Source organism: Onychomys torridus, chromosome 2 (assembly GCF_903995425.1).
Source record: "Onychomys torridus chromosome 2, mOncTor1.1, whole genome shotgun sequence".
Taxonomy (NCBI): Eukaryota; Metazoa; Chordata; class Mammalia; order Rodentia; family Cricetidae; genus Onychomys; species Onychomys torridus.
This window is the reverse complement of record NC_050444.1, coordinates 154,308,050-154,368,997: the sequence shown is the minus strand read 5'-3', so window position 1 is coordinate 154,368,997 and position 60,948 is coordinate 154,308,050. Positions and strand designations below refer to the sequence as shown.

The 60,948-nt window shown below is 51.7% G+C and overlaps 3 protein-coding genes across 4 annotated transcripts in view; 2 read left to right on the top strand and 1 right to left on the bottom strand.

The window, feature by feature from the left end:
* The first annotated feature begins 3,685 nt into the window (after positions 1-3,685).
* Padi4 (peptidyl arginine deiminase 4) lies at positions 3,686-29,766 on the top strand. The gene is made up of 16 exons (XM_036179119.1): positions 3,686-3,777; positions 8,396-8,576; positions 10,329-10,395; positions 12,557-12,624; positions 14,224-14,341; positions 15,876-16,001; positions 17,242-17,420; positions 17,508-17,611; positions 17,778-17,889; positions 18,844-18,951; positions 23,100-23,254; positions 24,696-24,840; positions 24,969-25,071; positions 26,799-26,866; positions 27,154-27,294; positions 29,276-29,766. Exons 1-16 carry the CDS (start codon positions 3,686-3,688, stop codon positions 29,507-29,509), a joined length of 2,001 nt encoding a protein of 666 aa, XP_036035012.1. The 3' UTR covers positions 29,510-29,766.
* A 5,299-nt stretch (positions 29,767-35,065) lies between these two features.
* On the top strand, positions 35,066-50,002 carry Padi6 (peptidyl arginine deiminase 6). Its single transcript, XM_036180193.1, has 16 exons — positions 35,066-35,157; positions 35,693-35,870; positions 36,407-36,479; positions 38,901-38,968; positions 39,631-39,739; positions 40,871-40,996; positions 42,825-43,006; positions 43,246-43,349; positions 44,568-44,679; positions 45,672-45,779; positions 45,976-46,130; positions 46,685-46,841; positions 46,925-47,048; positions 48,293-48,363; positions 49,063-49,224; positions 49,769-50,002. Exons 1-16 carry the CDS (start codon positions 35,066-35,068, stop codon positions 50,000-50,002), a joined length of 2,055 nt encoding a protein of 684 aa, XP_036036086.1.
* A 5,685-nt stretch (positions 50,003-55,687) lies between these two features.
* Rcc2 (regulator of chromosome condensation 2) overlaps positions 55,688-60,948 on the bottom strand; it is a 21,000-nt gene continuing 15,739 nt past the window's right edge. For both annotated transcript variants that reach the window (XM_036178665.1, XM_036178664.1), the window contains 5 exons: positions 59,742-59,922; positions 59,432-59,537; positions 58,613-58,685; positions 56,493-56,570; positions 55,688-56,064 (listed from right to left, as the gene is read on the bottom strand). In XM_036178665.1, coding sequence (XP_036034558.1) covers positions 55,960-56,064; positions 56,493-56,570; positions 58,613-58,685; positions 59,432-59,537; positions 59,742-59,922 — 543 coding nt within the window. In that variant the 3' untranslated portion in view covers positions 55,688-55,959. The remainder of the gene's footprint in view (positions 56,065-56,492; positions 56,571-58,612; positions 58,686-59,431; positions 59,538-59,741; positions 59,923-60,948) is intronic.

Genomic DNA, 60,948 nt, shown 5'->3' with positions numbered 1-60,948 from the left:
AATCTCCTTTTTCTGCTCTTGGCTATTTATGTGGTTGTTTTAATTGGCTTCTGGAGATTGGGTGGCTCAGCCTGGCGTCTTGGGTCACAGACTATGATCCCAAATTCAGTAACCATAACATTCCAAAGAAGCCAAGGCCTGGATCCTTGAGACCTGGAACACAACGCACCTGCCAGTGATGGACAAACTGCCAGCTGCTGCCGCTGGGAGAGCAGGACACAGTCCAGGGGTGGGAGCATGCACCGTGGCTACTTAGGACTTCTGTAACTACCGGAAGCTTGTTCATTCTACACCACTGGACCCTCGAGCAACAGCTGAAGATGATGGGTGGCCCTGCTTCATTACTGGGGAGCTCGCTGAGTTCTGGAAGACAGGGAACAGAAGCACTGAGGAGCTAGCAGCAGCCAAGGAGCCCAGGGCGGCCCTGACCACACCTGGCCACTGTGGGACCCAGCCCTGCCTGGCAGGCTTCCGCTGGGTGTGAGTCCACAGGGCAGATAAACATGTCCGGGAAGAGAATGGCCCACGCATGTCTGAGGAAAGTGCAGGTGTCTCTGTTATTTTAAACCTGCCCCAAGTTCAAGTTCAGATGTCAATGTTATTTCTGAAGGCTGCCAGCTCAGCCCTGAAGTTGCCGATGGAGAGATTCGGTCTCAGTCCTGACAGCCAAAGCACAGGGGTGACTCTTCAGAGTTGCCAAGCGCCTGCAAGACCTGTCCCGATTAATGCCGGATGCCCAACATCAATAACATCTGTCCATCTCATCAGCAACGACATCAATAGCAAATGACACCGTGGAGACAGAACCCACGCAAACAGGGATGGGGCAGGCTCAGGAAGTTGTCGTTTGATGGAATCATTTGGAAAGCAGTTGTCTGACTCTGCGATCTTACTTGTGTGGGTGTAGATGGATAAATCAGTATTTTGGGAGAGAGGCTGTGCTTCTGGCACAACAATGCTCTGCAAGATCACCATGACAGGCAAAGACTCCAAGTGCCCACCGACAGGGACAGGCTGAGAAAATGTGACACAAACACAGTTCCTGTGTGAGGAGATGGATGCATTAGTTAGCCTGAGTGTAGCCGCCACTTGACAGTGGCTACCTCAGGTCAGCAAGACGGCTCGGTGGGTAAAGGAGCTTGCCGCCAAACCTGACCACCTGAGTTTGATCCCCAGAACCTATGTAAAGGTGGAAAGGGAGAATGGATCCACAAATTTGTCCTTTGACCTCCATGCATGCCTTCATCACATAATAGTAGTAGTAACTTAATAAAATAATAATAATAATAATTTAACAACAACAAAAACATCCCACAACACACTGCACATCTTAAATACATATACTTCTCAATAACCAGTGGGTAAAGTCCTGGGAGACAGCTCAGTCAGTAAAGTGCTTGCCTTGCAAGCCTGAAGACCCGAGTTTGGATTCCCAGCACCCACACAAAAAGCCAGGTGCAGCATCCCGGCCTATGATTCCAGCACTGGGGCGTGAGAGGCAGGAGGATATGTAGGGCTCTCTGGCCAGCAAATCTAGCCAATCAGCAAGCCATGGGTTCAATGAGAGACCCTGTCTCAAAAAAATAAAATGGAGAGCAGTCAAGGAAGGTGCCCAACATGGCCCTGTGGCTTCTACCCATGTGCACACAATCTTGTACACCTTCACACATGCACACAGGTGCAGAACACATGCACAAGGCCAGGGGTGGAGGCACACACTTGAATCCTGGTGTCGAGGAGGCAGAGAGACATTCTGAGGCTCACCGGAAGCCAGCAGAGCATGCTTAGTGGGTTCTGACCAATGAGAGAACCTGTCTCAAAAATCAAGTTGGGGACCAGGGAGATGTTTCAAGAGGTATTGGCCACAAAGCCCAGAGACCTGAGTTGGATCCCCAGGACTCACATGATGGAAAGACAGAACTGACTCCTACCATGTCATTATACCACAGCTATGCTGGCTCTTCCTAGGGAACAGCCAAATAGCCACATTGTCACCAGCCCCCTCAAGTCTGATCAAATGTCGCCTGCTCTGCCCGCCCTATTTAAAAGGAGAGACAGAGAGAGGACAAAGCATGGAAGCTATTCCAGGAGAGACTTCGGGTACATTCTTGCCCTCCCACCAACTTGCTGTGTGACCACGGGTCTATCAACACCTTCTCTGTGCTCATTTTCTACATGCACAGAATGAAGGCCAGATCTTGTGTTCCTTGAGGGCTCCCTCCTGCCATTAGAAACACAGACTCGCTGGGCGGTGGTGGTGCATGCCTTTAATCCCAGCACTCGGGAGGCAGAAACTGGCAGATCTCTGTGAGTTCAAGGCCAGCCTGGACTACCAAGTGAGTTCCAGGAAAGGCGCAAAGCTACACAGAAAACCCTGTCTTGAAACACCAAAATGAAAAAAAGAAACACAGACTCCTAATCACATGACCAGCCTGAGACACTGGGTTTATTTGGGCCTACTGTGATCAAGGGTCATGTAGAGCGTCAGGCCTGGCCAAATCCTCTGGAGGACAGGAAGTGACCCTGGTCTAGCTCCTGTTAAGGAATTCTTGGACCTGGGAGCCTTTCTTGGCCTCTTAGGGCCTCAGTGGCCTCCTCCCAGCTCTGGAGATGCTCATGTCTGCCTAATCCTGCATTCCTGCAGTCTTTTGATTCTCTCAGGCAAAGTCTTTGATTCAAAGGCTAATGAGAAGAACCCTGTGCCACAGCCCCCCTACACCCTGTGCTGGCTGCAGCTCCTGGGACACACCTTCTCCAGGCACTCCCTGTTGGGACTTGTCCATCCCTCACCACCCCCACTCCCGTTTAACCCCATTAGCAGACAGACCTGGCACCAGGTGCAGTGCCCTCATGGTAGCCCCAGGTCAGGCACGGCCCATACCTGCACCATCTGGTCTCATAGGGGAGGCCCCCTAGAGGCAAACACCCACTGACACAGGCGATCCATGACCCCCAGGACAAGTGCCTCCCTGAGCCTCAGTTTTCCCTTGTATAAAATGGGCTGACAGTCATCTGCCCTTGGACACTAGGTGTTACAGTGAGAAGCTGCTGTGCTAAGGTCTGAAAAGATCACATCACCGGGACAGGCTGCTAATAAAGGCCCTGCCCTGTGGTGACGCCTCTGTTCAAATCCTGACTGGCCCTAAAGCCTCCCTGTGCCTCAGTTTCTCCCTCTGGAAAGTGGGTGTGATAATGTGTGCTGACCTCAGAGCTGCTTCAAGGATGGGATGGGGGAGGGGACCGTAACAGCGCAGTTTCCCAGGCTGTCCTGAGAACATTCCTCTAACAGCAGAGAGCAGGATCCCCATGAGGAGACCCAGCCACACCTGGCACTACTTCTGGCTTGGTGTCCCCCTGCCTTGCTCAGCTGCTTTCCAATGTCCTGTTAAGTGTGCTTTGGCAAGGCTATCCAGTCCTGGCCCAGGCAAGGGTGGTGAAGGGCACGGGCTGTGCCTCCCCACCCTACCCCCCAGGTTTCAGGGCACTTGGCTCTTCTATTGTTGCCCATGGTGGACATCCACCTGGGGGTCCTGGATGGCCCAGGGTAGAAGAGGCTCTGCAGCCTACTGGGGCACCTGAGTGGAGAGGGGCTGGGCCTCCGGGGCAGGGCAGGTGCTGACTCATGGCCTTGCCTGGCATTATAAAGGAACCAGCCCAGGGGCTTCCTGCTGCCTGCTGACCGAGGATGGCCCAGGGTGCGGTGATCCACGTGGCCCCCGAGCAGCCCACCCATGCTGTGTGTGTGGTGGGCACCGCGACCCTGCTGGATGTCTGTGGGTGAGAGGGGCAGTTCCTGAGGCTGGGGGGGGGGGGGGGGGCAATGCCAGCAGGGGCTGGGTGCTGCCCGCACTGCTCAGGCTCTGGGCAAGAGATCTGCTAGGGAGATAAGCCAGGAGGTCTGGGACCTACCACAGCCAGGTCTCTGTGAGGTATAAATGCCGCAGCCAGGCCCTGCTGCAGGCTGACCGTGGGGGGACTAATGGAGTAGAGCCGCTGTGTTTGCCTACCAAAGTGACATGACTTTGAAGATTAAGAGTGACAATTGCAAACATGTTTGTTAAGTACTCCATGGTGCTGTTTGTTAAGTACTCCATGGTGCTGTTTGTTAAGTACTCCATGGTGCTGTTTGTTAGGTACTCCAAAGTGCTGTTTGTTAGATGCTCAGCAGTACTGCTTGTTAGGTACTCTGCAAAGTACTGTTTGTTAGTTACTCTGCGCAGTCCTGGGCAGATCCCCAACAGTTATTCCTTTATCCATTCTTCCATTCCCTTGTTCATTCAACAAATATAGACTGAGTACGTACTGAGCACCGAGACCTTTGCCAGCTCACACAGGACAGTGGAGGAAGCCTCAGGATAGAGGAATTGCTGCAGATTCTCCCACAGAGCTGTCCATAAAAGTCTCTGGGGTGTGACCACGGTCAGAGGCTGGCTGACCCCAGCAGTAGGAAAACACTGGGGGCTGAGGGACACAGGCAGAAGGAGGCCTGGTGTCATCAACTGACGAGCTGCTTGAGGGGTGGGTGCAGAGATGACAGGCTGCCAGAGCTAGCTCAGTGTCCTTACCAGGATCCCAGGCTAGCCCTCCCTAGGTCAAGGTCACAGAGCTTCTTTTGTTCGCGTCTGTGTGCACATGCTTGTAGACTCAGGTGTGTGAGGGAGTGTGTGGAGGCCAGGACAAACTCAGGAGTTATTCCTCAGGCTCTGTGTTCAGAGGTCAGAGGACAACTTGGAGTCAGCTCCTTTTACCACATGAGGTCTGGGAATGCAACCCACCTCATCAGGCTTGGCAGCAAGCGCCTTTACCCGCTGGACCGTCTGGCTAATCCTGATTGTGGTTTTCAAATGGGGAGAATTGACATGTGATCAGACAGGGGTGTTGATGCCAATGTGGATGTTTGTCTGTCCCCTGGGAAGAACCAATATAGCCAGTGCAAAGGGCCTGAGGCAGGGGCATGCTCAGTCAGTGGGAAGAGGGGCAAGAAGACAAGAATGGAGGGGTACTCTGGGCAGGAGCAGCATCCTGTGTAGCTTGGGCAGGGCATTGGAAGGACTTCTGCTCTTCTCAAGGCTTGGTTTGCTGAGGACTGCCGTGGAGGTGTGTTGAGCAATGGAATACCATGTATGGACTTGGTTAAACCCAATCACTGGTGGCTGTGTGAGGACAGACTGCAGGAGATGAGAAAGGAGGCAGGAGATGTCAGGGTCAGGTCAAGGGATGGCCATAGAGAGTGAGGTCGCAGGATTCTGACCATCTTGACAGGCTCCCTCACTACACTGGAGCTCACCAGATAGGCAGGCTGGCCAGTGAGCCCCAGATCCATCTGTCTTTGCTTCCCCAGAACAGGGATTTCAAGCATTCACCACTACACTTAGTTTTTTTTTTTTTTTTTTTTTTTTTGAGACAGGGTTTCTCTGTGTAGCCCTGGCTGTCCTGGAATTCTCGCTGTAGACCAGGCTGGCTTCGAACTTACAGAGAACCTTTTGCCTACCTCTGCCTCCCAAGTGCTGGGATTAAAGGTATGTACCACCACGCCCAGCTACCATGCTTAGCTTTTACTCATGGGTTCTGGGGATCAAACTCCGGTCCTTGTGCCTTTCACATGACCATGACCAGACTCTGATGAAATAATAAATAAATAAATAAATAAATAAATCATTTTAACTGCTCTAGCAGGCAGTGTTATCTGAGCCAACCCTTATCCCAGGGCTGCTGGCTAAAACAGACACACTGACCTGTGGACCAGTGAGTCAGGGCACCCAGGCCTAGTGATAGCATCCTGCTCCCTGACCCACAAGCATGGGAACCAGGTGAGGACGCCTTTACTTGTGTTGAGGGGTCAAACAGAGCCCCATGTGGTTTGAGATGAGTGTATTGAATGATGTCCCTATTTGGGACACTAGAAAGTGTCCACAATGGGACCATAGCCTATGCTGGGAGTGAGTGCTGTGGATTAGAGAATTACTCTGTGTGTGTGTGTGTGTGTGTGTGTGTTCAAATGTGTTCGCAGGGAGGGCCAGGCTTCACACATCATGATGTTCTATTCTGTTGAGTGAGTAAAAGAAAGTTGAGCACAGGAAGGGGTCTCATTGACACTCAGTCACCTGGGAATCTTTTTGCAGAAAGAGAAGGGGAAAGACAGACAGATGGACAGATGGGCAGACAGAAAAGAAAGGGAGAAAGGGACGGAGAGAGGGAGGGAGGAGGAAGGAAGGAAGGAAGGAAGGAAGGAAGGAAGGAAGGAAGGAAGGAAGGAAGGGAAGAAAACACTATAAAAAATAAAACCCTTGGCTGTTCATTCCCCTCTCACCAGGCCAGACCCCCAAAACTTTTCCCAGCTTTTTCTCCACAATCCTCCAGGAAAGTCTCTCTCTGCCCTCTTTGCTCACACAGCTGTGACCCTGGAGTGTTGTGTGGATTCAAAAGGTGGGGGTGAGGAAAAGAGAAAAGAGAGAGAATGTTCCAGAAGTCAGGCTCCTCCACACCTGCCCTGTGACTTCATAAGAGAGAAGCTTCCTCCTTCACTGACCTCACTGTGACTGTCTCTGTCACTCCCTTCCTCCACAACCCACACTGGCCCCCCATTACCCATGCGCTGTGTCCTGAGTACTGCTGACCCAAGCCTGTAACTGTTCCCTGCCCCCACCTCCCAGCTTTATTATCTCAGAGTCTCTAGAGAAAGAAACCTGGGCGTTGCTCTTCCCTCGTCCAGCAGGTTCTGTTGACTTTGAAATGAAACAATTGCTTCATAAAATAATAATAATAATAATAATAATAATAATAATAATTTTTAAAAAACAGGTTTTCTCAGCTTCATCTGTTCCTTATCGAGCCTGGGTTCTGGGTCCCTCAGCTTCCACTCAGTTGGGTAACTCAGCAGCTGCCTATCAGTAGCTTCCTGGGTGTGGTTCTTATGCCCAAGGATGCACAGAGTCCCCTGAAGACATGAGGAAGCTCAGACCACTGGGCTCTGAGTCTGCAGTGGCAGGTCTGAGGATCGAGCCTGGGAACCTGTCTTCCTGTTTCCAGGGGAGGTTGTGGCAGCTAGCTGCTCGGGGCCTAGAATCACTCCTTGGCTATGGCTCTGAAGGATGCGTACAGGGAAGATGTGTCCCTGCAGATAGTCCTACGCTCACCGCTGCTCACCTGTGCCCTCGGACCTGGACCAGTAGCAGGGAGTTCTTCAGTGACAGGGTCCCAAGGGGGAGGACTGGGGATGAAAAATAGTTGAGACCAGATCTTGCCTAAGCTGATGGCTTGCGCCGACCAAGTTTATTAAGAAGTACAGCATCCTCTTTACAGTTGGGGGAGGGGAGTCGAGTCAGCAGGAAGCTGTCACCCCATGGGACAAAGTCAGCAGGAAGCTAGTCAGGCAATGTTGTACGAAGGGAACACTTTGTATCTCAAGTGCACCACAGGGCAAGCACACATTAGCCTGGGATGGATAACTCGGGGACTCTTCAGAGGGAAAGAGTCAGGTGCCCACAAACTGAAACCTTAGCTCCTTCGAGGCCCCGGCCCCAGAGCTTCTTGCTAAGTCCACCCCTGAGCAAGGACACAGAACTAAAGTTTTCTTTGTCCTTTCATTGGGGCCTCCGAGGAAGGCTTGGCTCAGCCTGGCTCCCATCAACTTTTATAATTTTCATTCTGAGAATTTCATACGGGAGTACTGTGCTGTACTACCCTCCCTCCCCGCCCCAGCCTCCAATGCTACTCCTGGCCTCTGACCTATGCCCTCTCAAATTCATGTTGCCTTTTAAAGTGTATCTCACCCCTGATGGAGTTGTTTTGTAAGAGGATGAGTCTCAAGAATGTCTATCTGCTCTGCTTCCGGGCGGTGGTGATGCACATTTTTAATCTTAGCACTCAGGAGGCAGAGGCCAGTCTGGTCTACATATCAACTTCCATGACAGTCAGGGCTATATAGTGAGACCTTGTCTCAAAAAAAGGAAGAAAAAAAAAGATTGTTGTGCCACAACTCTGTTTTTGTTTTGTTTTGGTTGTTTGTCGTGGGGTTTTTGTTTGGGGGGTACTTTGAGCCATCTCTCCAGCCCCTGTATGTGTGATTCTTTATCTGCACCCAGCCCTTGGTGTGCCCATTGCTGAAGGCCCGTGTGAACACACTGCTCTTTGGGTGTACAGGAGATGCCTTTGATATACACCGTCCTCTGCTGTCTCTGGTTCAGGTGTAAGGCCTCCAATCAGAGGACCCCCTTTGTATTTTCATCCCCTCCTGGCTGTCATACCATATTTACTCTCCGGCCAGAGCAAGCCCAGCGGCGGCTGCGGCGGCCTGAGTTCCTTCCTGCCGGGGAAAGGAGGTTTGCTGGGGCCAATGTGGTGGTGGGCCAGGCCCTCTCACTGCTGGTGTCTGCTGCCTTCTGCTACTCTACAGCTCTGCTCCTAAGGGCTGTGCGTCCTTCGGCATCACAGCCTCCCCAGGAGTGGTCGTAGATGTCGCCCACAGTCCTCCAGCCAAGAAGAGCACCACCGGTGCCTCCAAATGGCCTCTGGACCCCGAGCTGGAGGTGACCCTACAGGTGAAAGCAGCCAGCAGCAGCATGGATGACCAAAAGGTGGATGTGATGACTGGGGTAGGAATGGGGGGCTGCTGAGTGGGGTGGGGGCTGAGGCCAGGCTGGGATGGGGGCCTGCTGGGTGGGGTGGGGTGAGGGCCTGGTAGGTGGGAGATGTCAGACCCACAGCGGCTGCACACCGTCCGTTTGCTTCCACGCACAGGGCCTACCCTGGGAGAGCCTCCTTCCCCTGGCCAAGTTCACAGTGTCCTCCTAGATGTCATATCAATCCTTGTCATTCTTGTCCTCATCACTGGGGTCAAATACCTGATCAAAACCAGCTGAAGGAAGGCAGGGCTGATTTTGGCTCACAGTTTAGGGATTTTGGTTCACAGTCCATCACGGTAGGAGGGCGCAGGGGCATCTGCAGTCAGGGGCATCTGCAGTCAGGAAGAAGAGGGAGATGATACTAGTGGCCAGCGTTCTCCTCTCCCCTCCATTCTGCCTCTGCTCTAGCCCACCACACAGTGCCACCACATCCAGAGTGGGACTCCTCCTCAGTTAAACCTCACTAGAAACACCCTCACAGGTACACCCAGAGGTGGGTCTCCCAGTTCTAAATGCAGTCAAGTTTACAGAGAAGCTTGCAGGGGCCTGTGAGGGCCGGCGTCTGGATCAAGTTCATCCACTTAGCAGCTGTTTACTAGACACCGTCTCATGCAGAAATGAGCCAGGCGCTGGGGTGGGAGGCTGCAGTCCTTGGGGGCGTTGGGTGACATACAGGTAGACAAACACCAGCCGTGGCCGTGAAGTTTCTGAAGGTCACAGGCAGGGAGCCACCAGGAGCACCTCTTGTGCCCAGCATTAGTGTCAAGTGGCCACTCCAGTGGGTCATGAAGCCTGCTTGCAGATTTAGAAGACAGAGGCGTGAGCAGGTGTGGCCCTCTGTGGCTCCCCTCGAGGGCGGGCCGCTCTTGGCCAAGCCTAGCTCCTGTCAGGTGGCAGTCAGCACTGCCTGAGATGGTCACTCGCTGAGGTCACTCGACGCCCTCCCCCACCCCCACACAGCCCACATCCACCTCTCTCCACCCCATTCCCTCTCCCCAACCCCACCCATACATGACCTACCCACTCGCCTCCTCCACCCACCCCCATCCACCCACACTCCCAGCCTCCCTGATTGGATGCTGCACAGAGACTTGATGCTCTCCAGCTGATGCAGAGGCCATGGAGGGATGCCGCTTACTAGCTTGCCTAGCCTACTTTCTTATAGAACCCAGGACCACCAGCCCAGGGATGGCCCCACCCACAATGGGCTGGCCCTTCCCCCACCAATCACTATTAATAAAAAATGCCTTGTCGGGCGATGGTGCCACATGCCTTTAATCCCAGCACTCAGGAGGCAGAGCCAGGTGATCTTTGTGAGTTCGAGGCCAGCCTGGTCTACAGAGAAAAATCCAGGAAAGGTGCAAAGCTACACAGAGAAACCCTGTCTCGAAACCCCCACCCCCCCAAAAAAAGGCTTATAGTCAGAATTTATGGAGACTTTTTTTTTTTCAATTGAGGTTCTCTCCTTTCAGGTAACTCTATATTATGTCAAGTTGATAGCCAATAAACATCTCCTTGAGAAATCTCCCCTCACCCCTTTTCTCAGGCTGAGTGGATTCCTCCATTTCTGGACTCCCTTGGGAGCCTTTTCTATAGCATCATTGTTAGCTGAGTTGAACTGGATTAAGCCTGCACACAGCAGGGCTAGATTGTGTTTGTTTAATGACTAAGAGAAGTCATGAATGGTCTGTTATTGTCTTATAGGTTCGAATTTCATATTATGGACCAAAGACCTCACCGATCCAAGCCCTGCTCTACCTCACTGGGGTGGGTAAGTGATGACCAGGGTCCCAAAGAGCTGCCTTTAATCCCTGCACTTGGAGGCAGAGGCAAGCAGGTCTCTGTGAGTTCAAGGCCAACCAGGACTAAATACTAAGATCCTGACTCAAAAAGAAAGAAAGGAAGGGAGGGAAGAAGGGAAGGAGGGAGGAAGGGAAGGAGGGAGGAAGGGAGGGAGGGAGGGAGGGAGGGAGGGAGGGAGGGACCAGAGAGCTGCCTTCTGTCTCCACACAGCACATCCCTACCCAGCAGGGTATCTTTCCAAGACACAACATGATTAGATCTTACTTTAGAGCGAACAATGAAAAATGATCACTTCTAGCTGCCCATACATCTGGTGGTTCATAAATACCCCTTCCCCAGAGAGTGCACACAAAGAAACACAGATGGGGTACTGGGGATGAGGGCAGAGTGTTTGCTGGGTAGCATGAAGCCCCAGGTTCGATACCCGGTAGTGCATAAACCAGGAGTGGCGCATACATCTGTACTCTCAGCCCTTGAGAGGTAGAGGCAGAAGGGTCAGAGAGGCTCAGGGTCACCCTCAGCTAAGTGGAACTCTGACAATTAGTTAATGTAAGTGCAGGTGAGGACAGATACCACAGTAAATAACTGACTTCTCAGGCCAGGAAGGAGGTGCCTGGATTCTATGCTCAAGTCTTGATAACCTTTTAATGCTTTAGATTATATATATAGCAGGTAATTCTGTGTTCTCCAAATTCCATTACTATGTTTCATTTTTATCATACTAATAACCCATTTGTGCACATGTACTTGTATTTCTTTAATATTCATCTTTAAATAGAACCTATTTAAAGTGTGGCTGGAGAGAGAGCTCAGTAGTTAAGAGAGTGTACTAATCAACTGAGGACCCAAGTTTGGTTCCCAGTACCCACATCAGGTAGTTCACAACCACCTGTAACTCTGGCTCCAGAGGATCCAATGCCCTCTTCTGGCCTCCAAGGGCAACTACACTCATATACCCCTCATCACATACATACATATTTAAAAATAAAAATAATAAAGTATTTTTTAAGCCGGGCGGTGATGGTGCACGCCTTTACTCCCAGCACTCGGGAGGCAGAGCCAGGTGGATCTCTGTGAGTTCAAGGCCAGCCTGGGCTACCAAGTGAGTTCCAGGAAAGGCACAAAGCTACACACAGAAACCCTGTCTCGAAAAACCAAAAAAAAAAAAAAAAAAAAAAAAAACCAGTATTTTTTAAAATCCATTTTTAGAATCACAGAGTTCAAGGGCTAGAGGCTAGCCTGGACAACATAGTGGGACCTTGTATCTAAGTTTTTAGAAATTAAATCGATTTTTAATGAGATTTCAACCTGAATAACATACTCTTTTTGTTTAAGTATATATTAAATATATTAACAGCATGTGAAATCTCCAAGTGTCATTTCATTCATGAGTATACATTTAAATAAAATGCCAGGCCCTGTGCTAAGATGTTGCATTTAATTTTTACAATAAACCAGTGAACTTGACCCCATGATTCCATTTCACAGATTAGGAAACTGAGGCTCAAGAGGTGAACACATTTGCTCAAAGAACTACTTACTGGGAGATGGGGAAGCCTGGGGCCACTTTGACTGTAATGGGATGTCCTTGTATTCATATGCATTAGTGTATCTACTATGGCACGATAATAAAAGGTCATACTGTCCCTCTTATGTAGGCCATGGGTCCCCGTGCCACACTGTGAGGCACATGGGTCTACATTATGGAAGCAACTGTGGTCACACATTCTGATAAAGGGAAAGGAATTCACAGACACACCTGTCCCTTGCTTAGACATTTGTACAGGGTAGGTTTGGGGACTGTGAGCTTTTTCCCTGACATAGACATACACGTGTAACAAAGAACAGGCAAAGGTAGAGGGTTGAGGCTTGGGGGGAGGGAGGCGAGTTCTAGAGGACTCAAGGTGACCTTGCAGGTGTGTGGAGGCTTCACTGGGGTGGCAGAGTGGTTGGAAGACCTGGCTGTGTTCTCTGAATTGTAGTCTGGTTTCTTGGGGACAAAAGGGTGGAGTGCCTTCCCTTCTGAAGGAATAGAGAGGCTCCCATCCTTGGGGTCCACCTGTTTGTCAGGGCCAGTTTGAGAGCCTCATGGCTCACACTTACCAACTGTCCCCTCACGCCAATTTCAGAGGTCTCCCTGAGCACAGATGTTACCCGCACTGGCAAAGCGAAGCTGGCCAGGACTAGGAAGGATCAGGTAAGGCTCAAGAGTCAGTCAATACAGGCTTTGGAGCCATGGTGCTCTCCTATTGCGCCTCCTGGCGGTGACCAGCTGAACAGCGGCAGCTCACCAGCGTCTCATTAACCTGTAAGGGACAATCCTTACCAGGAAATCACTGGTGACCTTTTGGCTTAGACATATTCCATCTCTTTACAAGATTATATTTACAACCAATTTCAGGTTCCGAAATGGTGTCAGCCTATGAGCTGGAATCTCTAGTCACCCAGGGTCTCAGCTGTGGTTCAGAAATGCTCCCCAGACGTTAATGACTGATGGATGAGTGAGTGGTGGAGAGTGGTGGAGAAGGAAAGAGGCAAGGGTGGAGGGAGAGAGACGTGAGGTATGGCAGGGAGTGTATGCTGCAGAGAGATGGTTGCTCGGGGTAATGAAGGGGACCACTATTAACCCAGGGTCTGTGGGCAAATTCCAGAGTGTCCTTGGGACTTCAGAACTGCCTACGAGACTTTGTGTTGGTGGCAGGCTTCCAATGATGGACCATGGGGTCCATCAATAGTTGGGGCAGGGCAAGAGTGTGGCTTAGAGTGCTTGCCTAGCATTGTAGTTTATCCAATCTTGTATAATCTATCCTATTATATAGATCTCTACAGGCGAGGCCACCTAGAGTTAGTTCATCACTGGGCAGATGGTGCCCAGCACCCAGAGTGGCATTCACATCGGGAAAGACTGGTTGTGTTGTCACGTGAGAGCAGCTGTGTGGTGGAGAATCTTGACAATCTTATGTATTTGACTCCATTTGTTAAGCCAACATTTTTATTTATTTATTTTTACTTTTTCAAGACACAGTTTCTCTGTGTAGCTTTGGCTGTCCTGGAACTCACTTTGTAGCCCAGGCTGGCCTCGAACTCACAGAGATCCGCCTGGCTCTGCCTCCCGAGTGCTGGAATTAAAGGCGTGCGCCACTACTGCCAAGCTAAGCCAAGATTTTTAAAGAGACTTTTAAAGTATATTTTACTATCAGGCTTCTTTTAAAAAAATAGATAAATGAGGCTGGAGATGTAGCTTAGTTGGTAGAATACTTGCCTAGCATGCATGAAGTCCTGGGTTTGATGCCCAGCACCACGCAGACTGGGTGTAATGGCACAGGCCAGTGATCTCGGCTCTCAGAAGTGGGCACAGGAGAACTGGAAATTGAACCTAGAGTAGATGCTGTCCTTAACAAACAAACACACAAACACAGATGAATCACTTTCAGATTTGGTTATATTTGGAGCTATCAAAAATCCACTCTTTAGGTCAGGTGGTGGTGGTACACGCCTTTAATCCCAGCACTCAGAAGGCAGAGCAGGTGGAGCTCTGTGAGTTTGAGGCCAGCCTGGTCTACAGAGCAAGATCCAGGACAGGCATCAAAACTACATAGAGAAACCCTGTCTCCAAATAAATAAATAAATAAATAAATTTAAAAATTTTTTAAAAATCCACTCTTTGGGCCCACAAATTCCTGAATGAGAGAAACAGACAAAGTGGGAGGAGAGAAAACCAGTCACTTGTCTCCCAGGGGCTGATGGGATCTGAGAGAGTTCCTGACTGTGTCTTTTACCCTCCTGATATTCCCAGAGCACCTGGACCTGGGGCCCGTGTGGCCTCGGTGCTATCCTGTTGGTAAACTGTGACAAAGAGGACCCCACATCCTCCAGAATGGACTTTGAGGATGACAAGGTTTTGGATAACAAAGGTAAAGAACAAAGGCTGTGGCCATCTCTGGGGACAAAAGTCGTGGCCAGGCCCCAGGACAAGGGCTTTACTCCTCAACAAGGCTCATTTGCCTATGTGGTTTCGTAGCCCTGAATTTGGGTTCAGTGAAAGCATGCTGTGTTAGTGTGTCCACATTACAGAGGAAGGAATGGAAAAGTGTCCCAAGAGAGTACGTGACCCGCTAAAGTCGCACAGCAGTTAGAAAAGACCAGCGTGGGCTCCTGATGCCCCAAGAGGCTCCGGTTTCCATGCTTGGCTCCTGTCCAGCCCACACATCTGGGCTTGACTGAGGCATAGAGAACTTCAGTGCACAGCTTGCCTAAGTCACACAGCTACTCAGCGGCAGTCAGCATTTGAGGCCCAGGCAACCTGACTCCTTGGCAGGTTTAAAGGTTCAAGGATGGTGGTGGGCACAGTAGGGTCTCAGGGGGTGCTCATCCATGACACTGGGGTAGGCCAGGGATGGAGGGGGAGACAAGTCACCTACCTTCCCTGAGGGCAGTGGGTGCCAAAGGGCCACAGCTGACGGGCCAGGGCTCCAGCTTGCCTGGAGGTCATGGGACTGTGTGGGAACAACTGTGTCTAAAGTGTGCAGCTGGCCTGGGCTGACACCAGGGACATCCTTGAAGGATGCTCATTAACCATGACCTTGCGGGCACTCCCAGGGCTCCAGACAACAAAAGCTCTAGATGTACTGCCTCATATTTACACTCCCTACCCTTCGGCATTCTCTCTGGCCCTGTTTAGTGATAGAGAAACTGAGGCACTAAGAGTGAAGGGTTTCCCCAAGCTGACCCAAATCCAGGTTGAACCCACATCCTGGCCTCCTTCACTGTGGCCACCACCACATACCACCACTTGAACTGGCAAGAAACCAAATGGACATAAGACCCTGTTGCTCCCTTTTTGGAGACATCCACAGATAAACATCGCATATATGGCAAGATGGCTCAGTGGGTAGGGGCGCTTGCTGCCAAGTCTGATGACCTGAGTTCAGTCTCTGGGTCCAGCAGGGTAGAAGAAGAGAACTGACTGATACAAGTTGCCCTCTGTCCTCCACACATGTGCCACAGCTTGTTCAAGCTCTCCCCTCCACACACACACATAATAAGTAAATATGGGCTGGGACTGCAGGGCACAGTGCTTGCCTTGCATACATAAGACTCTAAACATAGTTCAGTCCACAGTGCTGTGAAACAAAACCAAACATTAAGTAAATGTAATAAAACTGAGCAAAAAGTACACTGTTTAAAAAAAAAAAAAAGAAAGGAGGGGAGAGAGGGAGGGAGGGAGGGAGGGAGGGAGGGAGGGAGAGAAAGAGAGAGAGAGAAAGAAAGAAAAAAAGAAAGAAAGAAAGAAAGAAAGAAAGAAAGAAAGAAAGAAAGAAAGAAAGAAAGAAAGCAAAGAAAACCAGGTTCCTTTGCAGCAGGGTGTGGGGGAGTGTGGCCTCACAGGAGGTGGCTGGAGAGAGACTAGGGACATAGCAATCTCGGGCCACATGCTTCTTGTTTCAGACCTGCAAGACATGTCCCTGATGACCCTAAGCACAAAGACTCCCAAAGACTTCTTTGCCAAATATCAGCTGGTGTTGCACGTGGCCAAGGCCAAGATGAACAAAGTGAGGGTGTTCCGGGCCACACGTGAGTCGGCCTGGCCCTTCCCTGGCCATCTCTGACGCTGCGCCCCCATGTTCCTTTCCTGCCCCCTTTGGCAAGTAGCTCCCGGGCAGCTATGGTGTGCTTGGTTCTGAGCGCCAGGCACGGGCCTCTGTCCTCTGCCTCCAGATGAGGTGACTTGAGGGAAGGTCAATAGATGCCACTTCCCAGCTGGGAACATGGACTTCCTCCAGTGAGCATCCACTTCTCTCCTCTCTCTCTTCTCTTCCTTTTTTCTTCCCCATTCCCACTCTTTTTCTCTTCTTCTCTTTCCTAGCTCCTCTCTCTTCTTCCCCTCCCCCTTCCCCTCCCTCCCCTCCCCCACCGTATGCCATGAACCTGCTTACGCTCAGACATCAGTAGCTTTGCAGTCTCTCACACCTGCTAACCAGGCAACAGCAGCCTCAGTTCTGAGCGCTGGGCTCACAACCATGAACATGACTGAGTCTTTGCCCCATGTCACTTTCATCCTAGTGGGTGACAGGTAAGATATTTAGGAACAGCAGTGTGGAGAGTGAACCTGGGAGCAGAGAGAGAGAGGACAGTCAGAGGAGGCTTCAGGTGCTCTCAGGAAGGGTGTCCCAGACAGAAGGACAGCAGATAAAAGGCCCTGAGGTGGAATGCTCCTGTGCATTTGAGAAATGCAGGGGAGCCGAGCGGCCATTTTGGGTTGTGCAGGGTTTAAAATGGTGAGTGGAGACCCAAGGGGAGGGGCAGGCACTGATGTCTCTGCTCTCCCAGGGGTAGTGAACAGTAGAGGGCTTTCCAAGGCTCGACATGGTCCCACTCCCTTCCATCCTAGACGAACTAGCTAATCAAGCTGATGGACTGATGGCTTCTTTGCATCTCCATCTAGGCTTCGTCACCCACAGGAAGCTCTTCTACTTTCCTCTACCATTAGAGTCTGTTATATGAAGTGGTCCTTTGTTCCTCCATAGTCACCCAGAAGACAGTGCAGTATGCTTGGGGATAAAAGAATGTGTGAGTAAATGATTGAGTGAATGAATGATGTGAGTTAGGAATGGCGTTGGTGCCTGCCATGCCCGTCCTGGGTCCCCTCTAGTCAGGGAAACAAGGTCTCAACTGGAGCTTTGATATTTCCCCCCTAAACACCTCCAGGAGCCCTTGGGTGGTGACACACGGGGACCCTGGGCATCAGCACTGAGGAGAGGAAATCAGAACCACAGAGGCACGCTAGGGCTAAGCATCCTTTGCCTCTGTCTAGGAGGCAAACTACCGTCCAGGTACAAGATGGTCCTGGGACCAAAGCAGTTCTCACACCGCCTGGAGCTGCCAGGTGGCCAGTACAGCACGGACTTCTACGTGGAAGGTCTTGCTTTCCCTGACGCTGACTTCCAGGGGCTCATTCCCCTCACTGTCTCCCTGCTGGACAAATCTAACCCAGTAGGCCTCAGCCTAAGGGCGGGTGGGGGAGGGGGAGCAGGCGGACCCTGCTTGACATGGGACATCCTTCTCATCTCTCCCCTGCAGGATCTCCCAGAGACCCTGGTGTTCCAAGACAGTGTGACGTTTCGTGTGGCCCCCTGGATCATGACCCCCAACACTCAGCCCCCCCAGGAGGTATACGTGTGCAGGTGAAGCTCTAGCGGGGTGGGGGGGTGGTCTGGGTGCTATGTTTGCTGGGAATGGAAAATCAAGCTTCCTGCCCTCAGATGTTAGAAGACACAATTTGCTCAGGACCATGGAGAGAGGGACACATTATAGTCACTCCTCTGTGGTCATGAGGGCTAATGTTTGTAGATTTTCTGAAAATGAAGACTTCCTAAAGTCACTGACTGCTCTGACCAAGAAAGCCAAGTGCAAACTGACTGTTTGCCCCCAGGAGGAGAATTTGGATGACCAGTGGATGCAGGTATGTGACCCTGTCTACCTGAGGCCAAGGGACAGCCTAGAGCTTGGGGGCCATCCTTCCTGGGATGGACTGGGAGGAAGGAGCCTCAGAAGGTCCTCACACCAGGGGGCTCAAGCTGAGAGTTCATCTGACATAGACTGTGAGCCACTGTGCCCCCACCCCCATGTCCATCCCCTGACTCTCACCTGGTGCCTTTTGCCCATCTCTCCTCAGACGTTTCCCTTCTCCTCACCCATATCCCAGTAATGCTCATCAAAGGCCAGCAGGAAGGCTGTCCCTCCGTGTATGCCATCCCTCCAGTGGGACTGCGTCCCTCTTCCTGCCTACTGAGTCCCATCCTCATCATCCCACCTCTGTGACGTAGGCTGATCCCTCTGGAAGCTGCAGACAGGTCCCCATCTTTCACCTGAAGGAAAGGAAATAACCAAGGTTTCCATCCTGTAACTTGTCTTGGTGACTGTCCCCCGCACCTTGAGCAGCTGCCTGCTGGAGGGGCAAGGTCCTCACCAGATTCCTTTCGGAAAACTTGGACACCCAGCTACAGTGCCGGGTGGGCCTCCTGCCTGCTCCTGTGAGGTCCAGAAGGCTGCTCTCACCTGGGCTCAGTCAACAGCCTTCCCACTGAAGCCTCTACCAAGCCCAGCCATACTGGGAGCCCTCTGGGTCTCCCAGTATTCCCTCAGCACCCCTAGTCATCCCAACACTGGGTGTTCACTGTCCTCAAGGACAAGGCTTAATCACCCATCCCAGCCATAGCCCAGGGTTCCCCACAGAGTCAGGGCCTCTGTCCTATTCATTTTCCCAGCAGGCTGTGCAGGTCACAGGTCTGCATCCTCAGAGACACTCTTGGGGCTCAAGTATCCCACAGAGTTTGTTCTTGATGATGATGGTTAGCAGGTGGGGTGAGTCCACACCACATCAGGCACATACAGCAGCCTCTCTGCACCCCTCCAGGATGAAATGGAGATTGGCTACATCCAGGCTCCCCACAAGACGCTGCCTGTGGTCTTTGACTCCCCGAGGGACAGAGGCCTGAAGGATTTCCCCATCAAAAGAGTCATGGTAGGAACCCTGTAGGCCTGGTCAAGACCTAGCCACCCCGTGCCCCTGGCCTTGAGGCCCCTCCCTCATCCACCAGGCCACCCCTTGCCCCTGAGCAGCCTGGTCCCCAAAGCTGAATTCCTGCTCCAGCAAGAATCAATGGGTGGTGCTGGCTATTTTGGCTATTATCCTGATAAGATCTGGTTTCTCAGAGCCTCATCATGAATGAGCTCAGCTGATCCTTGGAATAACCTTGTGAGGGGCATCCTGGGCTACCTAAAGTGCCAAGGCAGGAGTTCCATCTCCTGGGTGTGGTTTGTCCTTAGGGGGCTCAACTGGGCTGTGTTGGGGCTTCAGGATCAGCCAGGCTTTATCAGCCACACTCAACACATTTTGGGAGAGGGAAGTGACATATTGGTGAGTCACACTGGCCTGGCCTGGCAGATGCATGCCAGCTCAGCACAGGTCATCACTATCATAAATAAAAATAATAGCATGTTTACTGAGCCCGCATGCTTCCGGCCATGGTGCTGATATCTCCACGGGCACTGACTCATTTCATGTGACAACCAATGGTAGAGATGCTGGGCCCATTTCACAGAGGTAGAAAGGCCCTGTGTGAAGACATCAGGCCTCCCATGCTGCCTCTCTGCTCTCCCAGGAAGACCCTAGCCCTCACTGGGGCCTAGAACCCTCAGACAAAGGAGAGACAAGGTTTTCAGCCAGGAGTCATTTCCACTCCAGGGAGAGAGGCAGTAGCCCACCCCGTGCCAGAGGCATGGAAGGAAGGGAATGTCCATCTCATCAACAGCTTCTTTTGCTCCTTCCTGGCACACCCTACGCCTGAGACCGAGCTGTAGCTGGGCTCTCTGTGCGGGCTGATGATGGAGGCAAGTTCATCCCCTTTGGAGGTGGGAGCACCAGCCTACTGTGGCCAGGACTTTGTCGTCCCCCCCATTCCCTACACACACACACACACACACACACTCTCTCTCTCTCTCTCTCTCTCTCTCTCTGGTTCCCATCCTGCCTGCAGTGGCTGTAGCTTGCCACTTTGATAACCCAAAGACCAGCCTCTCTGGTACAGGCCAGAGCTCCAGCATCCAGCGACACAGACGGACACTGAGCATGGAAGTCTCCCCTCTGCCTCATTGAGCCTTGAGTGAAAGGAAACCGCAGCAGGCCCTTGGCTGGGTACATGCACAACACCCTCACCTGACTCTTCCATGTGAAAAGAACCAGAGTAACAGAGAAACTGTCGCCAGGTTCCCCATGAGTGTCATCGTGGACCTATCTCCCTGTCCCTTCCCTGCCTCCAGCCTGCCAGGTTCATCCAGGGCCTTGGCACATGCCATATGCCATTCCTTTGCCATGAATGCACCTCCCTATTCTGCCGCTTAGGTGACCCTCAGTTTTCAGGTCTCAGTGTCCCTACCCAGGAGGGCCTCTCCTGATGCTGTCAAGGCCACCCCATTGTCACAGATTGCTTCTGCTGCTGTGATAAAACCTTCTGACCAAAAGCAACTTGGAGAGGAAAGGGTTTATTTGGTTTACACTGATACATAGGTCATGGAGAAGCGCTGCTTAGTGGCTTGCTCCTCATGGCTTGCTCAGCTTGCCTTCTAATAGCACCCAGGACCACCAGCCCAGGGTTGGTATTGCCTACAGTGGGCTGGGCCCTTCCGTAGCAATCATTAATCAAGAAAATGCCCCCACAGACTTGCCCACAGGCCAATCTGATGGAGACATCTCAATTGAGGTTCCTACTTTCCAGATGATCTTGCATCATGTTAAAAAAAAAAAAAATCTAACCAGCTCTTAGTGATAGACACCCCTGCCTCCCCCCAGCTCATTCCTCCCGCCCCATGGTATTTTGCTGCATTATCTCCACATTTGTTTAGTTCTCATGTGCCTGGCCAGGGTGTGGGGCCGCTCTGCTACTGCTGTGCGTGGACAGTGATGTGTGCCCTGCTTCTGCTGCAGGTGGGCAGCTGTGTGTGCCCTGCTACTGCTGCAGGTGGGCAGTGATGTGTGCCCTGCTACTGCTGCAGGTGGGCAGTGATGTGTGCCCTGCTTCTGCTGCAGGTGAGCAGTGATGTGTGCCCTGCTACTGCTGCAGGTGGGCAGTGATGTGTGCCCTGCTACTGCTGCAGGTGAGCAGTGATGTGTGCCCTGCTACTGCTGCAGGTGGGCAGTGATGTGTGCCCTCTACTGCTGCAGGTGGGCAGTGATGTGTGCCCTCTACTGCTGCAGGTGGGCAGCTATGTGTGCCCTGCTACTGCTGCAGGTGGGCAGCTGGCATGTAACCTGCGTGGTGCTGATCTTTCTCTAAGATGTTGGGAAATTTCACATTGCCAGGCATGGTCCGTCCACACGCTCAATACTAGGGAGGCAGAATCTGATGCTATTCTGGGCTATACAGAAAGACCTTGTCTTTAAATATATACATAACTAATATTTATATAAATATATATAAAAGAGTAAAAAGGGAAACAGAGGACTGGGAAAGCCGCTCTCCCTATTGCTTCTCTTTGTTGTTATGTTTTGTTTTGTTTTGCTTTTAGATGGTATCTTGCTATGTAGCTCCCGCTGGCCTGGAACTCATAGAGCTCCGCCGGCCTCTGCCTCCCGAGTGCTGGGATCACAGGTGTGCGCCACCACATTGGGGCTCTTTTCTATCTTAGGAGAGCATTGCTGCTCTTGTAGAGGACCCAGGTTCGGTTCTCAGCACCCACATGATGACTCATGACCCCCTATAATTCCAGTTCTAGGAGATCTGACACCCTTTGCTTGCCCCTGTGGACTCCAGCACACGTGTGGCACATATAAACTCATGCACACACATGTACACGCATGAAAATAATGGATACATAAATAAGTAAATTTTTAAAAAAGAAATGAAATGTAAACAAAACACTACTGTTAAAGCTAGCTTACTGCTGGGGACAGCAAAGTCACTGAGCTGCTTGCCTCTGTGGCACTGTCAGTTTGGAATCTGAGAAATGGGTGACCTACTACATTTTAAGTCAGGGATGGTATGTCCCGCTTTATGTTATAAAGAGATTAGACTCAGGGCCAGGGCAGAGTGGAAAGGACCAGGATTGATGAGGGGCAGTGACTGGCCCTGTGGGAAGTGGTCACAATCCAAGTAGTCAGTTCTACAAGACCAGGCAGGCCAGCAGGATTTTCAGGAGAGAGACAGGGCAAAGGTGACCTCCAGACTGTCCCCTGGGAAGAAAGGCCCATGGGAAGGTGACAGGTTGCTGAGATGAGGACTCCCCGGCTCTCCTGGCAGGACAAGTGGGAAGCCAGGCAGGTGCCGACACCTATCTGACCTCTAGTGTCCAGTGTCCTGGGGAGCAGAGGTGACTGGAGGTGAGATGTGGGTGGTGGGCTCAGCTCACAGATGGGATTCCATGGGACAGCACCTGGCCAGCCACTGGCACCAGGAAATGAAGAAGGCACAGCTGGGCCTGCCCTTCCCCCACAGGAAGGCAGAGAAGGGCCACAGTGGAGAGGCAGCAAGGGGCCCCTACAGGCGGTGGCATCCAGCACAAGACGTTTTCTCTTTAGGCTCTTCCCTGGGGCCTCCGTGATGGGGGGTGAGGCCGCACTTTGACTCCATCCCGTGACAAGTGACTTGAGGCCTTTAGAACTGAGGGAGGGTAAACCAGAGTTATATTAGGCCGCATTCCCAATGGTGATTTGCCACAGCACCCACAGAGCTCACACATGGGGGTAACAGGTGTGACCTCTGGTGAAGACTCACCTGGTGATGTCACAGATGCTCTGTAAAGCCCATTCCAGGCCAGGGTCAGGATGGGGACATACTGTGGACCGAGTACTGGCTACAGGGGTGGCTTGGATTCCTGGCCCTCCTCAATGGCTGAAGGAGTCCCTGTCACCACTCCATTCCCTGTTCGCAGCCTGTGGAGAGTGAGCAGAAAGAACGCATTGAGATTCTGTTCTGCGCACGGGCTGGAGACATAACAAGCTCTCTCTTCGAGGGTCACTGACTCAGTCCGGCATCCATTCCACACCGCACAGTCATGAGCTTCCTCTCTGGCAGCCACAGAATTCCTTCCTGTAGCCAAATCAGCCTTAAACCTGCAGCCACCATTTCCACCGGGGACAACTGCCTCTGATTCTCATTGTATCCCTTTTCTTAGGGTCCAAATTTTGGCTATGTGACCCGAGGGCCCTATACAACAGAGGTCACGGGGTTGGATGCCTTTGGGAACCTGGAGGTGAGTCCCCCAGTCACCGTCAGGGGGAAGGAATACCCACTGGGCAGGATTCTCATCGGGAACAGTGGTTACTCCAGGTAAGAAGTGGGAGGGGGGTGACCAGGTCCCAGGTGCTGGGGTAGGGGACAGTGACAAAAGCCACAGTGGAGCCTCCCTTACTTCTCCAAGCCTAGGCGGTCAGCAGACATTGAGAGGAATTCACATGTAGGGTGAGGAACCTCCAGAGCCTGCCTCTGCCCACTTACATGTCTTCAGTCAATGACTGTTTACTGAGCATATGCTGGGGGTGGGGCAGTAAGTGTGACAGACAAGTCCCAAGAGGAAAGGATCAGGTAAGACAGAGCACAGAAGAGGTGTCCTGGCATAGGAAAGAGCAAGTACAAAGGTCCTGAGGCAGGAATGAAGGCGGGGGGGGGGGGGGGCTAGAACAAATTGAAAAGGAAAAGAAAAGGCTGACTCATGTAAGGAGGCCTCACAGAGAAGATTGGTCTCAGGGAAGGGAAGGGATGTTCCTGAGTCCACACAACCGACTAGGGATTGACCACGTGACCTGACCAGCCCCAAAGCCCATGTTTCTCCATCACAAGGGCTCTAGACTGAGTCAGCGGGCAATGTTTTCTGTGGTTTGACACTGATCCTATGTACCTCAGTGGCTGTGTCTCAGTCCCCCCCCCCTCCAGGAAGCTGCAGTAACAGAGCCTAAATTGCTCAGATGTCAGTGCCACAACAGCAGCAGCCAGGCTCCACGGTTCCTTCCCTAGGTGGGAGGAGCCTTGAGTCCTTTGCCAGTCCACGGACCCTGGGCATCTCCCATGGCTACACCCATTGCGTGAATTTTTCCAGGCAGGGTCCTCACAACTGACCAAAGTGATAATTTTTCTAAGACCTGACTTGGGGGTGGACTTGGCTTACACCGAGCATGCAAGGGGTTACTCACAGATGGGTGACCATGAAGCATCAATGGAGTCTCACCCCAGCATGGATGACTCTCCACGTCTCCCCCCCCCCCCCCACTGCATCCATGGACCTCCTCCCCCCCCCCCCCCCCCGTTTCAGTCAACCTTCCTCCCACACCACCACACTCTAGCACAGTGGCGCTCCACCTTCCTAACACTGTGACCCTTTAATACAGTTCCTCATGTTGTGGTGACCCCCAACCATCAAATCACTTCTATTGAAACTTCATAACTTTGCTGTTGTGATGAATCGTGATGTAAACATCGGTGTACTGTAATGGTCTTAGGCAGCCCCTGTGAGGGGGTCGCGGCCCACATGTTGAGAACTACTGCTCTAGTACCACTTGAGAGCACATGACAATATACTGTTAGGGCAGAATCACATACAGCTGGAAGGGGTGTAGGCAGGCACTGGAATCTCACAGGATTCCAATGACCCTCCCCACTCCCTCCTTCTATGAGGGAAGGTCAACAGACGGGATCTCAGGGCCACTTGTGAGTAGTCTCTGTGTCTTTTGATGATGTTGGTGGCTGTCATAACTTCTTATCCCTGTGAGGACAGCAGCGAGAGCCGGGACATGCACCAGGCCCTGCAGGACTTCCTGTGCGCCCAGCAGGTGCAGGCCCCTGTGAGGCTCTTCTCTGACTGGCTCTTTGTGGGTCACATCGATGAGTTCTTGAGTTTCATCCCAGCACCCGACAGGCAGGTGCGTAGCCCTTCTGCATGTAGCCAGCCCTCCCTCTCTGGGACAGAAAGGTGACAGAGGGTGCCATACCCCCTCCTGGGAACCCCAGGTCGGGGCAAAGCCGCCCTCACCCCAGTGTTTCCCAGCAGGGTTTTCGGCTGCTGATGTCAAGCCCTAGAGCCTGTTACCAGCTGTTTCAGGAGCAGCAGAGTCAGGGCCATGGTGAGGCGCTGCTGTTCGAAGGGATCAAGAGTAAGTTGACCGTGGTTGTCTATAGTCTCCACTGCTCCACAAGATCCTATGGGTTAACAGAGATGTGTGTACCTACTGTGTGTGAGGGGGGCACTATGCTCAGTGCTGCCCCCAAGTTCCCAGTGAGCTACTAAGACAACAGAAGGTATTTTGGGGATGCCTGAGTCTGTCCGGCTCAGGGAAGGCTTCCTGGAGGTGGCAGGGCATGAGCAGGGGTTAGTGGGATGGAAGGGGCCGTGAGGTGACCGAAAGGAAAATTTGCAGACAGTAATTGAGAAGGCTCAGGGGCAGCAGAGAGAGCTGAGTGATGTCTGTGGGATGGAATGTCTTCAGTAAATTCAACAGGCAGGGGTCAGAGGCTAAGGGCCCTCTGGGGCTCCAGAGTTTCCTCTAAGTACGTGTGTTAGACAGAGCTGAGCAAATAGTCCCACCTCCTTTTCTTGCCTTGCCTCTCGTTATGGCTAGGAATGAAGTTCAGGGTCTCATGCATGCCAGGGAAGTGCTCTGTCACTGAGCCTGCCCACCCCAGTCTCCCTTCCTAACAGCCTCTGGATCTGGGGTTGGGGACATAGCTCGGAGGATAGAATGCTTGCCAAGCATCAGCCCTATTCTGTCCTCAGCACCCGTAAACCAGATAAGGTGGTACACACCTATAATCCCAGCACTCGGGAAGCTGAGGACCAGGGTCATCCTTGGCTACACAGCAAATTTGAGGCTAGTCTGGGCTACATAAGAGGCCGTCTCAAAAGTAAATATGGGGGCTGGAGAGATCGCTCCACAGTTAAGAGCTCTTGTTATTCTTGCAGAGGACCTGAACTTGATTCCTAGTTCTCACATGATGGCTTCCAACTACCTGTAACTCCAATTCCAAGGGATCTGTCACCCTCTTCTGGCTTGCCTGGGCATCAAACACTTGTGGTGTATATATATATATATTGCAAATTCAAAATAAAATAAATATCAATAGGCTCTGAGACCAAGGGTTAAAGCTTTGGAATTGGAAAAGCGCAGACCACCAGGACCCCCCTCTCATTTCTCCAATTCTGACTCACCCCTGAGTTAGGGGTCCAAGCACGCTGTGTCACTCCCAAAGGGACCTGAGGCTCCCCCTTTGAGCCTTCTTCAAGCAGCTCCCCTTTCCAGGTGGCCATTGCCTCCGCTCGGGGACATTGACACAGCAGCCTCATTTATTGGTGGGGGCCACGGCAGTTGGTGCAGCTAGATCGGAGGCTGGCGTTGGAGCAGAGTTTGTTGGCTTGATTGGTTGACGACTCCACCAGGATTGGTTGGCTCCTTCAGGATTGGTTGGCTCTGTCAGGATTGGCTGGCTCCGCCAGGATTGGCTGGCTCCTCCAGGATTGGCAGGCTCCTCCAGGATTGGCTCCTGTCTCTCGAGCAGCAGCTTGTCTTGTGCGCCGCTTTGGGCTTTGCCCTGTCCGAGGCTGCAGGCTCTTCTGCTCGATGGTCACCTTCCTCACCTTCTGGGTCATATGAAGTGCCGTGGGGTCACCGGGCCGTCCTTGCTCCTTTGGCTCTGTGCCAATCCTGGTGCCTGAGTGTGCTAAGTTTTACCACTGAAGACGTTTCTGGAACCCCTCCTTCAAAACAAACTGGATCCCCTTGGAGATGGGCACACTGTGGGGAGCAAGTGCATCTTGAATCAGAACATCCTCATTAAAGAGATGGGGACACTGGGTCCATCTTTTCTATCTCTTCCTCCATGACAGGAAAAAAACAGACGATCAACAACATTTTGTCCAACAAGAAACTGAGAGACCAGAATGCCTATGTGGAGGTATTCAGCCCAGCTGTCCTGGAGACACTGCATGGGGTGGGATGGGGTGGGATGGGGTGGGATGGGATGGGGTGGGGTGGTGGGGTGGGGTGAGGTGGGGTGGGTGGGGTGGAGGACTCTCAGGGCTGCTCACTATGCATTGGCTTGGCTACTGGCCTGAGGTCTGAAGCCCAGGAACAGGCAGAGAGCAGGAGGGGGTGTGTGAGGTTCCCAGTAGCCTGCACCCTGGATCTTACCTATCCCTGCCCTTGCTCCACACTTTCTCCTCCTCTAATGCTCCCCACCAGAGCTGTATTGACTGGAACCGGGTGGTACTGAAGCGGGAGCTGGGTCTTGTGGAGGGCGACATCATTGATATCCCGCAGCTCTTCAGGCTTGTGGGGAACCCTGGAGGGAACCCAAAGGCCGAGGCCTTCTTCCCAAACATGGTAAGAAAGAGAAAGCCACCACCCAACTTCACCTCACGGCTTAAACCTCAATGTCCAACCAGGAGATGCCTAACGTGGGCCGAAGGCGGGTGCAGATGGTTCTTCCTTCTCCCTTTGAGGCTCCCGTGGCCCTCATGGCACCCAGAGCCTCTTCTGAGCCTTGCAACAATGTCAGGAGTGGGTTCTCTCATTGCTTTGCTTTCCAGAGGCAGTTCAGAGAGGTTAGGTCTCTAGGGCAAAAAACACAGCAGATAAGAGATGGCAGAGCCCAGGTCTGGCTTCCAAACCAGCTCTACCACTGCTGCCTCCAGGCTTCCATACAGGGGTCAGGGACTGGCAGACATGGGCCATAGACAAAGTGTTCGGGGATGGCATTCATTGCCGGGAAGGAAGCCCATGAGGAACAGGGCTCCGGAGGAAGTGGTGGCAATCCCTCCCTTAGGGTGGGGCCAGATTTGACATTTCAGAGCTTGGACACATTTGTTACTTAACTGTGATCCCAAGTGCATCTTCCCACCTTCCACGGAGTTTTTACCAGCCTTCTCCAAAGAAAGCCCACAGGCTGGGTGGAAACTTACCTAGCCGGAGGGCTGGGGGCTACAGTTCAGGAAGGAACCAGTGATGTTTATCAGCGCAGTCATTTTCTAACAGGGCTCCCCAAGGCTCTGGGGTTCCAAGGCGGTGGCTCAAATCTGGCCATTGAAGTGTCTCCTCCACATGTTGAGCGATTGCAGAAGACTGTTTAGTAGGCGAATCTGCTCCCCTCTCTCCCTGAGCCCATGCATCATAGTTCACTGTGGTCCAGCTTCTCTGTGAGCTTAAACAGCAGGAGACATTTTTACCAAGAAAATGTGGGAGTCAGGGCACTGGAGAGATGGCTCAGAGGTTAAGAGCACTGGCTGCTCTTCCAGAGGTCCTGAGTTCAATTCCCAGCACCCACATGGCGCCCTCTTCTGGTATGCAGGAACACTGTATACATAATAAATCTAAAAAAAAAAAAAAAATCAAGAAAACAGTGTTAAAATGTGCCCAGCACATGAGAGATGGAGGAAGGTAGGAGAATCAGGAGTTCAGAGTCAGCCTTGGCAACATCGTATATATGGGCTACATGAGACCCTGTTTCCAAAAAGAAACATGTGGGCTGGGAGTCAGGAGCAGTTGCTACTTTTCTAGAGGACTCAGGTTGGATTCCTAGCCCTCCAGCTGCCTGTAACTCCAGCTCTAGAGGATCTGATGCTGTCTTCTGGATTCCTTTGGGCACCTGGGCACACTTGGCAGACACAGACAACATGAGTAAACATAAACTTAAGGGGGTAGGGGTCTGGACAGATGGCTAAAGGCACTTGCTGTGCAACCATGAGAACCAAAACTCAGACCCCGATAACAAGCTGGCTGTCACCTACATGCCTGTAATCCCAGCTCTGAGGGAGGTAGAGACAGAAAAGTATCTGGGGCTTGTTGGCTTCCAGCCTAGCTGGGAAAACAGGATCTCCAAGTTCAGGGAGAGACCTTGCCTCAAAGGGATACAGGGGAGAGTGACAGAGGAGGACACAAGAAGCCCTCCTTGGCCCTCTATGTACACTGACACACACACACACACACAGAGAGAGAGAGAGAGAGAGAAGAGAAGAGAAGAGAAGAGAAGAGAAGAGAAGGGAAGGGAAGAGAAGTAAATGAAAGGGGTATAAAAAAGCACAGGCCTGGGGCTGGAAAGATAACTCAGTGGTTAAGAGCATTGGCACTGTTCTTTCAGAGAATCTGGGCTCAATTCCAAGCACCCACGTGGCAATTCACAATTGCCTATAACTCCAGTTTCAATGGATCCAACACCTTACATAGATACATGTAGGCAAAACATTAATGCTTGTAAAAAAAAATAAATAAATAAAAACTTTTTAAAAAGCACAGGCCTAGTTCACTAGACCTGTGGGTCCCACACTAGCTGCTGTCTCCTCTGATCTGGGCCCCCACTTTCTCACAGGTGAACATGCTGGTGCTGGGTAAGCACCTGGGCATCCCCAAGCCCTTTGGGCCCCTCATCAATGGCCGCTGCTGCCTGGAGGAGAAGGTGCGCTCCCTGCTGGAGCCACTGGGTCTGCACTGTACCTTCATCGATGACTTCTATGCCTACCACATGTACCATGGAGAGGTGCACTGCGGCACCAACGTTCGCAGGAAGCCCTTCACCTTCAAGTGGTGGCACATGGTGCCCTGAGCATCTGCCTCTGGCAGCCTCCTTTGAAGAGTGCCCTGGCTGGAGGTTGCTGGCGGTTGCTGGCCCCCTTCAGTGGAGTGCAGCAAGAGATCTGGGGTGTCTGGGATCTCCCAGGGGTGGGTGGCCACCCCTCCCTGCCATGGCTTGCTCGCTTCACCCATGTCTGGCTCTTCCATCTTCTGCATGTCCTAAAATGGTCCTTGCTTAGCAAACTCAGTTCTTCTCAGAGATGCTGCAATAAAGAGGTGGTTTTATGTCTTAGTCTTACCACTGAGTTTTACCCCCAGCCCCATCCTCTGTAAAGCACATTGAAATCTATTTCAGAGCACCCATGAGGTGAACAGCTGGGAGCTCTTTTGACTTATTTATGTGTCTCTCCTTTTCTTTTCTTTCTTTTAAGCAGTGCTGGAGATGGAACCCAGGGCCTCATGGGTGCTGGGCAAAGGCTCTACCAATCAGTTACACCCTCAGCCCTTAAAAATACATGCGTGAGAAAAAGAAAAAAAAAATACATGCCTTGGAGCCCAGGGTGGTGACTTACACCTTTAAACCCAGCACTTGAGAGGCAGAAGCAGGCAACCTGTGGATTCAAGATCAGCCTGGTCTGTATATTGAGTCCCAGGCTAGCAGGGGCAACATAGTAAGACCTAGCTAGACTCAATTAATTAACTAATTAATTAATTAAAAATAAATAGAAACACATTCCTCAGGCCAGTAATGGCTCAGTGGGTAAAGGCACTTGAGTGCAAGCCTGATAACCCGAGTTCAGTACCCAGAACCCATGTAAAGACAGAGAAAACTGCCTCCACAAGTTGTCCTGTGACTGCCACAGGTGTGCAGTGGGTGGCACTGGTGTGTCAGTACTCACACCCTATGTCCTAATGAGAAAATGTGTTCCTCCAGAAGCTGGGAGATGGTCCTATGTGATAAAGCATGCACTAACAAGCGTGAGGGCTTGAGTTCAGATCCCCAGCACCCATGGTAAATTAAAATAATAATGCCTGTAATCCCAGCTGGTCGGAGTAAATAAGATAAATCAACCCGGGGGCTCCCTGGCCAGCCAGTCAATACACAAACAGTGGGCTACCTTACCTCCACCAGTAAGGCATTGTTTGTTGGTGTGCCAGACTGCCTGGTGCAGGGCCTGGAACACCTTAGGAATGATGGAATTTTGTGGACTAAAGTATAGAATGAGTGCTGGTACAATGCTCCAAAGACTCATGTTTAGGACCAGCAAGAAGATTCAATGAGTACTACCTGAAGACCTGATAGGAAGACCATGGGGACAGCGGACAGCAGAATGTGATAGGAAAACCAACTGCCATACCTTGTCCTCTGACAGTCACACGCATGATGGAGCATGCATTCACACACATACACACACACACACACACACACACACACACACACACACACACACACACACCACAAATATAATTTTTAAAAAACCTCAGATTCAGACAGGCATGGAGATGAACACTTATAATCCTAGCACTCAGGAGGCTGAGGCAGGAGGTATATTATGAGTTAAAGGTAGCCTAGGCTAGATAGTGAGATTTGTCCCAGAACAGGATTCTTTCCTAAAATCTCTGCCCTGTCCATAAGAAAGGGATGGATAAAACCTGAGTCCAACCATGAAGCGGGACAGCTGCTCCCCTGGCTAGAATTTTCTGGGTCAAAGCAACTTTCCTGTGCCCCAGAGAGGCTGGGAACAGTGGGAAGTTATGCAGGAGACAGACCCCTGCAGACTAGAGGTTTGAGGTTACAGAAGGATGGGGGGGCCGATGATGGGTAAAGCAGCCCCTGAAATGGAGGGAGCTGCCTCAGCCATTGTGGGGGAGAAGGAGCCGCCTCCGAGAGAGAGCAGTGGCCTCATGAACAGCTCATTAGCTAAAGTAAATTAAAATGGAAGCCAGGTGTGCTGACGAGCTTCTCATTGTGTGCGAGGCCAGATCTGGTGGCACGTACCTACAATCCCAGCACTGGAAAAGTAGAAACAAGAAGAACAGGAATTCAAGGCCATGCTCACATGCATATCAAGTCAGAGGCTAGCCTGAGCTACATGAGACTTTGTCCCAAAGAAGGATAGCTGCGATCAAATTAAAAGAGGAAAGGCTGGGACTAGAGCACTGGTTCCCAACCTTCCTGATGCTGTGACCCTTTAATACAGTTCCTCATGTGGTGGTGACCCCCAACCACAACACTATTTCCATTGAACTTCATGACTGTAATTTCGATACTGTTAGGAATCATAATGTCTGATATGCAGGATATCTGATATGTGACCCCTGTGAAAGGGGTTGCCACCCTCAGGTTGAGAACTGCTAAGTGGTTAAAAGCACTTACTGCTCTTACCCAGGTTCAGTTCTCAAAATGTCTATGAAGGCTCACACCTGCCTGTAACTCCAGTTCCAGGGCATCCGGTGTGCCCTTCTGACATCTCTGGGCTCCTGCACACTTGTGGCACGTTTATCTACACACAGGCACATATTCATAAAATAAAACCTTTTTAAAAACATTTTTTAAAAGATTCTCTCACCTCTGGATAACACTGTGGGGTGGGGACAATGCCTTTAACACATGGGGTCTTTGGGGACACACTAACCAGAGCTTCAAGCCTGCAGAATCCTTGAGTAGATAAAACCAGATGGGCCTCAACAGCAACCTCAACCTTGCTCCACTACAAATAAGTGAAATTTGGGTTATTTTCTGAAAAAAAAAAAAAAAAGTTTACAAAACTTAACCCCAGCCAATCATAAGCTGTAAAGCTAAAACTGTGACTCGGGGCTTTTGCCATTGCAAACCAATCAAATAATGTCCTTTCACCTCCTGGTTTTTCCAGGAAATACTTGCCTCTAGCACCTCATTCTTGGGATGCTAACCCTCTCAGTGTGGTGTACACCCCTGGACAAAGGACTTCTTCCTTAGATAAGCTATGTGTCGTTCCTCTTTCTTCTTTCTTCCCTTCCCTCCCTCCTCTTTGACACAGGGGCTCTCTATGTAGCCCTGGCTCACCCAGAACTGGCTATTGGACCAGGCTGGCCTCGAACTCAGAAATATTCCTGCCTCTGCCTCAGGTGCTGGGCTTAGAAGTGTGGCTGCCATATCCCAGTGTGTGTGTGTGTGTGTGTGTGTGTGTGTGTGTGTGTGTGTGTGTGTACCACAGTGTGCATGTGAGGACTGTCGGAAACACTGAGTTTCTTCTTTCCACCATGGTGTTCTGCACATCAAACTCCACACACCAGGCTTGGTGGCAAGTGTCTTTACCTACTGAGCCACCTAACTAGCTCTGACTTTTCTTTAACCTTTGTTAAATCCCTTTGTCCCCCTCCCTTCCTCAGAGACTGCCTGGGAGTGTCTGAGACAGAAGTGATAAACGCCATAAACCAGATGTTCTTAAAACCCAGGAAGGAACTCCACCCCCCACATAGTTCTTGAGGACTGAGACCACAGCAGTTTCACAGGGTTAGGACTAAGCGGTCCCCCTCACCTTCCAAAGGTCCCCCAGGGGATCTCCTACTGACTGCTAGCTTCCGGTTCCTGCCTTTGCTGTCATGGGCTTTATTTGCTTTTTTGGAGCCAGGGTCTTGCTAGTAGCCCTAACCTACCAGACACTCCCTTTGTAGCCAAGACTACCCTCAAACGCGTAGCCATCTTTCTGCCCCAGCCTTTCGAGTGCACAGATTATAGGTGTGCACCTCCAAAGCCAGCTGGTGCCATCATTCCTTCTCTCGTAGGCAGGTAAAATGGAGAAGGGAATGGAGATGGCACCCTCTAAGCTCTGCCCTGCACCAAGATCTTCTGGGAAACAAGCTGGAGAAGCTCCTGTATGGAATCCCCTTAATTAGACCAGGCTGGTGTCCTACTCTTGCTCCTCTGCCTCAGTCTGCCAAGTTCTGGGACTGCAGATATGAGCCACTATGTTCAGCTTTTAGTATAGGCATGATGGGAACTGAGCCTAAGGCCTGGAGGTAGATAAATTCTCCATCAAGGAGCTACACTCCCACCCACCCCCTTTTTAAAAACTTTGACACACTGTTACTGAATTGCCTAATCTAGCCTTGAACTTACTCCATAAGCAAAGGCTGGCCTACCTCTGTTGGGTCTTTTTTTCCTCCTAACAACAAATGTGTATACTATGAAATGCAATATGTTATTTTGTGCTTCTTGGGAAGCAGAGGTAGGAAGATCTCTGTGAGTTCAAGGCCAGCCTAGTGAGTTCCAGGACAGGCTTCAAAGCTGAATAAACAAAAAAAAAAAAAAAAAAGAAGAAGAAGAAGAAGAAAGAAAGAAGGAAGGAAGGGAGGGAGGGAGGGAGGGAGGGAGGGAGGGAGGGAGGAAGGAAGGAAGGAAACAAACCAGGGTCTCGTTCTGTAACCCGGGCTGGTCTTAAACTCACAGGACTCCTCCTGCCTCAGTCTGAGTGCTGAGCCAATGGACAGGCAGGAACCACCAGATGTGGTTTAGTCATTTGACCTAGGTATGCATTACTAAAAGAGACCATGAAACTCATCGATGTACCCGTCAGCAACTTATTGTAGGGTGTGAAAATGTTGACCCTGTTTCAGCAATTTTGAAATATACAATAATTATAAATTTTCCTTTTTGTTTTGTGGACCTAGATGAACAACAGCTGTAAGCAAGGTTCCATGGGTTTACCCCATGCACCAGCTGGTGCTGGCCACCCCCATCCCACCCGCACCTCACTCCTGTGCTAGCAGGAGACACAGCTGTAAGCCACTGGCTCACCTTCATCACCAGGGAAAAGGCTGCAGGTTGTCTGCCAGGACCAGGGATTTGAAGAGCTAACCAGCTTCCCAACAGTGATCTTAGCACTTTGCCAAACTCCTCTCCATCAGTTGCCAAGTAGCATACATCCTAGAGCAATAATTCTCAACCTTGCTAATGCTGTGACTTTTTAATACAATTCTCATATTGTGGAGACCCCCAAGCATAACATTATTTCCTTGCTACTTCAAAACTAATTTTGCTACTGTGATCAACTGTAGTGTCAATATCTGATATGTAGGATATCTAATATGCGACCTCAGAGGGGTTGAAACCCACAAGTTGAGAACCACTGTCCTAGAACCAAGACCTTAATCTTGAGATGTAGCACCCTGACCATAGCCCCTTATGTCCTCTGGAGACCTTCACCCTGGCAGCTCTAGCAGAGTCTGCTAATGTCTTGGACCATGCAGGTTCGGACTTCCCAGAATGCTCCCTTGCTCCCAGTGGAAGGCCAGAGCTCCAAGTGATTAGCCTCTGATTCCCCAGGGCTGCAGGTCTACAGGCAGCAGCTGATAACCATTGATACTGACTGAAAGGGCCCTGGTCATTCCCCTCTCCCTTCCCCATTCCTGTGCACCTCCCACAGCTACCAGGGAGAAAAGCAGGCACACCTGGGTGGGATTGAGGTCATGAACCCTTAACAAGGGGGCGGGCTGGGGCATTTCTTTCCCTACTAAAGAGGGAGGCAAGCGGGGCATGAGAGCTCTACAGTTACTTTGGTAGGTAAGGGCTGCACCCAAGAGTGACTGGCGTGGAAGCCTTGCCATGTCTTTCCAGAGTACTCTCAGCCTGTCCCTGGACAGCCCCACCCATGCCATTTGTGTGCTGGGCATGGAAATCACATTGGACATCAGTGGGTAAGGCTTAGGGGCGTCTAAAGGGGGTACCTGCAAGGCATGGTCTGAGTAGAGGCCCTGTGCCCAGGAATCAGCTGAACTGGCTGGCCTCCAGGAATCTGGTTTGGTCTACGGGGGCCTTCCAGTCCCACTGCAGGAGACTACCTTACAGCTTTCCTCTGCTTCTTGCTCCTAAGAGCCCCCTTAGCTTTGATGCAGTTGTGAGGAGTAGGTGAGGGGATGGTTTCCTTGTGGTTCTTGCATTTGCTTGCTCGGTGCATGGGAGCCAGGGCCTGTATATAAAATGAAGATTCGATTACTTGTGAAGTGTTGGTGGGAGGGTGAGGTTGGGGCAGGGAATCATCAAGAATGGAGCTCGCAGGGTAGGGGTGGTGAGGGAAGCTGAAGACAGTAGGGCCCCCCAAACTCCACTGACCAGCAGGCCACTTCCTCAACCCCATAAGATGGATAGGATTGGAGAGCTGTCCTTGAACCCTGCTGCCTCCTAGGCTAGTGAGACCCTGTGCTTCTAATGTGTGCTGTCTGTCAAAACCAGGTGTGCACCCGAGAACTGCCAGTCCTTCACCATCCGTGGCTCCCCCAGGATCCTGATCCACATCTCCAGCACAGTCATTACTGGGAAGGAGGATGCCGTGGTCTGGCGACCAATGGGCAAACCCACAGAGGCACTGGTGAGGATGGTGTCACCCAGCCCCACTGTGGACGAGGACAAGGTGAGCCAGGGAGGGGAGAGGGCACTAACCCTTACCTACCCAGGTGATCCCAGTGTGGAAGCCTGCAAGCCTAGCTGAAGCTCATTGGCAATAGGCCAGCTGCAGCTGTCCGTGGGCAGGGAACAAGAGGCAGTGGGGGATGGTGAGTGGGTGGAACCTGCCTGTGTATCTAGGGCAGGCAGTTTCCTGAGGCGGGTGGTTCACTAGGGTAAGCACCGTGCCTTGAGTAGGCCGAAACCAAGGTTGTAAACTGGACCTAATGGTGTGTGCTTATTAAACCCAGTTAACCGGAAGGAGGATCAAAAGTGCGAGATCTACCTGGGCTGCAGAACAAGTTCAAGGCCAGCATAAGCAACTTCAGTGAGACACTCTAGGAGTCCTAGGCGGTCGAGGCCCTCGGGCCAGCTCACAGTGGGCTGCTGGAAGCTTAGATGGCTGGAGCACAGAGCCGAGGTCAAATGCCTAGACTCCACCTACCACTCTGGTGCTGGGCTCCGGCTCTCCACCCTTGACAGATGCCCCCACTGTCTCCACAGGTGCTGGTCTCCTACTACTGTCCTGACACAGAGGTCCCCACGGCCACAGCTGTGCTGTACCTCACCGGTGTTGGTGAGTCTTGCTTCCTCTAGGAGCTGAAGCCCATCCAGCCCTTCTCTGGAGAGCAGGGCAGACAGTGCCAAGCTAGGGAGAGACTCCTCATGTATAAAATGCCTCCTATTGGTTCCCTTGGGGTTCAGTCACTCCTCCCTTCCTTAATTTCCTGAGGATGATGGCAACCAGGATCTGCCTCCTTCCTCACTCACATTGCTGACAGGTCTGATCACAAATGCCTATGTCCCCTCACTGTGGATCTTCTACCCTTAGCGACTTAGTAAGAAGGCCTTAACTCTCCATGTGAGGCCAGAGGGAGGGCATCAGGTGCCCCTGGACTGGAGTTACAGGTGGTTGCGATGTCTGATCATGCTGGGAACTCCTAGTGAGCCATGTCTTCAGCTCCATCTCCCAGCTGCTTTGTAAAAACCAGGTGGCCACTGGGTCTGCTCTGCCTTGACCCAGTGCTATTAGACACACCTGCCATCCTCCTCTACACACGTCACCTGAAACCTATCAAGATCCCTCCTTGATCTTTCCCAGGGCCTTTGGCAGAGCCCTTCACCCCCAGCTGGCCACCAAAGTGTTTAAGGCTCATGTGACTCTTCTACAGACTCCCAACACTGTCTCTACCCAGGCAGCCCCATGGGTACATGAGTATTGCCTTCCCAGCCTAGCTTGTGTGTCTAACTTAATGGATCCTAAACTGATTTCTGGTTGTGAGCCTAGCCCTTAACAGCTGAGCCAGCTCTCCAGCCCCCTAAATTGATTTCTATCTACCTTGCCCCAAGCCTCTTCTTGAAAATTCTGTGTATGTGTTCATGTGTGTCACATGGTAGACGCGGTCCTTGGAGGTCAGAAGGGTGCTTGATCATCTTGAACTATGGAGTTGGCAGGCAGGTGTGAGCTTCCATGTGGGTGCTGGGAATTGAAACTGGGTCTTCTGTATGAGCAGCCATGCTCTTCACTGCATCTGTCTTCCGGGGTTGGCAGCTTCCCCCATCACAGCAGACATAGCCCCAGCCTTCTGGGTGTTCAGGCTCATCACCTTGGTGTTGCCCTTCATCCTTCAGGACTCCATGTCAGTCTAAATCTTAGACACTTTAAGTGTAGCTGGACTGCAGGGAGTCCTGTTCTGTCCAGACGGTTTTTTTTTTTTTTTAAACTCAATTTTTGCCCAGGTCTTCAGTAGGATTCCTAGCATCTTGCCATTCTGTGGGTCCATCCCGCAACTGGAGTTGTGTATCTTCAGAAAGACCTCGGCTGACAGGTTCCCAGGCTTTGAGCTGCTTCTGTAGGACCCGAATCAAATCAAATGTCATGACTGCCACAGAGCCTCCATGAGTAGCCCAGCTACCCTCTGACGTACCTCTGACACGGGTCTGGTTTTCTTGCCCCTTCTATTTTTGGCACTGGTGGCTTCTTTGACCCTTGAACTTACCACTTTGTACATATTTCCCATTCCTTCTGTACCTCTGACTCCAGATGTTAGAACTTTTGCCTCTTTCAGGGCTTTGAGATCTTAATTTATAAGACTCCTTAAGGACAAACAGCTGGCTCCATTCCCTAGTCCCTGCATCCCCTGGCCCATGTTGCTGTCAATGAACATGTGTACTATCCTCTCCAGCCAACCTCTGTATACTTAAACACTGAACTCCAATGGCAGGCTTTACACACTGCTGTATCCCAAGTCAGGCTCATTGTGGGCAGCGGGACACCATGCCTACTGGTTGGTTGCTGAGGGTGCAGCAGCAAGCCAGGGCCAGGCTCATGGCCCTGACCCTCCAGGTGGGGCAAGTGGTACTTCACACAAGATCTAGGAGCAAGACTAAGGTAAAGCTGAAGGAAGCTGAGTGGGAAGGAGTGGGCAGTAGGGTGCCCCAAGAAGGTAGTCCCCCAGGAAGGCTTTGGGCAGAAGCCTGGACCCTTAAGTTTCAGAGGAATTCTGTGTTGATCCTTGTGTGTCTTCAAGTTCAAAGATTTTTCTAGAAGGGTAAGGAGGTAGATTCCCTGTTGGAATTGCTTGGACAGAAGGTGAAAGATTGAGATATCAGGGTCTACATCTGAGTTCTGGAGTGTGGATGGTGGGGGGAGATGGCCCCCTCCTTGACTTATTCATAGGAACCAACATGCCTATGAGGACACTGGCTCACCAGGAGTGTCCAACTTGTGGCCCAATATAGCTATGGATACATTCCAATATAAAATCACACACTCAAGAAAACTGAGTAGTTTGTCTTTTTTTTTTTAAAAAAAATGTGTGACTCATTGTGTGGATCTCAGCATGAATTTTGACGATGCTGAACTTCTCGACATTAAGACACTGTGTTAGGCTTCCAACAGCATCAGAGGCTGGGCTTGCCCTGTGAGGACCGACCACTGGAGCGTCTGGGTCCCATTAGCAGTGCAGGTGTCTGAGATCTCTCCCTTTCCTTTCAGAGGTTTCCCTAGAAGCAGACATCTACCGAGATGGACAGTTGGACATGCCAAGTGACAAGCAGGCTAAGGTGAGGCTTGCCTGGTAGAGGGAGCAAGGCAGGACCTTAGGGAGCCATCTCTGACCCTCAGGCCCATTTTTATCTGACCTCCAGAGTGTCTTTAAGTTTCATTGCTTACACAAGTCAAGGTCAATAAAATGGATTTCTGACTTACTGAAAAATAGCCAGGTGTGGTGGGAATGTCTCTTCTAGCATCCACGAAGTAAAGCAGAAACATCAGGCACTGAAGGCCATTCTTGGGAATTCCAAGCTAGCCTGGGCTAGAGTAGATCCTGTCTCAGAACAAAACAGCCAAATGTGGCTGAATGGTCAAAGGCAGAATGGTGAGTTTGATGCCATCATAGGCTTTACATATCAAGACCTTTTCTCAAAACAAAATCAAAGTAGGCAGGTGTCCAGAGGCACTGGCCTGGTTATATAGCCAGTTATAGCAGAGTTAGCTTGGCCAACCCTGGACCTCTAGTGGAAACACATCTCTTGTAGCATGCCTCTGTCTCTGCATTCCTGAAACCTGCTTTCAGCTTTCACTCACCCAGTAGCCTTCTCCCATAGGTCATCATCCTCAAACTCTGTTCCCTGGGTCCCCAGGGACTGTGAGGACAGAGCTCTGCATGTGAGAAGCAGAGAGTTTGCTTGTCTCTTTCCTGCCTCAATGTCCCTGTCATTTGCAGAAAAGATGGGTGTGGGGCCCAAATGGCTGGGGAGCCATCCTGCTTGTCAACTGTAATCCTGGAGACACAAGCGAGTCTGAACAGACCAATGATCTGGACAAGTGCAAAGGTACACCCTTTCGATGTCCCCACCTCTGTCAAGCTCTGGCCATTCCTCAGCACACGTGCAGGTCACAGCCGATTCATCGGATGATCAAGGCTCTTTTCATAGGTTGGGAGTGTATTGCTCCATAGGAGAGCATTTGCCTAATGTACAAAGGCCCTGGGTGACATTATTGGCATACCAAAGGGCTTTACGCCTTGAAGCTGTATGAGAGGCCACAGGGTTTCATACAAAGATGTGTATACAGCTTTTAAAAGAATTCATAAGCCAGGCATGGTGGCACTCCTTTAATCCCAGTACTTGGGAGGTGAAGCAGGCAGAGCTGAGTTCAAGACCATCCTGGTCTAGAGTGAGTTCCAGGACAGTCAAGGCTACACACAGAAACCTTATCTCAAAAAATTGATTCATTGCATGTGTGTCTACATGAGTTTGTATACACCGTGTGTGTTGGAGCCCTTGAAGTCAGAGGACAACAGATCTCCTGGAACTGGAATTTGCAATTGGTTGTAAGCCACTTGAAATGGATGCTAGGAGCCAAACCCAGATTCTCTGGAAGAGTAGCAGGTGCTCTGCATGTGTTTTCAGACAAAGATCTCGTGTAGCCCAGGCTGGCCTTGAACTTCTGATTATCTTGTGTCTACCGCCTGAGAGAATTACCAATGTTTCACCACACCATTTACATATAGTGCTAGGGATTGGACACCACCCCTGGGGTTTGTGCATGCTAGGCACTCTATTGGCTGAGCTACATCCTCAGTCCCCATTAAGAAAGTCTTAATCAGACAACCCATTACTTCCTGGCTATGGATGAGCCTCATTTTGCCATGGGAGTTGGGGGTAGAGATGAAATGCTGACCTCACAAGATGGTAAGAACTCTGAATCCCATGAAAGGGGTGTGGGAACCTCTCTATAGTGAACAGGAGGTGCCTTCAGGCTGGGGACCTTGGAGCATCCCAGGAGCCAGAGGATCTTGGATAAGTCTTAAAGCCAGACATGATAGCTCACACCTGTCATGCCAGCACCTGGGAGGCTGAGGCAGGGGAATCGCTGTGTTTGGCCAGCCTGGACTACATGAGATCTTTTGTCTGAAAGATCTCCCAGAGCCTGGCCTGAGCCTGTGTGTATCCTTTGTCTAGCAATACAGAGCCTATCTCAAATGACTCTGACTGTGGAGGGCCCCCACACTGTCCTTAAGAACTACTGGCTGATCCTCCACACTTCCAAGGAAGAGTCGAGCAAGGCAAAAGTCTACTGGCTCCAGAGTAAGTCCCAGCCCTACTCCACCTCTAACAGGATGCCCACAATCTAGAGTTGCGGGTCACAGGCTGTGTGGCCAGATCTGTGTTACAGGGACTGTCTGGCTGCCACCTTTACCAGAGAGTTAATTTATATATACTACCATGGGTTAGCCAATCCATCTAGATATGGGAATGATGGTGTCTAGCTTCAGGATTCTCTTAGCTGGAAAAGGAGAAATACATTTGAACTGATGGGATGCCTTATAAATGGTATCCCCTGGGGGCTGGAGAGATGGCTCAGAGGCTAAGAGCACTGACTGCTCTTCCAGAGGTCCTGAGTTCAATTCCCAGCAGCCACATGGTTGCTCACAACCATCTGTAATGAGATCTGGTGCCCTCTTCTGGCCTGCAGGCATACATGCTGTATACATAATAAAAATAAATTTAAAAAAAAATGATATCCCCAAGTAACTCCTGCTAGGAGGGGTCTATCTTTCAAAACTTAAATTTGTGTATGGGTGTCTTGCCTATGTGTATGTCTAGGCACTATGTGTGCCTGGGGATTACAGATGGGGTGAGATCCTCTGGAACTGGAGTTAGATGGTTGTGAGCCTGCAATGTGAGTGCTGGAAATCGAACCTGGGTCTTCTGGAAGGAGTGTCCAGTGCTCTTAACCACTGAGCCATCTCTAGTCTGGAACCACTTTAACCCAAGACTCCATTATAGTAAACCTTTGAAATCTAGTGGCTCAGAAGCTGGAGTGGTGCACCCATGTGGTACCCTGTCCCCTGCTCACTCCCCAGGAGGCAAGTGGCATGTGCTGTTTGCTCTCCAGGTTGATCAAAGGCCTGGGGAAAGGGATCAAGTGGCCTGGGGTGGGAGCAGGGGTGTGTGTGTGTGTGTGTGTGTGTGTGTGTGTGTGTGCGTGTGTGTGCTGGCTTTGACTTCCCATAACGTTTAACGGTTCTAGGAGTGGTAAGAAGGACCCAGGAGGTTGTTGACACCAGCGAGAAGCTTGGTAGCTCAGCTGATTTGGAGTCTAGCTACTGTAAAGACAACCTGATATGTGACCAACCACCTACCACCTTCAGGGTCTCTCCTGTGATTTACTTGACCTAAGACTGAAATTGGCTTCATGGTAGCAGTGGCAGGGCTCACACTCTAGGTGCCTCCGAGAGGTCTCTGGAGGGGTCAACCATCCACTATGTGGATGGCCAACATCCTGGTGGGGTTGTCAAGCACATCTTTGCATGCTGAGTGCCTCAACCTTTAGGGACTCCTACAATTCTTCCCAAAGGTCAGATTTGTGAGTTCAAGTAAACACCCTACCTCGTTAAAAGTGACAACTGAGTATGGGCTCTCTAGCTGAGTCCTGACTCCTGATGTTTGTCCTAAGCCTTCAAAAGGATGTTGGTGTTGAGACTGGGAGATGCTTTTGGTCAGTAAAGCACTTGTAATCATGAATTATTAGTTCAGATGCTAGCACACATCTGGGTAAGGTGTGGCTTGCATCTGGAACCCCACAGCTGGGAGAGGTGGATGGCAGAATCTTGGGGACTTGTTGACCAGCCACTTTGGTTGAATTGATAAGGTCCTGGTTCAGTGAAGGAGACCTTGTCTCAAATAAGGTTACTGAGGACACCTATGTCAGCCTCTGGTCTCTACATGCATGTGCACGCACTTGTAAATAAATACAGTATGGTGCATTAAGTGACTCTTAACAGTGCTGGCAATCTCCGAGCCCTCGGCTCTGATGCTGAGAATGGATCACAAGCCTGCTATGTTTGCCCACCTGGAACACCGATAGCAACTAGTCAGCCCCAGCAGCCGGTCACCCTCTTCTCTTTCCTAGAAGGTACCGCCTCCGGCACCTATGAACTGGTAATAGGACCTGGCAAGCCTGCCCATGTCCTGGCTCCCTTTGAGAACCGAGGGAAAGAGACCTTCTACATAGAGGCCATGGAGTTCCCATCTGCCAGCTTCACAGGCCTGATTTCCTTCTCCGTCTCCCTAGTGGAAAAGTCTCCTGACCAAGTATGTCCCTGGGTCAGCGAGGATCCCTGGGCTCGGTGGAGGGAGGAGAGTTATGGGTGCTAGGCAGGACACCCACGTATGGCTCTCAGTACAGCTGGGGGAGGGGGTGTTCCAGAAAGCTGTGGAAGGTAGTGGGCTCTAGTGATGGGTCAAGATGAACAGCTGCAGCCCCCAGGGGGTGCTAGGGAGAAGGGGACAGATGGAGCCAGGTCTCCATGGAGACCTGTCCTACATTGCAGTTGATCCCGGAGATGCCGCTGTACAAAGACACAGTGATGTTCCGGGTTGCTCCTTATATCTTCACCCCTAGCACCCAGATGCCCCTCGAGCTTTACCTGTGCAGGTAAGAGCTCCTGAGGCCCCCGGGGAGGGTCATCTTCACCCCTAGCACCCAGATGCCCCTCGAGCTTTACCTGTGCAGGTAAGAGCTCCTGAGGCCCCCGGGGAGGGTCATCTTCACCCCTAGCACCCAGATGCCCCTCGAGCTTTACCTGTGCAGGTAAGAGCTCCTGAGGCCCCCGGGGAGGGTCATCTTCACCCCTAGCACCCAGATGCCCCTCGAGCTTTACCTGTGCAGGTAAGAGTTCCTGAGGCCCCCCAGGGAGGGCGTCTCACTAGTATCCTTTCCTCCACCCATGCTGGCCAGGAGACCCAAGAAATAAGGTCTTTGGAAAGTTGCATAGGATTTCAACATAAACACTGGGTCTGGGACTGGACTAGAATCCTGGTGAGAACACTTCCCGGTTGTGACTTGCCGGTACCGCCAACTCTTGAGAGTCCAGTTATTAAATTGGATGTCTTGACATCACTTCCAAATGTTACTCTGTGCCCAAGGAAAGGATGTCCACTGTAGATCCACAAGTGGTGGTCTCTATGAAAACTAAAATCCCAAGTTTTTCCAAGTGTGGTGTGGTGCACACTTTGAACCCCAGCACTCAGGTGATGGAGGCAAGCAAGCCAAGTCTGAGATTGGGGCCAACCTGGTCTGCAAAGCAAGTTCCAGGGCACTGTAATAATACCTTGTCTCAAAACAAAACAAACAAAAAACAAACCAGGTGTCCAGATGTTCCCCCATCCCCACGCCCCACAGATAGATGACCTCATTGGCTATCTTGAGCTGCCTAGTTTCCGGCAGGCCTCTGGGGGGGGGGGGCAGGCCTCTGGGGGGGGGGCAGGCCTCTGGGGGGGGGCAGGCCTCTGGGGGGGGGGCAGGCCTCTGGGGGGGGGGCAGGCCTCTGGGGGGGGGCAGGCCTCTCGGGGGGGGCAGGCCTCTCGGGGGGCAATCATCCAATGGTTTGGATAGAGGAGCCCATACAAGGATATAATAAAGAGCCTGTGTGTACACAGGTGATCAAAAGGTGTGAACAGGGTTGGACTGCCCCTAGTTACCAGCATAGCCTAGGCAGAAAAAGTCCAAGCCAGTGACCTATACTGAGGTAGGGGACAGCAGCTCCGTTTACCTTGCGGGCAGAATGTGGCCCTCTTCCCTTGCCTTCCCCCTGGGACATGAACTGTAGTGAGGACCTTGAGGAAATCACGGTGGGCTTCTCTCTTGCGGCAGGGCGCTGCAGCTGCAGGGCTTCGTGGACACAGTGATCAGGCTGAGTGAGAAGAGCAACGTGCAGGTGGCATCTGTCTACGAGGACCCCAGCCGCCAGGGTAAATGGCTCCAGGTAACTGCCACCCCCACCTGGGGTGCTCTAGACGTGGAAGAACGGCCGAGAGGCTCGACACCTGCCACAAGATGACCTGAACACAGTGAGCCAGCACACCACCAAGGCTTGTCAAAGAAAAATCTAGAGTCTAGTCCCCCTTCTTCCAGATGCCAGGCATGTTTCGAGGTCAGTTGGAGACCTCGGTTGCAGGTGTTGGAGCTGGGCTTGTGTCTGGCCTAACGGCAGAGCCAGAGCTGACTTGGCTTTGCTTCTGGAGAATCCTTCAGTTGCAAGCACATCTGAGCACTTACTAGAGGCTGTTGTCCCAGCAGGGGCTAGAGATGAGTAAGGACAGGTACCCTCCGGCTAGGCCCAAGCTCTCAGTGCTGAGAAAGAGAAGGGGACAGACGGGACAGCCCTTAAGCAAGTCGTTGAGGTAGCTTGAGGAAACCTTCAGTGGAGTCATAAAATGGGCGCTGCATCCTGTAAAACTGGGTGTGAGGTGGTGCATACCTGTAATCCCAGCACTTGGAGACAAGGGAGGGAAAAGTCAAGAATTCAGAGCCAGCCCTCCCTCAGCTACATAGTAACTTTAAAGGCTACACGAGAAGCTGTCTCAAGACACCCTGCCCCATCTACACACCAAAAGAAGTCTCTTCAGCTGAGATGCAGGGAACTTCGGGGTTGGGGGTCACCTGGCTAGAAGGTATCATAGGGCAGGGCAGAGAGCCTGGTGACTGCGTGTAGGTACCAGAAACAATTGACTTGCTTTGTAAGTAGAGCTTGACAAGACCTGTCAATGGTGTGTGTGTGTGTGTGTGTGTGTGTGTGTGTGTGTGTGTGTGTGTAAGTAATTCTCAGTCTTAAACTGGAAGGTGGGGTGTGTTGGGCAAAGCCTCTGGGAAGGTTTTGAGGGCTGAGCAGGAGCAGACCAGGCTTTTCTCTCTGGCTGCTTCCAGGGAGTAGTATAGCTGATGAAGAAAATGAACTACCATCTTTGTCTCCCCCAGGATGAAATGGCTTTCTGCTACACTCAGGCTCCTCACAAGACGGTGTCCTTGATTTTCGACACCCCTCGGGTTTCCAATATAGAAGAGTTCCCCATAAAATACTCACTGGTGAGGGGCTGGGCTGTGTTCTGATTGGAGTGAACCTCTAAGGCCTGGTGTTGAGCCGGGATGATGGGGGCTGGGTTCCCAGGTGGCCTCTGGGGAAGGGGAGATAGATGTGCATGTTCCTGCCAGTCAGGAGTGAGATGAGACCTACATCCAGTTCTTCCTATGTAACACCCTTCCCCACTGGGTCTCCTCCTAGAGCCCTGGCGTTGGCTACCTGACCCACCAAACCGAAGACCACAGAGTGGCTAGCCTGGATTCCATCGGGAACCTGATAGTATCCCCACCAGTCAAGGCTCAAGGCAAAGATTACCCGCTAGGCAGGGTCCTCATTGGTGGCAGCTTTTACCCGAGGTGAGCTAGACCAGTTGGCAGGTGATGAGCTGTCTTAAAGGAAAAAGGCTGTTAGTCTGGTAGCAAAAATTCTCAGTTCCCCTCAGCACACTGCTCTGCATTCTTTTTGAAACCAAAGGGTACTTGAGCCTTTGGTTTGTGTAAGACTGGAGTTAGCCCTGCCTCCAAGCTTGCTTTTTCTAAGGTTGTGGCACAGTTGGAGTGCTTACCCAGCAAGCAGGAGTTCCTCACAAGCACCATCCTGTGAGGAGCCTGAGTGTAGCCCAATAACAAGATATATGCAAAACATGGGTTTGGGTTGGCGATCTTAACCAGGTGATCCTGTAGTCCAGGGCTCAGTCAACTAGGATTATGTGATTTGCACTTGAGCTATGCCACAGTAAGGGCTACTGCAAACACACCCCTTTCTAAGCTGTGTGTGGATGAGTGCCACAGCACACATCATGATCAGGGCAACCTGTAGGAATCAATTCTCTATGTGGGTCCCAGGGATCCAATCCAGGTCCCCAGGCTTGGCGACAAGTGCATCTCAAAGGCTGTTCTCCCTCTTCCAGCTCCGAGGGCCGGGACATGAGCAAGGCCCTGCGTGACTTCGTGTGTGCCCAGCAGGTGCAGGCCCCTGTGGAGCTCTTTTCAGACTGGCTGATGACCGGCCACATGGATGAGTTCATGTGTTTTGTCCCCGTAAATGACAAATATGATGAGGGCAAGGTTTGTGTTGGGGCTGGAGAGGGTGCGTCTGCTGGAGACTCCAGAGGCCCAGCACAGCAGGTGACTCTGGTCTCCTTTCCCAGGGCTTCCGCCTCCTGCTGGCCAGCCCCAGTGCCTGCTATGAGCTGTTTGAACAGAAGCAGAAGGAAGGATACGGGGACGCGAACCTGTTTGATGAGGTCAGACCAGACCAGCTTATTTCTAACGGTAAAGTGACTTCTTCACCTAGGGCCTCTTGTGTTTGAGATGGTTTCTCTGTGTATCCCCGGCTGTCCTGGAACTTCACTCTGTAGACCAGGCTGACCTCAAACTCCAGATCCACCTGTCTCTGCCTCCTGAGTGCTGGGATTAAAAGTGTAAGCAATCACCACCTGGCCACCTAGTACCTTCTTGAGCAGATCCCAACTTGAGAGTCAAGACCTGGAGGGGCGGGTGTAGAAAAACCCTTTCACAGTCAGATATCCTGCATATCAGATACTTTGATTCCTAATGGTAACCAAATTACAGTTATGAAGTAGCAATGAAATAATTTTGTGGTCGGGGGTCAGCACAACATGAGGAATTACATTAGAGAGGAGCACAGCAGCATTAGGAAGGTTGAGAACCACTGGTCTAGAGTCTTCATTTACCACCCTTAGTAGAAAGGGCACAGGAAACCCTAAGAGGTGGTGGGATGGCCATTGTTGGGACACTTCACACCAGGAGTTGGGCACCCTACTATCCAGGCAGACCTGAGGTTCTGGGCTGCAGTGAAGTGGCTCCATTGCCCCCAGCTGGTGATGCTGTGTGAGTCCATGAGGGGCCACAGGCTTTAGTGGCCCTGACACTTCAGGTCTCCCTTAAGGAAACACAGGGGGACCGGACCGGCAAAGGTGTGTCCCAGGCCACCTTCTGACCTAAACATGAGAACATGAAAGGACTGACTTTCTCCAGTAAGGTGGGGGCGTCAGGATGGTCTCTCCACCTGGGTTAGAGATTCAGAGTACCAACCCTCTCCTGAGCAACATTCTATGATAGGGTCCAAGAACACCTTCTTGTCACAGGGTGAGAGGTCATGGGATACATACTAGAAAGCAAAGGTGGCATCACTTCTGGGCTGGAACCTGAGGATCAGTTAAAGCTGTTGACCACAGCTGAGGCTCCTGGTACACACTTAGAGGGTAGCGCAGCACAGCTGTACAGAGTTGGTGTCCAGCTGAGCCGAGTCGGGGCTGATATCACCACACTAAAGTACTCTGAGCTTGCTTTCCCTCCAGCCACAGTGGCTAGTGGTGGTAGATCCTGCCTGGGTTTTCTGGTGTTGTGTATCTTGGCCAGCACCAGATGTAAGATACTAGACCCAGGTGTGGTCCCTGAGACTGACAATACAGTCACTGGTTCAAGGATGCCCCAGTGGCTGAGTCACACTGGGCATTGATCTGCCCCCTGCCTGGCCTTTTTGCTTCCCATAGGGAGGGAGTCCAGAACCATCTCTCAAGTCCTGGCTGATGAGAACTTGCGAAAGCAGAATGATTATGTGGAGGTAAAGGCCTGAGATAGGAGACTGTCTCCAAGAAGGTGCTGATCCTATTGTGGGTGGAGGCGGCTGCCAGCCCCAGATAGATTTCAGGGGTGCAGCTGGGTGCTCTGTTCACTGGGCCCTTACTACTCTTAAGAACATCCAGGGCCATGGTACATTGGTGCCCTGGTCTCTGCAGAAGCAGCTGAGAGCCCACTTGCCCTGTTAGGGTGGGTACCAGATGAGAGTCTAGGGCAGGTGCTTTGATCTATTTCAAGATGGAGCTGGATACCAAGGGTGTTGGCGTCATCATGGAAGTGTCCAAGGCAGGTATGCTGAGTAGGCAGGGGTGGCTGCTTAGATCTGAGGGAAGGCCCTGAAGACTTCTGTGAGTCCCTGCCCCACTCCGCATGTACTTCCTCTCCCCTCCCCCACCCCTGCCCTCTGCTAGTGGCCACTCAGCAAAGATAGTGAGGGACCCTGGCCCTCCTGCGCCCCAGCCTTTTCTCTGAATTCACTTTATCTTAGGGCTACTATACTGTGTGGTAAGGAAAGGCTCACATGGCCCACCAGGGCTCCTAGCTCACAGGATGTGAGCCAGATAGAAGCTTTTCTTTTTCCAAGGTCTTTTCTGGATTTGTGTAGAAACAAGCAGGGCTCAGCTCCTTCCTGATAATAATGTTCATATCCCTGCTGTCTCTCCCTGCCTTCCCTTTGGTACAGAAATGCATTAGCCTGAACCGCACCCTCCTGAAGAAGGAACTGGGCCTGTCGGACAAAGACATCATTGCCATCCCACAGCTCTTCTGCTTGGAGCTGCTGACCAATGTCCCCTCCAACCAACAGACCACAAAACTCTTTGCAAGGCCGTACTTCCCTGACATGGTGAGAGCTACTGGGCATGCCTGGTTCCAATAGTCTGCTTGGCCCACACTGCTGGTGCCTTGCAGGCCAGGGTGCTGGATTGTACCAGATGGGTGTGGCCTGAAATGGGAGCCTGATGTAGCCCCCAGGTTCATGTGCATAGTACCAAAGCTGCTCTGAATGGGTCAAAGATGGGCATCGATGATCAAAGCTGAGCATGAAAGTGTGCAGATTACTGGAGCCCCCTGGGTCTCAAAGCTGGCAGGGATAGGGTACACAGACAAAGCCAGAGACAAAGATATGGTAAGCCACCAAGGTTAGCTGCTGGTCGGAGAATTTGTGTTTTTCAGAGAAACATTGACAGGCACTAGAAAACTGAAATCAATATTTTTGCTTACTGAGATTGATTGATACCTATGTGGACACAGGAGTGATGTGTGGTTTTTCCCTGTATCTAATTCTATGTGCCAACCCCCCACCCCCGGCACTCCATCCCCAAGGATGGGCAGGGATAGCTTTTCAGGGTTCTGACCCTGCCTGACCCTAGCTCTAATTGTCTCAACAGCTGCAGATGATTGTGTTGGGCAGGAATCTAGGGATCCCCAAGCCCTTTGGGCCCCTAATCAAGGGCACCTGCTGCCTGGAAGAGAGAGTCTGTGAGTTACTGGAGCCCCTGGGCCTCAAGTGCACCTTCATTGATGACTTTGAATGCTACCTGACCAACATGGGAGACACCTGTGCCTGCATTATTATCCACCGGGTGCCATTTGCGTTCAAGTGGTGGAAGATGATCCCTTAGGCCCGGGGCCCCCGGGGCTGCCGGCACGGCCCAGAGTGGACGGCCTTGACCATAAAGCAGTAGTGGCATGTGTGATTCCTGGTGCACTGGGTTGAAGGGGAATGGGGAGCTGGAATGGTCTTCAGACAATCCTAACTGCAGAGGAAATAAAATAAGGTGTTCTGAATGCATCTTAGAGAATCTGCCTGCCTCTGAAGAAAGGGGCTGCTGAGGGAGCTTGCGCCACTGGGATAGGACGTGGCCCCCAGTCGCTGTTCCTTCCGAGTTTATAGTGGGAAACACAGCTGGACTTAGCCAAATGCTTTGGATTGAAGCAGTTAAGCCACACTCATCTATACTCCAGGCTAGAGGAAGGGGAGGGGCCGTAACATCTGGCCTGCACTAGAGACCAGCCTAAGTGAAGTTGGCATGCAGCTGGCCCCAACAGATGGACGCTCTGCTTCCCTTACCTGTCCAGTGGTATGAGGGCTAAAGACAGCTGTGTCAGCCTGTACAGGCTCCCAAAGCCTGCAGTCCCCACTGAAGTGTCCTGTCTTACCGCCTCTGTCAAGAGCAAACAGCAGAGGGGTTCAGAGGTCTGGGGCTCTTCTGTACTCAGAATTGGACCCCTTGAGACCTTGGCAAACCTGAAGAGTGGTTCTAATCCCATGTGAGTTGGGGGCAGAGCTGGGTGAGTCTGGAGGCACCAATGACCCCCACACTCCCAAGGGTTGGGCAGGTGGCATGGGTACGTGGCCTTGCTTGTCTGATGGAGCAGTGGGAGCAGGGCCTTATCCCAAGCTTCCTGCCTGGCATCACTATCCTACAGTATAGGTGTGGCTGGACAGCTGTGGCCTGGGGGTGCCACTTGGTGACCTCAACCTATTAAGGGGGCTCTACTGTCCCACAGATCTGCTCAGGGCTAGGTACGGATTTGAATTTGCCCGCTGTTCTGGTCCTGGTGACAGTTTATCTTGCCCAACTTGTATTCACTGAATCCAAGTTTACAGGACTTTGTGGCTGTGGCCCCTACTCTATTCTGAGCCCTGAAACAAGACTGTAATTCCCAAAGTTGAGAGCATGGGTCTGAGGGTAAAGTTTCCCATAAGTCTACTTGCATTTCGAGATGGTTGGATGTAGGTTCATCTCTAGAGTTGGAAGGTCTGAGCCTTGGTTGTAGGTTCATCTCTAGAGTTGGAAGGTCTGAGCCCAGGAGGGGAAGCACTTGCCTGGCCTGGCAAACTTATCTAATCTACCTCTTCCCTTAGTCTACTTCTGCCAAGGTCCCTGACCAAACTTGCAGGCCTCCCAGGGGCCCTGGCAGGCTCAGCTTGGCTGTTGGCCCCTAGACTCCCAGCAGCATGGTTTTTGGTACATCTGCTAGAAGCCATCTACCATGACCTGCCTCTCAGACACCTACAGAACTGGACACAAGAATTCCCTGAGTAGCTTCCAGGTTCCTAAGTTATCTCAGGTCTGGCTTATGAATGGCCAATTCTGACAAGGCCGGTGATTACTTGGCATCATGCTTACATGTTCTTAGTCAAGAAATGCACCCTGCACCTGCCTAAAGGTTTTATGCCAAGTCCTCACCAGACTGGGGGGAGGGGGGGACGACGACGGGTGGACAACTGAGGAGGACTCAGGCTGGCTACAAGACCCTAGAATGAGCCCAGTTTGAGGACTCCTCTGGGCAGGGAGATCCCAAGACCTGCTGTGCCCTGAACCCATACCCTCACAGTACATCTACAACTTGGGATTCCACTGCCCAACTTAAGGGTGGTGTGGATGAGAAAATTAAGGGCTGATAATCCAAAACCACTTATGTGACACCCCCCCCCCAAAGGCTTTTTCTTTCTTGAGACAGGGTCTCATGTTGCCCAGGCCAGCCTTGAACTCCCTACGTAGCCAAAAATGACCTTGAGGGCTGATGAGATGGCTCTGCAGGAAAATCTTAAGTTTGGCACTCCAGAGGCAGAGGCAGGTGGATTCCTGAGTTGGAGGCCAGCCCGGTCTACAAAGGGAGTTCCAGGACAGTCTGAGCTGTTACACAGAGAAACCCTGTCTCAGAAAAACAAAGTGTGGGAATGTGACTGCGCTCTGGCGTGCTCAACAAACACTCCAAATGAACAACAGGCCTAGCAAAACCTTAGATGGCACCAGGCCCAGGCCTTGGGACTTCTGCCTTCCTGGAGACGTTTAGGGAAGGGCTGGAGGAGTGTGTGTTTAAGAGCACTGGCTGCTCTTCCAGAGGACCCAGATTTGAGTCTCAGCACCCACATGGTGGCTCATGTCTAATTCTAGTTCCATAATTCTAGACTCCGTCTTCTGGCCTCTGGGTATGAAGGTAAAATACCCATACATAAGTAAGATTACTGTCTTTGCTCTGCCCTCTGCTGACTCTGGCTCCTATACCAATGCCTGGACTCCAAAGCTATTGACTCTTTGGTGACTGGACAGGGCTGTTCCGTAGGGCCTCTCCAACACTGCAGTCCACTGGGAATACCTCCCTTCCCAACAGGGGCAAATGTGTGACAGCAGGTCATCTGGGAACCCTGTGTCCTCAGCCTAAGGAGCTCCAGTGACAGGGCTCTGGAAGCTGCTGGCCTCTCCTAACTGCTTCAGGGTGGGGTCTCTTCACTCTGCAGCAAAAGCCTTTCCCACAGGGGTGCCGGGGGAAGTGACTACAGCCTTTCAGCAGAGGCTCCCAGCACAGGCCTCCCCAGCATTGCCCCCCTTTCCTGTGATCAAGCTCAACACATGACTACACCTCCTTTCCTCTCTAAAGCGGGAACAATGAGGCAACCCTGACTGTTGGTGTACACTGCAGTGACAGCCAGGATGTGCGGGTGGCCAAGGGACCTCATTCCAAACAGTCCTGCGTTGAGACAAAAGGCTGACCTCTCAGCGCCCCCTGGTGGGTAACTGGCCAAACTGACACGGCCAGGTACCCTCAGATCTCTTGGGAAGTTTGGGGGTGCTGACAGACCCATCGGGCAGGTGAAACTCGCTGTGAGAGTGCTTGCATGTCTGTTTGATCCCCAGGACCAAACCCAAAAAAAGCCAAAGTCGAAAACAGGTCAACATTTAAGTGAGTGTGGTAACTCCCGCCTTTACTCCCAGCACCCACAAAGCAAAGGCAGGTAGAGCTGGGTTCAAGGTCAACCTAGCGTACACAGCAAATTCCAGGCCAGAGATAACGATGTAGTGAGACCCTATCTCAACAAGTCAGCAAAAACCAAACCCACATCTAACACACCTAACCCCAAAGACAAGTAGCCAGCCACCTTCATGCTCAGCATGCTCCCATTAACTAAGCGCTGGGCAAACTTTACCATGAGGGTTGACATATCTCACAAGCTGGACACTGGAAAGGTGGGAGCAGGAAGCCAGCTTGAGCTACATGAGACCTTGTCCCAACCAAAGAACAACTCCTGAGCTGGGTCAGAACCTCTGTAGCCACTCCTGGTAAGGAAGCCTCTGGCCGTTGTCGACACTGGCCTTCACTTCAGCATCATCCCTCAGGGCATCACGACCCTGCACCTCTCTGGCCCAGGATGGCTCAAGCTTCCTAGGGGCTTTCACCCTCTTTAGACACTTAAAAAAAATCATTATGTAGTGTTCTGCCTGCATGTGTCCCTGCAGACCAGAAGAGGGCACCAGATCTCATTACAGATGGTAGTAAGCCACCATGTGGGGGCTGGGAATTGAACTCACGACTTCTGGAAGGGCAGCCAGTGCTCTTAACCAACCTCTGAGCCATCTCTCTAGACCTCTTTGGACACTTATGGGGCATGTGCACAGGGCTGAGGATGCAGTCCATGCTACTGAAGAGGAAACATGAGAGCCGAGGCAGAGTAAACAATGATGCCGTTTATTTAAAATGTTTACTCCAAGAAATATATATATAAAAAAAAAAATAAGACAATTAACAGCACTAAACCAGGCACCTTCAACCCAATCACATCATCCTCGCTTGTTCCCTTCATGCTACCCTCTTGTTGATGACCGGAAGGAAGACTTTAGGAGCCCATGGGCGGCCAGAGCAGTTCCCACCCAGGGCTTCCCACTATCCCGTTCTAAAGGCGTATCCCAGTGGAAACGCTCAGGTGGACATTTTAGCCTAAAGGAAGGGGTTGTGGCTGGGCTCAAGGGTCTCTCCCTAGAATGTATTTTAACTCACTCCCCCACGCCCCCTTCCCCCTGCTCTATCCAGGGGGGCTGACTGCTGGGTTTAGTTTGCTCCCTGGAAGATGAGCCCAGCTCAGCTCAGGTGTCCTCAGCCCTCTTGGTGACCATACAACTCGAGGAAACCTCCAGGACAGAAGGAGCAGACACTGAGCGGCACTAGGCACAGAGAGACCAGGGAAAGCTCAGGCGGCACGTGGAAGCGAGGGGTGTTGTCTGGGGCGACCTGGACAAAGCAGGTTAGTTTTGCAGAAGCATTGCCACTGTGGAAGCTTGTCCCTGGACTGACTATAGTCGGACACATGATGGGACACAGTGGGAACTCGGATCCGTTCCCGCCAGGCCAAGGCACTGGCCGAGACAGACACACCTTGCAAAGCCAGAAGCTGCTGAGTGCTGCTGGGGCAGGAAGAAAGCATTGACTAGACCATTTTTGGCATTTTAACACAGAGACAGTAACAAGCGTCACAATAGCAAAAGCGAAACCATAAATTTGAAGACCAGAGTTAACTTTCCCATCCACCTAGCCTCACACTTCAATCCTTCTCCCCATCTCCCCCAGAGCACCACTGAACTAAACCTGGTTAAAGCAGCCAGAACAACCCAGACCCTCTGGAAACCAGGGGCCCCAGCCCGAGCTGCCACCACACTCGGGTCCAGTGAGGAGGGATCCAGGAAAGGCACCTCGGAACTCAGCCGCAAAGTCAATACAGGACGGGCTCGGGCAGAGGGCACTTGTGGGGTGCGGGTGGCAGTCACAGCATCTGCGCTGACACGCGGGACAGGGGATTTCGGTAGGAATCCCAACTATTTGGTACCAGAGCCAAGCAAACACAAGCGTCCCAAGAGCATTGGGACCAGCAGAGGAATGACCAAGTCTCAGAACAGGGTGGCCATCCCAGGCAGAGGGGACAGCAGGAGCGGACAGGCCAAGCACGCAGGTGGTAACAGTGGGTCACAGAAGCCTGAGAACACACTTGACTGCTGGCTGGTCTCTAACTGGAAGCACGGCCTGGGCTCTACAGGGAGCCATACAACCAGGCCCTTCAACAACACAAAGGTTCCCCACCTTGCCCACCCCCATATCCCATGGTCCCCAATTCTCATTTGGACTTGAGAGCTAAACACAGACCCCAGAGCCCCCACCAGGGGGGAAATGGCTGGTTCTACAAATGCTTCAGCCAAAAGGCAGTGGGCCTTGCAGACAGCAAGCCAGCAAGAGCTATGGGGGGGGAAGTGAGGGGCAGGTGGGAGGGCCCGCAAGCAAGGGACCAGGTCTCCCAAAGCAGGCAGGCAGGGAGTCTGGGTGGAGACCGACCACTGGGGAGTTCTTGGCCTAGAGGCTGCTGGTTCCTGGAAGGGCCGTTTCTGTCTGGGAAAGTGGCTATTCCTCTCCCATGTGGCACCCACTCGGATCACAATGCTAATTATGGCTGGAATGGAAGGGCTGGACAAGGGTACTCAAGAGGGGAAAGAGAAATACAACTTTGAAAAAAAAACAAAAACAAAAACAAAAAATAAAAAAAAACCTTAAATTGCTCAGAGTTCCTGCCCGACTTGCAGAAAGGCAAGCTGGCTATGAGCAAATGTTTTAATCAAACAATGAGGGAAAAACACTTTGGAAAGCATACAGAAAAAGGTAGTTAATGTTGAATCCTTGGAAACGGAACCAACCGCAGGGAGGCTGACCCAGTGCACTGTCGGTCAACTTTTGCTTCCTAAATTCCTTGTCTGATTTCGGGTCCCAGTGCACGTGGAAATGACAGCTGCCACGGGGGGGTGCCCCTGCCTCAGAGGGTGCGAGGGGTGTATTCAGGCAGCCGTTTGAGCTTCTCTTTCTCGGCCTCACTCTCATCTCGTGCTATCACCAAGGAGTGTGAGTAGCCCATGGCCACCTGCAAGAACGAGCCAGTGTCAGCAACACACAGGGGCCCAGAAGCTGGGCCATGCCCTGGGAAAGATGCGAACCTTCCCTCCTCCCTCGACACCTGGCGTCGCAGGACTGGGGCCATCCAAGAGCCCCTGTGGGCAGGGAGTGGGGTGCAGCTCCACATTACACTTGCCCCCCCTCCCCTCCCCAGATCACGGTCAAAATATATTATCTGCTCAGGGGACTAGTGGCAAGGATCCCAGTTTGGAGGGGATTGAGGGGTGATGACCATAGAGCTCGGAACTTGCTGGGGACCTGATCAGCACCCCTCTGCCCCTCTCCTGCTGAAGGCTGTACCCTTCAAACACATAACACAAAGAAAGGAAAGCCAGTGAAGGGATGTCTCACAGCTCAACAGGCTGGGAAGGGCCTGATTCCACAGGCTCCACTCACCTGTTCTGAGAAGATGCCATCCAGGGTCTTCACCTCCTGAGCTGCAGTAGAAGATTTGGGTTTGTGGTCCCCATATCCCTGGAGAGACAAAAAGACTGTGGCAAGGTCTAACAAAAGGGGACTGTGTGTTTCCAGATCTCTCTCACCAAGGTAAGAGATAAGGACCCAGTCACAGTGATTATGGGACAAAATGTACAGAGCACTGAGTGGTGATGGAGGCCTACACAACCAATGCAACCTGACCCTGACACTTGACAAGGAGGAAGGAGCTGACTGTCAGTGGCAACTTCAGACACCAGAGGTTAAAAGGAAGTGGCCAAGGGCTGCTGGAGAGCACTGGGCCAAGAGCAGCTCGCCCTGAAGTTTGTCCTGCACCCTGGTTTTAGCTCCTTCCAGGCAGAGCGCACATCTTACCAATCTGAGGCATGCCCTCCCTCGGAAGCTGCACGACCCTCCCCGCCCCTCAGGCTTTCCAAGCCCACTGTTACTAAGATGCAAAGTTGTATTTAGAGGAAATGTTTTTTTAAAAAAACAAAACAAGTGGAGCAGTGGTGGTGCAGGCCTTTAATCCCAGCACTTGGGAGGCAGAGCCAAGCAGATCTTTAAGTTCAAGGCCAGCCTGGTCTACAGAGTGAGATTCAGGACAGGCTCCAAAACTACAAGGACAAACCCTGTCTCGGAGGAAAAAACAAAAAAATTTTTTTTTAATTTAAAAAAATTTTGTCTTTGGGTATTTTGCATGCATGTATGTCTGTGTTCCACTTGTGTGAGGGTGTTAGGTCCCCTAGAACTGTAGTTAGACAGTCGTGAGCCACCACAGGGTGCTGGGAATCCTCTCCAAGAGCAGGGAATGCTCTTATCTGATGAGCCATCTCTCTAGCCTCAGAAGATCAACTGTTTTTGGAAAGAGGGTCTTGATATGTAGCTCAGGCTGTCCTATAAGTCATTAGGCCCCTGACACTCCACGATGCAGTTTGGGCTGTCAAAGACCATTTCTGATGGGCCCCAAAAGCCATCCAACAGCCAGGTGTGGTGGCGCACCCCTTTAACCCAGCACTCAGGAGGCAGAAGCAGGCAGATCTCGGAGTTGAGGCCAGCCTGGGCTACAGAGCGAATTCCAAGACAGCCAGAGGTACATGGTGAGCAGCTGTCTTAAAAATTTTAACAGAAGCTGGGTATTGGTGGCTCACACCTTTAATCCCAGCACTCAGGAGGCAGGAGGATCTCTGTAAGTTCCAGGACAGCCTGGTCTACAGAGTGAGTTATGAGACAGTCAGGGCTACACAGAGAAACTGTTGAGGAAAAAATACTATCCAGTCTTCTCTGAAAACACAGAATGGAGCAGTCTCTCTGCTGCCTCAGGAGGGGTCACTTGGGTCTGGGAACCCTGGAGTGGCTAGTGGTCCATGGACACACCAGTGATAGCTTGAGGGCCAAGGACAGCCATGCCTCTGACTCCACCAATGAGAAAACTTCTAGCCCCAAAGGAGGATGGAATAAGAAAACATAAAAACAAAGAACCAAGGGCCAAGTCACACGAGAATGCAACCCTGACCACAGGAGATGCACAAACCCACAGTCAGCCTTGGCCTCCACACAAAGCCAAGACTCACTGAACTAGTTACTAAGAATGGTACAGAGCTGTTCCTAGGATGGGGCAGAGTGAGGTTAGACCCAAGGGCAGCTGTGTCTGACCTCACCCCTGTAACTCAAGTTGGAAAAATGAAAAATAAAACCGTCCAGTCTTCTGTGTGGCTGACCTGACGGCACTGATTCACAGCACAAACCAATAGCTCTGGTGCCTACTAAGCAGAATGCTGGAGGATACAGGAACCAGGAGGACGCATGCAGCTCACGAAGACAAGTTTCCTGGATCCCTACAGCAGGAAAACATCCCATCACCGGAACCCCACAGGTCTGAAGACTCCTACCTGTTCTACAGCATGGATGACAAGCAGTCCTCACTACCAACCAGCCAGGACAGTTTTAGAGTCAAATGTGACCCAATGTCACACAGGACTGTCCTTAATGGACAAGGAAACACCATCTATGTCCTCATGCCCCTTCTCTGGCCTGTCTTGGCTAGTTCAGCTCTTCCCCATAGCCTAAGGAGGGCTTACCAGTTCCCCGAAGGTTGGCGACGGACCCCAGCTGATGGTACTCTCATCAGCTGCCACAATGATGCTGCTCTTCCTGCGAATAGGCAGAAACTGTCACCACCCATCCAAGGCCAGGACACCTCGCAGGGCCACCTGTGCCACTGGCCTGTGTCAAGGACACCCCTTAACACACCCACCTCCATACTGAAAACTCAGGAAGGGGTGAGAGGCTCCTCCTGGCCAGGGACTGTCCATATATGTTTGCCGTTCAATACCAAAGCCAGGGCCTCACTGCCCTTCTCTGTCCTGGGGCTTTCAGAGGGAGAGCCTTTTGGGGAACCACTAAAGTGGGGAGGAGGAGGTCACATAAGGACAGAGTGATAGACCATCCTGAAGAGAGAGTTAACAAGAGGGACCTGGGGCAGGGGTGGAGGACAGACACAGGGGACCAAGAAGCCAACAGCTAAGAGCCGGGCTAACCCATACACCTCCACAGTTGTCATCTGTAAGTACTGGGTAATTCAGCAGGTGCCCGTCAATGAGAACACCAGATTAAAAGCCCCTCCCCACTGTGTTGAGAAATTAAAACCCTATCATTTCCAAGCTGAGGGAAAACCAGCAAACAAAACTTTCAAAATTATTTTTCATAAAGGAAAAAAAACACTTGTCCTAGCCAACCAGGCCCCCACTCTCCCCTCTCTCACATTTTGGGGGTTTGGTGTCTCCTATGTCTAGCCAGGAAGACCCCAAGTCAGTAGGCAGAAAAGTCTTCTCAAGGACACAGGCACACAGGGCACCTAACACTCACAGGAAGGAACTGCCCTGGACACAGCCACTTACCCGCAGGCAAGGCTCCGGATCCGCCAGCCACAGAGGTCCTGCACTGCTTTCGGGTACATGGTAGACTCACGGGACGTATTGGTGGCCCCCCAGAAAAACAGGCCACCTACAAGGAAGCAAAGCACGTTAGTGTCACAGCAAGCATCTCAGGACAGACAGCTTGGTGATGGACATCTGCATAGAAGGACACTGCAAAGAGAGCCAAGAACAGACATGGCTGTGGGCCCTGTGAGAACAGCTAACCCCAGAGAGGGAAAACCTTACACCAGGCTCCAACCTGGGGAGTCGGGCCAGGGAAACGGACACTGACCCACTTCACTGACAGCAAAGGAGCAGGTGTAGCCCGCGTAGATCTGGGTCGCGCCACGCCCTGGGAAGTCAAACAGCTTCACTAGGCGAGGTACCATCTCATCCTTCTGCTCTGCATGACCCAGCCGGCCATAGCCACCGAAGCCCCAGGAGAAGACTCGCTTCTGTGAGTCCAGGACCAGCTGCAGGGAGAGGAGGCACAGGCGAGGACACCTGGGTCATGGCTTCTGTCCAGGAGGGTCTGGGACAGCCACAGACAGCAAAGGAGCAGCAGCACAGAAACCTCACAGCCTGGGAGGCAGGAAGTAAGCCAGGCCACACAGACAGCCGCAGGAGCCAATGTGCACTTCCTTTATAGGGTGTGATTTTCCTTTTCTCTCTTGAAATCTCCCCTTTCCTCAGCAGAAGCCAAATGGTCACATGCAACAACTCTTTCTAATTCCCATCACAACACTGTCTAAACTACAGAAATAGGAGGGAAGGCTGTGGCCTCCCCTGGCTCTGCACTTGCCTGCCACAGGTGTATACAGGTGAGGCAGGCACAGATGTGCCAGCTGTTTACAATCTCCCTTCTCTGTGTCTTTGAAGTTTTACATTTAAACCCCATGAATGTGTAAGCTCAGCATGGAACGTAAGACGTATAGTTAAGGGCCAGAACACTTGCCCAGCACATACAAAGCCTTAGGCTCCATCTTTGGCACTGTAAAACATGTAACATGAGTTGCCCCAAGCAAGGTTGAAAACAGCATCCTGGTTTAAGGGCTTGTAGGCTTGAGACAGCTGCATTTAATCACTGAGCACCACCAAGCCAGCAGAGAATGGCCCTGGGACTCAACTCTGGGCTTCCTTTCTGCTGCCAAAGCAGAAGATCAGACCAGATGCACCTCTTCTCAGCAAAGAGATCAAGAAGGGCCAGCAACAGGTGCACACCCTTCACCCCAGCACAGGAGGCAGAGGCAGGTGCATCTCGAGTTTGAGACCAGCCTGGTCACAGAGCGAGTTCCAGGCAGTCAGGGCTAGAGTCAGACCCTATCTTAAAAGGAGGACCAGCAAGATGGTTCAGTAGGTAAAAGCACTCTGCCATGCATGGCTGATGACCAGAGTTTCACTCAGTCCTGACTTCCACATACTCCATCAGTGCCTGTGCACTCACAAATACCAAGAGCTGAAGGCAGTAAATGAACGAACTGATTATCCCCCATCATTTT

What these genes read in the sequence shown, in the direction of transcription:
- Padi4 (XM_036179119.1), top strand. Translation starts at nt 3,686, where the DNA reads ATGGCCCAGGGTGCGGTGATCCACGTGGCCCCCGAGCAGCCCACCCAT. An exon ending in GAGGGTGTTCCGGGCCACAC is followed by an intron (nt 16,002 to 17,241) that starts GTGAGTCGGCCT and finishes GCCTCTGTCTAG; the next exon opens with GAGGCAAACTACCGTCCAGG. An exon ending in GGGAACAGTGGTTACTCCAG is followed by an intron (nt 23,255 to 24,695) that starts GTAAGAAGTGGG and finishes CTGTGAGGACAG; the next exon opens with CAGCGAGAGCCGGGACATGC.
- Padi6 (XM_036180193.1), top strand. Translation starts at nt 35,066, where the DNA reads ATGTCTTTCCAGAGTACTCTCAGCCTGTCCCTGGACAGCCCCACCCAT. An exon ending in TGATCTGGACAAGTGCAAAG is followed by an intron (nt 39,740 to 40,870) that starts GTACACCCTTTC and finishes TCCTTTGTCTAG; the next exon opens with CAATACAGAGCCTATCTCAA. An exon ending in TCCCCATAAAATACTCACTG is followed by an intron (nt 45,780 to 45,975) that starts GTGAGGGGCTGG and finishes GTCTCCTCCTAG; the next exon opens with AGCCCTGGCGTTGGCTACCT.